At 36.7% G+C, this 72,089-nt stretch overlaps 2 protein-coding genes across 3 annotated transcripts; both read right to left on the bottom strand.

Moving 5' to 3' along the window:
• Positions 1-27,448: 27,448 nt before the first annotated feature.
• On the bottom strand, positions 27,449-42,609 carry LOC139125854 (tyrosine-protein phosphatase Lar-like). Its single transcript, XM_070691951.1, has 9 exons — positions 42,283-42,609; positions 38,402-38,596; positions 37,595-37,687; positions 36,254-36,556; positions 35,817-36,026; positions 35,436-35,519; positions 29,231-29,425; positions 28,487-28,579; positions 27,449-28,084 (listed from the first exon to the last, which is right to left on the bottom strand). Exons 1-9 carry the CDS (start codon positions 42,551-42,553, stop codon positions 27,771-27,773), a joined length of 1,758 nt encoding a protein of 585 aa, XP_070548052.1. The 5' UTR covers positions 42,554-42,609; the 3' UTR covers positions 27,449-27,770.
• Positions 42,610-43,693: 1,084 nt separating this feature from the next.
• Positions 43,694-62,296, bottom strand: LOC139126085 (uncharacterized). Of its 2 annotated transcripts, none has more exons than XM_070692143.1 (6): positions 62,072-62,296; positions 49,593-49,724; positions 49,302-49,400; positions 48,214-48,336; positions 47,290-47,430; positions 43,694-46,343 (listed from the first exon to the last, which is right to left on the bottom strand). In XM_070692143.1, exons 1-6 carry the CDS (start codon positions 62,223-62,225, stop codon positions 45,946-45,948), a joined length of 1,047 nt encoding a protein of 348 aa, XP_070548244.1. In that variant the 5' UTR covers positions 62,226-62,296; the 3' UTR covers positions 43,694-45,945. The 2 variants fall into 2 exon arrangements, with proteins under 2 accessions (XP_070548244.1, XP_070548243.1); XM_070692142.1 differs by having other exon boundaries at positions 49,593-49,715; positions 62,072-62,270.
• Positions 62,297-72,089: the final 9,793 nt, after the last annotated feature.

Genomic DNA, 72,089 nt, shown 5'->3' with positions numbered 1-72,089 from the left:
TACATTCACTGATGATACGTTCATTTGCATCTTCCTTCATCCAGGTTTCAGTCATGGCTAGTACACGAGTCTGTGCTGCAGTTGTTTTTCTGAGGATTGACCGAACATTCAAGGTCGCAAGGAGATGTGTTGACTTTTTCAGCTTTTTTGAGTATCTGTTCATATTGATAGTTGGTATGTTAGACTAAAGGCAAGCGGAATATGTTTGTGTGAATGTCTTGATGCAGCTTAGTGGATTTCTGTTTATGATTGCCTGCTCTATCTCCTTGCTGAGTTGTTGGTTTTGCTTGCCGCTTACAAGGATCGGTAACATTTCGAACTGGTATTGACAGTCCTCTTTTGAGGCAGAGTATCGTCAATAGGTGTACTACCTTACGGGTGTATTGCATTGGGTTGAATAAGATATAATGAACAGCAAGATAAAGTCCTGTCAAATTCATTTGGAGAATGTCGATTAAAATACAATTAGCATCAGCATAGAGTTCACTCGGTGGACAATAGAGCTGTTGAACTTCAATGGGAGCAAACACTAACTTAAAGATGAATCATAGATCCTGCAAAAAAGGGATCAGGGTAAACTTGTGGCAGAAAGTTTCCTACAAGCTCAAGCATGCTGAGATCTAGTTACAATATGTTCAATAGAGCCAATGAGTTGAAATAGGAACCTAAAGTAATAAGAGTAGAAAAATACATTGTAAAGCACTGTGTGATTGCTGCTTGCTAGGCATGTAAGACACGACATTGAGTTTACCTCACAAATTGAAATACATATTCTCTTGTTCAGTGTTTGCAGCGTTTAGTTGTCATCATGAAGCAAATGGTGTAGTGTCTAGAGAGTGAGCATTTGATATGCATCCTTTATAGACAGAATCGAGGGACAGTCATTCAAGGCATAAAACGAACGTGTGATTGTGAACAGTTGCGGAAAGTAGGAAAATGATAAATATTGCGTCGCCGCTACACATTTTAAAACGTCATTAACACAACATTTTTTTTCATGAACTAATATTGGTTCTCCCTGGGACAGTCCTCGAATTCGTAATATTATAAAACATTTGACTGCAATAAAACATTACTTTTGGATGGCAAATAAATAAGCACTGCGTATGAGTGCAGCGCAGGAGAACTAGGATTATTAATATGTGGATTTTCATTCTGTCTTCAGGTTTAATCGTCTTGGTCGGAACAATCTGGTTCGCGATCGTATCCCTTGGACAGGTGGTAAAGATGGAAGAGTTTTCATTCGGTTACTCAATCATCGTTGGCTGGGTTTCAGTTGTCGTTGCTATAACAAGTGGAATCCTTCTTGTTGCCCAAGCATATTGTGGTAATGAAAAATACAAAACTATTCCTTAGCTATTGTATGACAGTTTAGAAGAATTCGTAGAATATAGGCGGTCATTTGACTGTTGTCTTGTATTCTTCTTAACATACATAAGTATTACTAGATATTTGTCCATCTTTTCTGTCAAGAGTAGTCACGAGGTTGTCCGTGCAGATACGCGATTGCTGCCTACAGCTACAGTCACCCGGGATGGACAGTCGCGAATACATCACATTCACTTTTGTGTTCATTGCACACAAGCTTTGTAAATAACATTGTAGATAAGAAAAAACGAAATCACTTAGAGTGTTTGGGATAGAACATACAACAAAGTTGCTGAAATACTCATCATGTTGATGATACATAATTAGTCTACTGTCGATTAATATCGATTAATATGTCAACACTCCGGTAGATGAAACACGATACAATGAATGTGGACATATGCTGATCATTTGTTTGGAGAGGCACGTGAATAAACAGTAAGTGGAATGAACAGAGCAGCTACTACCACATTTGTGTCAGACATAAGTGTTTATCGAATACTAGTTTTTATTCAGTTATATACACGTCTTAATAAAAAGACCTTTGACAAAAACACAGAAGCATTGATACCAGACAACATATTGACTTTCATGTCATGATTAAGAATACCGGTATAAAAATTGTACAGAAAATTAAACATCTCGCTGCTAAGATAGCCTGCTGTGCGTGTGCAGGAAGCTGGGAAGAAGGTGGTGATGGTTTCAACAACTCTAGTTATTTCAATGCCACGGTATAGCTATAATGAAATACATTTTTTTTTTAAATTTACGAATTTTATCGTCAATTATGGATGGAATTTGAATAGATAAGAATTTCCAAAGTGAAGGAGGGAAATTGAAATGAATAATATGGTTCACACTGAAAAATTAAAGAAAGTGTCTCTGTCCAACGATACATGAAAATCTTCTTTCACATATCCATTAATAATTTCGTGTTACTCAACCGCAATGGTATTTTTCAGTTAGTTCATTGAAAGATTTAATATATTTGTAGCTATAGTTTTGTGTTTCTTAGTGTCTTCACTTCGATTCCAAGGTTTATGTAGTGTAAATGTTGAAAGGCATGCATTCTCTAAAAAGTAAAACTTGTCTTTTACATAGACAGACGTCTAAGTGACACTCTGTTTATCAGAGTGTGTCCATAAAAATCAGATTGGCAACAGTACGTATGTCGTATTATGATTCGCCTAGCCTTAGTTTTGTCCTAATTAACTTCAGTCCCTACGATCAACTCCATTTAGCACCTTCCTTGTGTTCTATCTAAACACTCAAATGAGTCGATTTTTGTTACCATCAACGCTACAAAACGTGCGTTAAACGTACAAAATAGTAACTTAATGTATACGCGATTGTCTATCCTGGGTGACTGATACTGAGAAGCTGTAAGGAAGATGTGGTATGAAGAGATGTAGAAAGATTGATACAGAGAGAATTATCAAGGATAAGCGCCGAAAGTTCGACAAACAGTGTAAAAAATTGAAAGAGAAGTCGTATAGCATCTTTAAATGTTTGTGTAGGGAAAAGGATCACAGCATATTACAAGACTATAGAGGATCAGAATACAGATTCAAATAAGTCCTATCGTATAAAAAACTTGATTATTTGAAAGGACTATTCTAGAAACCTATTGGTCAACTGATCCAAAACTATTACTTTTTTGGCAACAATACGGCGTCAAACATTATGTGAGTCCACATGCTAAAACCATTCGTTCGAGTGACTGGTTTGATCATTTTAGAAGTCTGTATTCCGTACATTTATCAACCGACATTGAATTTTCTCTGTCATAAAAATTGAAAGAGCTTATGACTAACACCAGTGTGATGACACCTATTTCAGAAATAAATAAAGACATCTTGGACGGTCGAATAAAAGAAAGAAAAATATCTAATGCAACAAGTCATTTGAAGGCGGGAAAGCCAGCCGGGCCTGATACTATGTTGTGTGAATTTTTCAAATCACCAGAGTATGTATTGTTATCTTATTTAACTATACATTTCGACGAACTGTTTGACAGTGACGAGTTCTAAAGGGAAGGGTAAAGGCAATCATAGAACCTTTGTGCAAAAGCCTCAGTTAATTCCCAAGAGAACTACATAGGAATCTATTTTTTACTAAGCGTGTTTAGCAAATGTTTTACTTCTATTTTGATACTTGTTTACTGTACACAGCATTATCACTACGATAGAATATGGCTAGGGGACGGATGCTCTACCTCTCATTTTTTATCATTCTTTTCCGAACTACCACTAGTTGGGGCTCATTTTAATGCTCTTAGTGCAAGAACGTTTTCACAGGCATATGTATATTTTCCCTATAGCGTTGACACAGGTTGGCGGACATTTTGAATTTGAAAGACCTGTAAATGTCGGGTTAATTTTTCTCTGGTACCAAACTTGACAGAGTGACCCATGATTTCTGTTCTTAATTTGGCAAGAGAATAGTTGAAAGTTTTATTGAGGTCGAGAAAAGTCTGACGAGGGACATTCTGCCTTAGTCCGGTCGCCTCAGACGCCGTTGCAACTCACGTAGTACACTTTACAATCATTTGACCTATGTCTTCACTGAACGCACCAATCCCTGACTTCTTTCTCAAAGACGTTTACAAAACCTGACGGGACGCTAATCCAGAAAATGAGGACACACAGTTAACCAATGACTAATTTACATATCATGGAAATTATGCATTTCTGTAGCGAGGTAGCGCTTTTATTAAATTATTTGTAGACTAAATATAATGAATTTCATATCGTACCTGAGAGGCAACTATAATCAAGGACACAGAGAATCAGTACATTAGGCGAATTGTCGGCAAACACACCATTCGAGAAATCTCCGAGAAAAGCTTTTCTGGAGAAGACGGTTCAAAAGAAACATGCTAATGCAAAGAAAACAATGGAAATTCTCAGAAGACGTGACGAAAGCTTTCTTTTCATTACTTCTATTCAATTTTAGCTAGTTCCTCATTCCCCAATATCGACATTACCTCGAAGAATATTGATTAATCAAGATTTTTTGTACATTACGTTTGAAAATGTCAAAAAGAAAGTCGACTAGCGAATACAAATAGTGCTCTTAATTTAGGATCCATGTCTTTAGCTCCGTGTCGGGACAACACACAAGTGATACAAGTAATACCAGATACACATTCTTTCAAGTTTCAAATTTGTTCGAACTCGTAATTACAGCGTGTCGTCACTTCGGCAGGAAAGAAGTTGAAAGTCCCGTGTAGGGAATTTGTTGCTCTGGTGTTTGAGCGCCAAAGTCTATTGTTGTCCCCTTTAAAATATAAACCCGTCAATTATTCTCAAATGTTGCCAAAATTTAGAGAAATAACTGTAGCAAATGAAATGTGATATCCATTAGGTCAAAAATTATCAAAAGTTAAATTCGCACTAAAATTTTGGTGGGAGAAAATTACAGCGCTGATTTTGGCGGGAGAAAATTACAGCTCCCAAAGGATTAAAAGACTATTAAGTAGAAGTGGTGAAAAGTAAAGGCAGATGGACTACAAAGAACACACGACTTCAAAACTTACCTCCACGTGCGCGCATTTTTAACGATAGTTTTCCACGATATTAAGGGAAATGAAAGTATTTTCGCTTTTTTACGTGTTGCTTGGTAGGCAAAAAGTGAGCTTCCATCGTTGTAAGGTAGAAATACGTTTGCATGATGTTTTTATGACATTTTGCTCTGTGGTTTCTGACGAGTCGCAGCCAAAGTCATGTGTCAATTACACCGTAGTCCTTTCGTTTCAGCACTTTAACACTTAATGTAAGTCATGACAGGTTTATTGACTAATTAAGGATACCTGATATAATTATAGCCCTTACGTTTTCTGTCGTGCTGGTTGTGTAGCGCAGGGCGTTTTCTAAGGGACTTGTAGCCTTACAGGCAGGCGCTGGACAGCCAACACAGCAGAAAACGCCCGTTGGCTACTATCATTACCGCTAACTTAGGGATTGAGTATAGGCTGAAATTTTGACATACAGACATAGGCTTACGACATAAAACGTCATACTTTAAACATTATGATTGGTGTAGTTCAGCTAGAACGAATACAGAGTCTACACCTGAGTAGAAACCGCATGTGTTATTTTCGTCTCCATTTAAGTGTTTTTTTCCAGAACGAAAGCTGCCCAATTTTCCTACATAACGTATTAACTATCAAAAATCTCACGCAAAGTTTATATCATGCTTAGTTTGCTTTTCTCATGACAATCACTTAGACAACTTCATTGCTTCTTTCAGTATAGTTAAAAAATTACATCCGTCTTGACTGAATATGCAAACTTGAAGGATAAGGAGACCTTTGTTACCCATGATAGTATGTGAACTTCGGCTTAGTTTTCTGGTCAATAGATTTTCTATAGCCTACTTTAAACTTTTGCCGAAATTATAATCACTAACCTGGCACTAGAGCACTTGGAATAGCTATACAGACACTTTGTCCCAGGACACTTCGGCAAGATTGCCACAATCCATGGTAAGATTTGATGTTTCCAACCGAATTCACCACCCAGTAATTGGTCGCTGTGCTCACAATGTAAAAGATGACGGCTACAGCTGCCACAACAACGCTGGCGAGAGGTCGAACAAGAGACATAGTTGACGGTGAGATTTCTTGTAGGAAACGTTCACGGTATGAAGAATGATATAAAATTAAAGTTATGTGCCGATGGAAGCTAAACAAAAAGGCTAAAACTTATTACGAAATGATTTATAGGATATGGTATTACGGGTCGAGGAAGCAACCATTATAAAATACAGGTGAGGAATGTCGTTTTCCACATATGAGAGCCAGATACACAATAGTTACGTCATCGTTGTAGGTGTAGAAGTATATTCAATAGGTGATCATCGATTGGGCGAAGAGAACATTAAAAGAAAACGACCCTTTGTCTCTGTCCATATCGCGATGTTCTAACTCATGTGCGACAAACTATATAAATAGGCTACGATCAGATCAACGCCCCTGCTGACAATCCGACCACAGCTGCACGACAGAGAAAATGCGGCGTGTCAGTGCCTTAATTCCGCCCATAAACAGGTAATATACAGCATTCCTGGGAAACAGAAGCCTATTGATTGGTTGAATATCACTGGCATGTATTTAATCACCCTATCAGCTACGAACTTTCTAGCCGCCGCACACGCCTCTCCACTTAAATTAATGCTTAGATATGGCTGTGCATCATGGCTGCATATTTCTCTTGAAGCCTGACGCTGATAAGACTATATAGTCACAGTTTGCATATCATACACTTGATCCCGACTTAATCTGTTGACAAGTCCCAAAGGCTAAATTATGTTTTAAATTGCCTGAATTGTTCATATAAGGTACAATTTGGATGATTATGGCTTTGCCAGGATCCACAAATCAGGTTGACGTGGCCCCAACGCAAGGGTGTCGAGATCGCGACCAAGCCTATTAATTCTTAGAAAGCACTTCACAGTAAGGAAGGGTTATATCGGTCATAATACCATATACTCACGTATGTCACGTCATCACGCGACGCCCCCTTCACACCTGCTTCTCAATCACAAAAACTATGCAGTCTTACTGATACGCCTACTTTGCAAGAACGTTAATGTTTTAATCTAGCTATCAACCAGCGGCTTAAACATTATCTTACACAACGCGATGCTGCAGCGTTGACTCCTAGCCATCGTGTCGACGTTCACATGGCAAATAACCACCTGTGAAGCAACCAAAGACGACCACACTTTTACGAGCTAATGCTACAGGCACAGTGCATTGCTGCCAAAGTTTACTCTTTGATTCAACAAAGGTCACGGGTTTACTTTGTTTACTTTTCCGGGTCTGGCAGGGGTGTGGTATCACATACCCCCACCCCGGGCAAAAAACGTGCAAGGGATCCTCTTCCTTATTCTCCCTGTGTCAAGTATACTTTGCTGTCAATAAGGTGCCCTGGTAGTCTTACAGCATTCGGATTAGAAATGTAAATTTGCTAAATATCTGCCTTGTCAATACCGTCTGTACGTGTAAGCTTATACGTAATCAGTCAGCATGTTGACATAAAAGTAATTAACATCAGACGTTTCAAGTCAATTTTAACATTCTTTTATCTAAATATGTGATGCGCTGACAAACAAATAGGCACTGAAATTCCATGTTATGACAAAGAAAGAATTTTTTTGTTTCTATTATGAATAGGAAGAAAACAGATCCTCATTAAAATAAGAACACTAATAAGACATGTTGTATCGCGCAGCCACTATTTTGAACTGTTGTACGGATGATGTATTTCACAATACAAGTATAGTCGACACAACAACGACCGACACGATGGCAGTTTGTTCAAGTATATACACCACTACCTTTGCCCGGATTTCCATATTTATTGTTATAACAGCTACATTTCTATAATTGTGAACAGACTTCTATGCTTCATAAAATTTTGTCATTTCCTTCCGATACCCTTTATTAAGTCGATTGACTTGCATTTTGCAATGACAGTCAATCCCCTTGCGACTTTTTATAGCCTATCGGCAATGTGTTGAAAGTCATCAGATCATATAAGGGAAAAAATCTCAGAAACTCGCTGAGTTTCCGTCGTTCGCGGTCACTCGCATGCGCAAATTCAGTATCAATGGCGTTCACCTCTCACAAGTGTAAAAACATCGAAGAACCATACAGCGGAATCTCGGCCAAAACATTTCATTTAAAAAGTGACAATAACGCTTTAAAAGTGGCTGCAATGACTTTATTATAAAATCACCGACTCAACCATGTGCATATCTCACATGCGCCCTTTGACCAAGTCAAATGTACTACAATTGATAGTATATTTTCAAAGCCGGGGGCAATCCTAGCATAGAAGTTTCTTCACAATTTTGCCTATATAGGGTTCTATTCTAGGCATTAAGCTTGCTTGACCTTGCTTGAATATTTTCAACTCAAAGGAACGCGGACGTAGGCGCGTAGACGGCGGTCGCCTGAATATTTGATGAGGTTAAGGGGTCAATTTGGTACAGTGTAAATTCCGCTTTTAATGTGTCTGATACTTTTACCCCTTAAATCACCATGAAGAATGTTCATATTTCTATATCCTTCTTTCAGCTTTCGTCGAGGCGATAACCAGTAACCTGTAAGTCATTAAATGGGAAAAGCTGTAGAGGCACTTAATCCAAGGACACTTTGGCAATACTGCAAAAGCCATACTAAAACTTGCTGTATTTAGCCTAATTCACAACCCAGTAATTGGTTACCATGCTCACGATGTAAAAGATGGCTGCTGCAGCTGCCACAACAACGCTGTCGAAGGATCTGATAACGTAAATTGTTGACGGTGTGATTTCTTGTAGGAAACATTCACGGTACGGACACTGATATAAAACTAACGTTGGATGCTGATGAATGCCTAAGAAAAGGTAAAACTTGATACGAAATGATTTATAGGATATAGTATTACTGGTCGAAGAAGGAACTATTAAAACGTACAGATTTGGATGTCGTGTTTCCCCGAATATGACAACCTAATACGGATTAGTTACGTCATCGTATAGGTATAGAAGTGAATTCGATCATGGACTGGGCGAGGTGATCATTAAGACAAAATTATCTTAATTGTCATTGTCCACATCGAGAAGTTCTAACTTACGTGCGACAGAGTATATGAATAGGCTACGGGCAGTTCAACGTCCCTTCTGAAAATCCGACCACACCTACACTGAAGAGAAAATGTGGAGTATCGGCGCCTTTTAACCCCGCCCATAAACTGATTATATGTAGCATTCCTGGGAAACATGACTCTATTGGTTGGCTGAATATCAGTGTCGCTTATTTGATCATTTGCTTCAAAACATCCTTTAAGCTACATACTTTCAAACCGCCGCACACGCCTCTCCACTTGAAATTAGTGCTTATATATGGCTGTGCACCACGTCTATATGCTTTTCTTGAAGCCTGACAATGATAAGGATAGAGTTGCAGTTTGTATATCATACAGTTGACCCTGACTATGAACAAGTCCTAAAGGCTTAAATTGCCTGACTTATTCGTATTAGGCAGCGCTGTTTTCGTCTCAATACTTCAAAACATCTAAAGCAAACTTGCTGGAATGCAATCTGTCTTAACGTTCTTCCAAATTATGTCTTAGATATCTTCCTTAGTTTTTGTTAGCACAATTTTAAAGAAATTAACTAGGGTTACATTTACCACTCTGGAAGTTTTTCTTGCATAAAATGGTTTAAGAAGGTTTCAAGAAATTCTGAGACACGCTTTGAAAGATCCTTAGGACAGCTTGTACTCACACAGCCACATATCTGAAAGCAGTGAAACAAAACATGGCGAAAACCGATTTTTTGAAAGGTTATGCAAATTACCTGTCACGCGATAGTTATGTAAACAATGGTGACACACGTAGCCCTTCATTATGGACTTTGTTTTAAAAATTGTTTATTAAACATGAAAAAAGGGAAGGGAATTGGCATGCAACCCTGTCGAGATCCAAAAGAACGGTCAAAATTGTCTGTTCAAGTACAATGAGACCTAGCGCATGCTTTCACATAATACAGTATGTACTTCATAGCATCTAGAACATTTTGCCACCTACCCCTCCTTTGAGAAGAGTATACCTGAGTCTTTGTCTGGCTATCCTATCGAAGCCTTTCGAAAAATCAATAAAAAGATATTATTAATTGCAGAATAACTATGGCTAAACCATCTTGTGCCTCGTCGATCTTTGCAAGAACTTCCGAACAGTAAACAAGTATTCAAATAGAAGTAAAACATTTGCTAAACACCCTTAGTAAAAAAGTAAACTCCTTTGTAATTCTCTTGGGAATTAACTGAGCCTTTTTGCACAAAGGTTCTATGATTGCCTTTGCCCATTCCTTTTAGAACTCGTCACCGTCAAACAGTTCGTCGAAATGTATAGTTAAATAAGATAACAATACATGCTCTGGTGATTTAAAAAATTCACACAACAAATTATCAGAGCCGGCTGGCTTTCCAGCCTTCAAATGACGTGTTGCATTAGATATTTTTCTTTCTTTTATTCGACCGTCCAAGATGTCCTTATCTATTTCTGAAATAAGTGTCATCACACTGGTGTTAGTCATAAGCTCTTTTAATTTTAATGACAGAGAAAATTAAATCTCGGTTGATAAATGTACGGAATACAGACTTCTTAAAAATCAAACTAGTCACTCGAACGAATGATATTACATGTGGACTCATATAATGTTTGACTCCGTACTGTTGCCAATAAAAGTAATAGTTTTGTATCAGTTGACCAATAGTTTTCTAGAATAGTCCTTTCAAAATAATCATGTTTTTTATACCAAAGACTTATTTGAATCTGTATTTTGATCCTCTTTGCTCTTGTAATATGCTGTGATCCTTTTCCCCACACATGCATTTTACCATGCTATATTACTTTTCTTTCAATTTTCCACACTGTTTGTCCACCTTGCGGCGCTTATCCTTAATACTTCTCTCCGTAGCAATCTTCCTACTTCTCTTCTTTTTCATACCATATCTTCCTTACAGCTACTTAGTAACGGTCACGCAGGATGGACAATCGCATATACTTATGTTTACTTTTTTGAACGTTCCACACAAGATTTGTAGTATTGATGATAACAAAAACAGACTCATTTGAGTGTTTGGATAGAACACAAGGGAGGTGCTGAATTACATATGGAGTTGATCGTACAGACTGAAGTTAATTAGGACAAAACTAAGGCTAGGCGAATCATAATACGACATACGTACTGTTGCCAATCTGATTTTTATGGACACACTCTGATAAACAGAGTGTCACTTAGACGTCTGTCTATGTAAAAGACAAGTTTTACTTTTTAGAGAATGCATGCCTTTCAACATTTACACTACATAAACCTTGGAATCGAAGTGAAGACACTAAGAAACACAAAACTTAACAACAAATATATTAAATCTTTCAATGAACTAACTGAAAAATGCCATTGCGGTTCAGTAACATGCAATTATCAATGTATAAGTGAAAGAAAACTTTCATGTACCGTTGTACAAAGACACTTTCTTTTTTTTTTTTAATTTTGCGGTGTGAAACACCTTATTCATTTCAATTTCCCTCCTTCACTTTCGAAATTTGCATCTATAAATTATATGCATAATTGACGATAAGATTCATAAATTCAAAAATGAAATGTATTTCATCATAGCTATACCGTGGCATTGAGATAACTAGAGTTGTTGACACCATAAACACCTCTTCCCAGCTTCCTGCACACACACAGCAGGCTATCTAACGAGATGTTTAATTTTCTGTACAATTTTTATATCGGTATTCTTAATCATGACATGAAAGCTAATATGTTATGTGGCATCCATGGCTCGATGTTTTCATCAAAGATCTTTTTATTGAACGTGTATATGACAGAATAAAAACTAGTATTCAATAAACACTTCTGTCTGACAAAAAATGTGCTGGTAGCTGCTCTATTCATTACACTCACTGTTTATCCATGTGTCTCTCCAAACAAATGATCAGCATCAGTCCGCATTCGTTGTATCGCGTTTCATCTACCGGAGTGTTGACATACTAACCGATAGCAGACTGATTAGATACCATCAACATGAAGAGTATTTCAGCAACTCTGTTGTATGTTCTATCCAAACACTCATAAATGATTTCTGCTTTTCTTATCTACAATGTTATTTGCAAAACTTGTGTGCAACTTACACAATAGTGAATGTAATGTATTCGCGACTGTCCGTCCTGGGTGGCTGTAGCTGTAGGCAGCAATCGCGTATCTGCACGGAAAACCTGGTGACTATTCTTGACTGAAAAGATGGAAAAATATTAAGCACTGCTTATGTTTATTAAGAATAATAAGAAGAATACAAGTCAAAGTCTCTATTCTTATCTACTATTTCTTAACTGTCATACAATAGCTAAGGAATAGCTTTATATTTTTCATTATCACAATACGCCTGGGCAACGAGAAGGATTCCACTTGTGATAGCAACGGCAACTGAAACCCAGCTAACGATGATTGAGTAACCGAATGAAAACTCTTCTGTCTTTTCCACCTCTCTAAGGGAGACAATCGCGAAGCAGATTGTTCCTACCAAGACGATCAAACCTGAAGACAGAATAAAAATCCACATATTAATCCTAGTTCTCCTGCGCTGCACCCATATGCAGTGCTTATTTATTTGCCATCAAAAAAGTAATGTTTTATTGCAGTCAAATGTTTTATAATATTACCAATTCGAGGACTGTCCCAGGGAGAACCAATATTAGTTCATGAAAAAAAATGTTGTGTTAATGACGTTTTAAAATGTGTAGCGGCGACGCAATATTTATCATTTTTCTACTTTCCGCAACTGTTAACAATCACGTGTACGTTTTGTGTCTTGAATGACATGTATTTCTATTTGTGAGGTAAACTCAATGTCGTGTCTTACATGTAAGGCCCCTAGGAGGCAGCAATCACACAGTGCTTTACACTGTATTTTTCTACTCTACTTACTCCCGGATTCCAATTTCATCTCATTGGTTCTACTGAATGTCTTGTGACTAGATCTCAGCAAGCGTGAACTTGTTGCAAGCTTTTTGCCACCAGTTTATTCTGATTCCGTTTGTTGCAAGATCTATGATTCATATTAATTTTTGCTCCTATTAAAGTTTAACAGCTCTATTGTCCACCGAGTGAACTCTAGGCTGATTCTAATTGTATAGTAATCGATATTTTCCAAATGAATTTGACATTTTCCAAGTGGACTTCATCTTGCTGTTCATTATATCTTATTCAACTCAATGCACTGGTAAGGTACTACACCTATTGACGATACTCTGCCTCACAACAGGACTGTCAATACCATTTCGTAGTATTATCGAGGCTTGTAAGCTGCAAGCAAAACCAACAACTCAGCAAGGAGATAGAGCAGGCAATCATAAACAGAAATCCACTAAGCTGCATCAAGGCATACACACCAACATATTCCGCTTGCCTTTAGTCTAACATACCAACTATCAATATGAACAGATACTCAAAAAAGCTGAAAAAGTCAACACATCTCCTTGCGACCTTGAATGTTCGGTCAATCTGCAGAAAAAACAACTGCAGTGGGAGATTACATCACAGACTCGTCTACTAGCCATGACTGAAACCTGGATGAAGGAAGATGCAAATGAACGTATCATCAGTGAATGTACTCAAAGAGGGTACTCATTCTGTCAAACACTACGTATCATCGCATGAAGCACTGGTATTACTCTTTTCCACCGATCAACTTTGAAGCTACCGTCATGGAAACCTTTCACAAACTTGAAATCCATGAAAGCTACGCAGGCTATTTTGTCAAGGCAGGGCATCTCGGGTCAAGCTGATGATAATCTACTCTCTGCAACCAAAAAATAAGAATACATTCGCCGTATCGCAGTTCTTCTCTGAGCTGGTAGCTCTGCTTGAACAGTTTAATGCATATTATGGCCATCTATTAATTATCGATTATTTGACTGACGTACTGATATTCCACCGAACACCTCCGTGTTATTCAGTCTTGTGGCTTGAGACAATGAGCACAGTCTCCGATCCATATTCGTGAAAAATCTCCGACTTAGTCATCACAAATTTTAATATATTTAGTGTTTAATTTGATGTTCATTATTAATCTCTATCCGTTAACAGACCAATTCATAACGGCCACAGAACGGCTACATAAAACCATGCTTCAAATACGTCCAATCATTAAGCTTTCAATTTCTGCCATTTGTTGCCATGCTGTTTCAAGAGATATCAAGATGTAGTCAACGAAAAATTCTTTGCGGATTACAATACAGTCGAAGTCCCAAAACAATCCTCAAAAGGTTTCAACAGCTAACCCTCCGATGATACCACTGATTCATCTGCTGCACATAAAAGATTGAATGACCTTTGCCTCGATCGTTATTTAGACGGAGCTTAACATTACAACGGTAATAATGCACATATGTAATCGAGTGCGTGTTATATTTCCTTCAAATCTACACGGGTCCAATAATTCCTTGTAGAATTCAGGGTTCCCACCACTATGTGTAGCGTCAGTCTAATTAGTGGAATACCGGTTGGGGGAGGGGAGCTCAATCACAGTTGTGCGGTCAATGTCTACTAACAGTACAATCTCGACCACACACACGTAAACATATTGAAGCAGGGGTTTTCAAGTACAACGCGCTGACTTGAAACAATTTGTGAAATTTTGATCTTTGTAAACAACTGTTACAGGGCTCTGTGAAATGATTAGTTGATGATAGGCTAATACTATTGATACAAAGGCAGAATTCGAAATGCTTCAGATTGACACTTAATTCGAAGATTTTCCGGCTAAATTATTCAAACAATCGCTTGCCATAAATGACCTTGCAGGAAAGTTCTGATGAGCAAAATCATTTATAGTTGATTCTTTTTAGCATAATAAAATTATACATGAAACTTTTTGATGTTAGCCCACCTGTAATACCATACATTACGCCAACGACTATCAAGCGTACTTTGGCTCTTTCTGCTGTAAATATTGACACTGTGCAGAGCAAGGCGATGAAAGCCAAGCAACAGGCCGGTACCATGCATATCCGAGCACCAAACACTGCATCTGAAAAAGTGAAAATGTGGTGATATGACAAGCGCTTCTCGCGCTGGAAATGGACGATCCCTCACTCATTGTGAAAATACCGTTAAATTAATTCAATTGTTTGTGACGTTATAATGCCCCTCACAAAGCCTAGCGAGTTGAGAGTGTAAATAAAATTCACTTTTGGTGAAACATTGGCCTTACGATCAATACTTCGACGCTTGTCATTGTATCGATGTTTTATTTTCTTTAGAGTGCTCATCAGCTATTTTCAAGAGTTTTAGTGTTTGGGGCTACACTTACCACGAAGTTCGCCCTTGTAGTTTGTACAATCCTTCTTTCCGTAAGCGTCGTAGAAACATGTCTGCCACAAACCAAGCGATGCTTTCAACCCCTCTTTCGAGGACCGTCTAAAAGCCCAAAAATGAGTCGACATACTAATTGAAAGAAGGATACAAACAAATATGAACAATGATACTCCTGTCACAGATTTTGCTCTGACCATTTTTGCCTTCAAGATTCCGTGGACCAGCAGAATCAATGTGGCTAAATTAATGAGATATCTATTGCGCATGCGCTAAATTTATTCAGTAAAATGTTTAATCTTTAATGTTCAATTTTGTTTGATGTCAGCGTTCGTGGTACAAAATATATTACTGTATGAGGCATTTCGCTTGATTATATATCCGTTTATAACTCGTCAGACCGTACATACCTAGCAACTGTTCTATTCACATTAGTCTTGTACCGCAATCTTAACTTTTGGTCGCACCCAATTATTTAAAGTTTGTTTATTCGTACTACTAAAAATTTTTGGCCGTGGCTGAAAGTCTTTGTCAAAACTAAATCAACTACATACGGTGTACTCTAATGACTTTAATTTCTCTTGATGAAAACATCGCTTCGATTCTGCTGAAAATACATTTAAGTCACTCAAAATGGAATATATCCCTAATGCTTTCCTTGATCTTCATCAACGTTCTAAAATTAAGCATTTACTTCCACGATGCGACTGTATTCAGCTGTCGTCGTATTGAAAAGCCGAACATACTTTCTGATACAGCTGCAGGAGTACACTGACCTCATTTAGAGCGACGTATTCGACAACTGACTAAAGGGGTACTGTTTTGTTAGCCCAAGACATCTATACCGTGTACGTTTACTACTCTATGTCTAGTGATAATTTGCGAGGCATTGTTATCCAATAATTATAATATTTCTCCTCCTATCTCAGCAGGCGAAAATGTGGTCACAGGTGTCAAAATCCGCCGGCTGCCGGCTTTTATTGATGAAAACAATGGGCTGATGTACACGTGATGTGGTACAAACTTTATGAAACCCTATCCATTTGACTATGATCATTTATCAAATCGTTCAACTATGATAATTTATATTGATATAAATGAGCGTCATCAACTAAAAATGCGTTGATATATATTAGGTATGATAGTGGTAGGGGTGTGGACCCCGCCTAAACTGTGTTGGGAGCCCTCCCGGGTGAATTAGAGGCTAGAAAGGTAATTTAACTTTTTCTTTGTCCCCTATTTTTGGCGAGAGTTGCGTGTTTTGGCGAGGGTTGTGTGTTGTGAGCCTCCTTGGTGAAATGGAGGCTTAGAGAGGGGGTGTTTTCACTATAATCCCAGAACCGGCAGTCTACTACGTGAGATTGTAGCAAAAAGCTGTCGGTGTGTGAAAGTATGTTTGTCATCATCATTTTGCAATCTTTCAATGTATTGGTGATAAAAGAGGAGCAGAAAAAGTGTTACGTTTCTTCAAAAGTTCTAAAATTAAACTAAACATCCGAAAGTAAACCTAAGATTTGTAGTGCAATATGAAGTCTGTTTGAGTGACACGATTCAAGACAGTGCATCATAGTTCGACTATAGTCTCCCATTAACTGCTCGGTTAAGGGGAACATCAAGCTGCCCGGACAAGAGGCCTTACCAAGCGAAGATGTCTGAGCGTAAGAAACGTTCGCCTCGCCTTAAATTGATACGGAAGGTAAATCGCGCTACTACATATGTACTACTAACTATTACGTATTTGGCTCTCATAAGTAGAAAGCGACATTCCACACCTGAATTTTATAACGTTTCTTCCTCGACCCGCAATACCATATCCCATAAATCATTTCGTAATAGGTTTTAGCCTTTTCGTAGCCATCCATCGGCACCTAACGTTAATTTTATATCATTCTTCATACTGTGAACGTTGCCTACAAGAAATCACACCGTAAACTTTGTCTCTTGTCCGACCCCTCGCAAGCGTTGTTGTGGCAGCTGTAGCCGTCATCTTTTACATTGTGAGCACAGCGACCAATTACTAGGTGGTGATTTCGGTTGAAAAAAGCAAAGCTATGGTTTGTTGCAATTATGCCGAAACGTCCTAGGATTAAAGAGGCACTCCCACTTGGTAACTTTTTTAAAACACATTTTTTTAAATGCCAACGGTCAATATTTGACGTGGCGACTGCGCGCGGATCGCGAGATATCGATAAAAACATGTCATTTCCCAACGGTATTTTTCACATCCCGAAGTTTTACGATCGTTTCTTATTATGACCCGAAACCCCCCGAAACTATGTTGTTGTGCTGATTGACGATATTCTAGGGAGTCCATAATAAGTTCGATTCGAACGGCGCAATTTTACCTCCCACTGCGAAGACTTATATACAGCATTATGCCTCCACTTCTGGTATTTATTTAAAACTTCTCCTTAGTTTTTGTCGTTTTCATTATTCTCAGTCAGTTCTATTATATTTTTAACCAATACCATATAGATATCAGTTTTTACGTGTAAAATATTAGCCGTCTCTGATGAGAGAGAGAGTGATGACTACATTTTGTCGTCTGCCACACAGTTACGCGTGGTTCGATACATAGCGGCCGCCGCGTGCGTATGCGTGCATACCATGCGGCGGCCACTATGTATCAACCGCACGTATCTGTGCTAGTCACCTATGCGAATTCTGGTGGAATCAGCAAACTTTGTTTTCCGTTTTTTTTCTCCTAGTCAGTAAGACTCGGCTTTCCCCCACGGGGCATGACCGATCACCGACACGGTGGTTCTGTCAGTGGCGTACAGCAGCGTTAGCGTAGACTCGTACTCCATAGCTTAGTTGACAATGGCCCCAGTGCCGAACGTTCGATGTTCGGAAGCTGAATTTAGGTGGGCCACCGGAATTCAAACTTTTGCTATATTGAGTATATGTTCTTATAGATATCTCGTGATCCGTGCGCAGTCGCCACGTCAAATATCGACCGTTTGCATTAAAAAAAGTGTTTTAATAATGTTACCAAGAGGGAGTGCCACTTTAAGTGCCTGTACAGCTTTCCCAGTGCTTCGCTGAATGGACAGGGCAGTAGTTCTCGTTTCGGCAAAATTCGAAAGTAGGATATAGAAAATAAGAGATAAGCCCGACATCCTACAATGGGTAACAAAAGATGTCATTTTCTTTCGAGTTCGCATTTCCGGTTATTCTGGAATCATTTTTTTCAATAAAAGATATTTAAAATTAGCAACGAAGTCGTCTTAGTGAAGGTTATAAGATTAGCAAAATAAAGATGATACCAACTTTGCATAATTTTTTTGTTAATTAACACCGTATGTAGGAAAAATTGGCAGCTTTCGTTTTAAAGAAATTGAGCATGCGGTATCGACTCATGTGTAAGCTCTGTTCTTGTTTTAGCTTGACTACACTAATCATTGTGTTTCAAGTTAGGCGTTCTATGCATGTTTTGAAGGCAATGGCTTACTTCAAAATTTCAACCTATACTCAATCTGTAAGTTAGCTGCAATAATTTTAGCCTACGAGCCGTGCCCAGGCTTTTTCTGTTGTGTTGAATGTGTAGCGCGGGCCCATATTGCTACAATTAAATCCCACAGAAAACTCCCGGCGCTAAAGCCAAATAAATAAATTGTGATGTTCCGATAACATGGTTTTCAAAATAGGGTAAGGATTTTTTCCAAAATATTTTTATTGTTAATGCATTTATCAAAAGTTCAAAGCGATCAGACACTGCCCACAACATGTCCAGAAACACGTATCATACATATTATAAAAGGAATAAAAACATAGAAGAAATCCTCATTCAAGCAAAGATCAAATAGGCCAGGTGACGAATGTGTGATTTTAAGGGTTTTTCTTTCTTTTTTACTTCTGTGTTTAAGTACCTTTATGAAGTTTATGTCGACCGGTAAAAAAGTAGGGTAGGTTGGGTTATCGGAACGTTACAATTTATTTTCCCGGCCTACACAGGAAACAAGACAGAAAAAAGCCGGCACACGGCTCATTGACTATAATTATTGCAGGTATCTATAATTCGTCAAAAGCCTGTCACGACTTCATGACTCGCGCTAAGCGTTAAAATGTTTAAACGAAAGACAACGGGTGTAATTAACACATAACTTTGGCTGCAACAGTAGAGCGACTCGTCAGAAACCCCATGACAAAATTCCATACAAACATCCACCAAACATTTTCCTACCTTGCAACAATGAAATCTAGCATGTTTCTTCCAAAGCGATAGATAAAAATCTCGAAATACTTTCATTTCGCTTAATTTCGTAGAGAACTATCGTTAAAAATGGCGTGCGCGTGAAGCTGTATTTCAAAGTCATGTGTGCTTTGTATTCCATCTTCATTTAATTTTTACCACTTCCAGTCTTTTACTCGTCTTCAATATGCTCGAGAAATAAATTCCCTGTACGGGGATTTTTTAACTTCTTCCCTGCAAAAGTGACGACACACTTTAAGTATGAATTCGAACAAACATGAAACTTGTGAAAGAACATGTAACTTGTATTAATACTTTCATTGACGTGTCGCCCTGACACGTAGCTATAGACATGGATCCTTAATCGATGAAACCATTTGTATTTGTTAGTCGACTTTTTCATATTTGCTAAGTATATACAAACACCTTAATTAATCAATAGTCTTCGAAGTATAGGATTAATGAAAAAGGAAGGTTAGCACTCGTCACGCCTTCTGAGAATTTCCTCTGTTTTCTTGGCATTAGCATGTTTTCTTTTCAAAGTACTTCCCTTGACAAGATTTAATCGGAAAATACTCGCATGGTTTGTTTGACGATAATTCGCCAGATGTACTCACGCGCTATGTGGCTGATTATAGATGCCTTCAAGGCCCGTTATGAAAGTCATAATATTTAGTCAACAAAGAATTTCACTACAGCGCTGCCCCGTTACAGAAAAGCATAATATCAATTATATGTAGTTTAGTCATTGGTTAACTGTTTGTCCTCGTGTATCCTAATTTGCGTCCCGTCAGTTTTTGTAAACGTCTTTGAGAAAGAAGTCAGGGATTGGTGCGTTCAGTGAAGACATAGGTCTAAAGATTGCAAAGCGTACTACGTACTACGCGACCTGGACTAAGGTTGAATGCGCCTTGAAAATGTAAGAGTGACTCGAACTTTTGTTCAAACTTTCCTCGACCTCAATAAAAATTTTCAACCATTCTCTTGGCAAATCAAGTCTCAATAAAAAATCATGGTTCACCATGCAGAGAAACATTTCACCTAACATTTACTGGTGTTTCAAAGTCAAAATGTCCGCCAAACCCTGTGTTAACTCTATGGGGAAAAAAGTTTGACAGTGAAAACTTTTGTTTCACAAAGATCTTTAAAATGATATCCAATAAGTGGTAGATCAGAAAAGGATTACAAAAAATGTGTCCGTCCGAGCATCTGTCGCATGCAGTCTACCTTACTGATAATGTTTTGTGTCAAAAACGAAAGACAAAATATAAATTTGTGTATGCAAAGCTAGACAAATAAGATGACAAATATCCGATATGCTCATAAATCTACTAATCGAAAACGTCAATAAATCAAGCTTGGGGACATGTTGACAATGGGCAGGCATAGTTGCCATCGATTCGACGCGGCCATTAATGATTCTACGGTTATGTTACTTCAAATTTTCTAGTGTTTGGATTGTAAAACCATAAGATCACCAGGTTGGATTCCTGCCTTGCCAATCATAGCTATAGCTACAACATATTGTCGTGTCATGTGTAGCGTTTACACAGATATATTACCTTGTGAATGTTTTCTTTCGTTTTGTTATCACTGTAATAAATCAACGATTCTATAGAATTTTAATGATTTAATTTATTGTTTTCGGGACAATCTAATTATTTTAATAGGTCTTGTTTTTGACTGGCTGTGGGCAAGTGGGGAGACAGAACTCTTAATGTAATCGATGCCACCAGTTATTGTCAATGCAACAGTAATCCAGACACACACACATAAAATCCAATAGCTCTCCAATTTATTCTAATTAAATATATAATACATATTAAATTACAATACTGAGAAAAACTTATCTAACTCATGTACGTAAAAGGGGGGTTGGGGAGTTACGTGTAGTACAGTCTATGAGCTCTACTGTTGCCAGGGTTAAGTAAGCATCCAATTTGTCGTGTTCACTGCCCAATAGAGCATACAATTCCGTGATCCGGTAACTTCAACACGGATCCCGTTCAAGTCGTTTGCCGTAGCACGTGCGCACAGTTGTTCTTCCTGGCACCAGAGGTCCCGCAGTTCAGGCCCTGTACGTTAGTTCCATAGGATGTCGAGATTGTCCCTGTAAGTGTGTGCACACCAAGTGCCTCTCTAGCAGTTCAGTCACTGTGCTCAATGGTGGGACCACATTCTTGACACCGTAGAATCCTGGCTTTCAGCACACACACAGCTGACTCCGCACGGATGAGTGCAGCTTAAGGAGAGTGAGCTTCCCAAGCTCAATCACTCAGTTATATCCACAACGTATTGCATTTGACATTAAATGTTTGGCCCTTAATAAATTATCAAGGCGTGGACGCAAAGTCTGGTCTCAGCGTCATGGTCCGACAAGCTCAGATCATATGTACCTACAGATGGTCTGTAATCCATCATATTTAGACACTAGGTAGGGTTTAAGGGGGAAGCTATTCCCCAAGTGTATATTTTGGAAACTTCCATCTAGAAACTGATCAGGATGTAGCCATGCCCTTGGCAGGTTAAAAATGTGTTTGTGGAAATGCGGCCGAGGTGCCGACATTTGAAGGTAATTTAGATAAGTTTCACAGTATGTAAAATTGTCATCATGATTGCTCAAAGGCAGAATACGCGTCTGGCAATTGAAAGCGTCAGAATGTGGCACAAACTTTCCTTGCCAAAACTGTGCCTCCTTTTAGTAATAAAGGATAAAAGAATAAAACTTAGACGTCACCGTTCACAATGTCGCACTAGAGAAACAAAATTGTCCAATATTATCTATATTGGGAATTCAAAATGGCCGCCACCATATGTTAACGCATATAGGGCATATAGTAGAATTATCAAACACTCCTCATGTTATCTTACTTAGTGACAAGGGGGAAATCTATCCAATTTGACGGTATAACTCCATGGCTATACCTACCTTGATAGATGAATGTATTTGCCAAAAGGAAACTAATCTAGGATTATATATCAACTATACCTCTGATATCATATTGCTGCAACGCTAAAGTGTGTTAAGAAAATTGAACCATTATGATGGCAAACGTGTAATACATGACCGACTTTGTATCATCATGAAAATGCAAGGCAGTAAATTGTTAATTTTATTTTTCTGAATCACAATGTAATTTTCACAAAACTTTTTCGATAGTGTTGAAGATCGTGATGTGCAATCGTACTTATTATCATAATATTTACCATCTATGTATGGTGAAGATATTTATTTCCCCACTTCAATGAAATTCTGCCTAATTAATTGATCTCTGATTACATTCTTTCGATTATTAGGCGATTTTCCGTGGTAGCATTCCATCAACTGTAATTTTGATTTATTTACCAGTATTGTCCGTCTCATAGATTATGATGCTTTGTCGAAGTGTTTAGCGTTCAATTTCAATGCATGCTATAGGTTGGCTATACGTTTATATCACCTGATAGTATGTAACCTTTTGACAACTAAAATTCAGTCTGACTAGAATTTACATATAAATCAACAATATTTTGGGAGACGATCTTGTTCTGCTGTGACATGTTTGATGCCGTATAGTCACATGTCCTCTGCTTTCTCTTTATGCAGGGTACATGCAGGCTACCCGTGGTCTGATGTTGGTAGCGGTTTTAGTCGCCGTGGTATCATGGATACTTGCTTTAGCAGGGTTGATTGGGAAAGGCACTGGGCAATCTTTCGTCAAAAAATTCACGAAGACGTTCTGGACAATCAACGGCTTGATCTTCTGCGCAACGGGTGCGCAATATATAAGTTTAAATTCTATCGTTTTTCTAATGCTCCCTCGGCTTCACACATTGCTTTTCGTTCGCCATTAGTCTACTGTTATAATGAACAATTATAATCATAATGATAATCCGTGGCAAAACGCGTCCAACGGTTTTCTTTTGATCTCGTTTTGAAATGTAAAAAGGAATAAAGACACTTTTTTATGTTTTTCATTGAAAGGTCATCAAAGATAATTGGTCTTAAGCTCGTTTTCATTCGGTTGTTACTCATTCCGAAAATTCATAACATAATTAGGGTACCCCCTCTCACCAAATGGGGGGTCTAATTGCGTCCATTCGTTTTATCGTGACTGCCTGTTTAGTACTAAAATCACTAGACACTCCAAACAGAAATGTTCGAGTGTCTATGCCTAGGGAAAAGAAAACATGAAAATGTGGTGTTTTTGTGTTTTCATTTTCAAATAATCTTTTTCTCTTTCAGTGTTAAAGTATGCGTGTTCTATCCAAAGTACATGATACTTTTTAAAATTGTCCAATCCTAAGTCGGAACTTTCAGTCACGTGAGAAGTCTCGGCCCTATTTGATGCAACTTGTAGCGCCAGGAATGAAAAATAGCCTTTTCTATCGAAGATTTTGTCGCAATTGGCCGAGGGGATGTAGCAAACTTTAAAATTCTGATGATGAAATGTCCGGAACTGACGCCGCGTGGGACTGACAAAAAGTGTTGCAACTTTAAGGGACGTAATTAAAACTCGTCAAGTAGACTCGCCTACATAGAAAGGCGGCTTTTCTGTATTCGATAACTTTGCTCAAAGTTGCACATTTTTATAATTTAGTTTGCCATGTACCAAGCCAGCCCAAGGCGGAGGCCTACCGGTACTCTTTCGCCATGGTTCGTTCAATTTGTGTCCATTGTGTTTCCCGAGCGTTGGTAACGTTCGTTTGTTGATAATGAAAAGTGGTCGGATTTTAGCACTTCCAAAATGTTCTGTTTAGGGACGGGGGGGGGGGGGGTGAGGTCAAACGCTATTACCCCCAGCCCAATTTACCATCACTTTTTAAAAGTTCGGCAATTAATTGTTACATTGTAGCAAACCTAAGTAATTAAATTGCGTACAGTTCATGGACTTTTGATAGAACACGCGTACGCATACTTTAACACTGAAAGAGAAAGAGATAATTGGAAAATGAAAACACAATAATACCACATTTTCATGTTTTCTTTTCCCTAGGCATAGACACTCGAACATTTCTGTTTGGAGTGTCTAGTGATTTCAGTACTTAACAGGCAGTCACGATGAAACGAATGGACGCAATTAGACCCCAATTTGGTGAGAGGGGTACCCTAATTATGTTATAAATTTTTCGGAATGAGTAACAACCTAATGAAAACGAGCTTAAGACCAATCATCTTTTGATGACCTTTCAATGAAAAACGTAAAAAAGTGTCTTTATTCCTTTTTACGTTTGAAAACGAGATCAAAGGAAACCCATTGGAAGCGTTTTGCCACGGATTGTCACCATCAGAAAAACTTATGATAATCGTTATTGAAATCCTACAACCTATTATCCTTTTTTTAAGTTACTACCTTCTGACGAATGTTTAATGTATGAATCATACCTATGGGTTAGTGTTTTAGCCACGCATCATTAATGCACATGCACCTTGTACGAACACAGTCACGTACTCACGAAAAAACTGGATATTCAAATATTTAATGAAATCAACGACAATTATGCCAACATTGTCAGAGAGAGAGAGAGAGAGAGAGAGAGAGAGAGAGAGAGAGAGAGAGAGAGAGAGAGGGGGAGGGAGAGAGAGCTACCTCTGCCCTACCCATTCAAGATCTAAATATTTATATTTTTGTAGGTTTACTGGTAATGATTGGTACGACTGTGTTTGCGGTTCAAACGAGCAAAGATTATGGTGGACGTGGTACCAAGTATTCGTTCGGTTATTCCATCATCCTTGGTTGGCTCTCCATTCCTCTCGGTGTCGTTGCCGGAGCTATGCTCACCTACTTCTTTCGCACCATGAATTACGACGAATAAATGTCCTCATTTGTCACATTTATGATTTGTAGGGCCTCAATAATAGCCAAGAAGGACTCGCTAAATCTCTATGTATAGCATAGTTTCTGTTAATGTGTTGAATGCGAAATGTTTGAGTCTAAACAATAAAATTAATCCGATAGCGATATATTAAGTGTTTTGCCGGAAGAAGTAAAAACATAACTTTAAATTTGTTTCACATATGTAAGAACATCGTTATCAATAAGGGCGATGTACATTACATCAATCATATTTTTCTGTTGCCAATCAAAGCGTGTGATTTTAAGACTCCCGGAATACTAGCAGGTTCAAGTGTGATATGTTTCAAGATAAAATTTCGTTTCATCTTCAATATGAAAACACCACTTTTTAGAGGCAATGTACAAAAACATAATGAGAAAATTATTTCCAGTCCATGTGGATTTAAACTTTATTAACTTGTACAAGCAGCGTTGTCAGGATATCAACACTCAAACAGGCATAGCAATTTACAATTGTTTCCTAAATCGGATTAAAATAAATCAGTTTATAGAAAGTGCAAATCGAAATCGACTTAGGATCTCAGCATACTCATGGATTTCACAAGACTGAAAGATTCGTCGTTTGAGGGCGCTCTATCCCCGGCCCTCTTGAGCGTAGAGAATGTTCTCGGTCTATTTCACTTGGTCGATATTAATTCTATTGTACTGCATTTTGGATAACGTATCTACAAAATATACAGCAAAATTGATTCTTTTTGTGTCATTTTATAGTTAATCCCTACATGGCATAGGGCTTAACTAACTTGTTTTGTTTGTTTGTTGAACACTCATTAAAAGTCTTTATTCCATTTGCTCTTTGAAATGAAGTTATCAGTCTCCATTTTTCTGCATGTCACATGATATGTCCACAAGCTGTTTCTTCGAAATCTGTATCATGTAATTTCAGCAATAACAATGAATATGTATTCAATAACATGCAATTGGTCGATAAACAATTGCTTATTCGAAATACGTTAACAAAAAGGTGTTTGGTGTTCTGGTTTTTGTCCTTTTTGTTTCTGAGACAAAAATGTCAAAAAGAATATGACATACAAAGGCTGTTTATTATCACACCATCAGGAGTTTGCGGCGCTGATTACTTTGCAAGCCTTGGGATTGTAAACGACTTTATGACAACGCGAAATCACTGTCTAGTTGTACATAAACATGACTAGACGGGATCTCATTGTAACACATGACATAACAGTGGTCCACTGTTCATGGAAGGATATGAAGTTACCGACGCTTGATTTTGCCAATTAAATTGCGTGAACATACTATACCTGCCACTTCACTTTTGATTCGTTCAATGTACATTCATACATGTTTACCCCTACGCTGAGGAACCCTGTCACTCGGGCTGTTTTGCCCAGCAACCAGTGCAGCTTTTTGGGGTAGGGTGCCATCTAGTGGCAACATTATTCTTAATTTTTACACGTCATATCAGGATTCTGCCTGAAGTAAAACGGTCCTTTACACAGTCCTTTGTCGGCCTATGGCGTTAAATATTACTTTTTTGATCAACGATTCGGTATCCGGAAACATTTCTATTAGTCTTTCATTTTGCAAGAAATTTGTTCTGTTTTAATTTGCACAGGTGATTAACTCCTGCGTGGGCCTTGAGTTGAAATAACAACATGACAAGTGCTCCTCACTTAGTAGACACACAGTCAGATTTTAATTTATTTCTCAGGTATAGAAGTCCTAAACCCAAATAAAGATACATTTTTTTGAAAGCCATGATCTTGGAAAATCCGACCGTGCACAGTACAGAGTCATTATTTGCATAATAGTCACGTGATAAGCGTTTTGCTGAACCTTCCAAAAATCAGTTTTCCTCACTTCAGCCAACACGCTGTAAGATTTCCGGTTGACATGTATATATTGACAAGTCTTAGCAGTTCTGCAGCTTTTTCTCTGCATGACACCTTTTGCCATACAAATTTCTGCAAGAGCTTTTGCCAGCGTAATGAGTTAGCGGGTGTGTGTGTCAATATGTACTGACTGATAACAGTGAATTTTTAATTTGACGCCTAAACCAAGCATGACAAGTGATAGGACAGAAACGCCACGAATCACGAACACCCCCACCAAGTGTAACATTTTGTTTATCGGGTCCTAAACGCTATTTTAGTACAACTTTAGACGTAAGCTGAGCACACAATCCCCTAAGTTTTCTAAACACAGCATAAATATTTTCACTGGTGCTTTACACAGTGTCGCATGACTATGCTTTCTCAAACAAGCAGGTCTTTGATGCTGAACGATTATGACAGTTTTTTGAGTTTTAGGTCAATAAAACACTACAGATGAAAAAGAAGAAGAAGGAAGAGCAGAAATAGAAGTCGAGCAACCTGTGCCATGATCTTTGTAATACGTCAAGAACGTATGCATTTTTGTTGCTCCTTCCCCTTTCTTTCGTCGGCCTCACTGCACTGTAAACTTCGTCTTGTACTATTATCTGGAGTTGTAATATCTCGTTATAAGACTCCACTAATGATACAGTATTGTGCCCATTGTTACAAATATGGTATTTCATGAACATACTCAACTGGAGCCGATGCTGGGCTTTCGTATGTGGAGCCATATAGAAAGTTATACACCCTGTCTTTCACTGTTACTTCATATTGTGCGCCGTAGTTGAGGTTTCCAATGATCAATCTTGATGGTTCTGTCGTTGAAATTTCCTGCCACATATCCGGTTCACCAGTCCATCGGTATGACACAGTGTAAGCATGTCCTTCATATCGCTTGCTCAAAGGGGCAGTCCAGGTTACCATAGCCGAGTTTTGAGACACAAACAACACCCTGACATCTCTTGGCACACCTGGGACTGAAATAATAGATCATAGAGAATATTGAACAAACGGTAACAGAATATTCATTTGATTTTTTGTGCATGAGGGAGATACTCTCAGCTACTTTAAAGCGAAATTTTATCTTTCACGGAATAATGAAATCCCGTGCTCGGTACACAGTAAACAACATGTGAACACAACTAATATCGGAAACATCGGTTAAAGAAAATCATCGGTTAATAATATAAGTATGTGACCACAATACCCTTTTCAGTTGTACTCAAGTCACTGGAATCTGGACACGTTTATAATTTCTGTAGTGTGACTTGTACGCTGTCGTATGTTAGAGTGACAAAACAGATTGTCTTTCACCCTACCTTATTGTTTCTCTAAGTCAAGAAAGAGATCATGGTTTGTTTAATTACAATACACTATACCTGCAGAATCTGTCGTTCCCATCTTTGTTGCTGATTTCCTTTCAACATCCTCACCGAAGGCTATCAAAGCCACTATGTAGGAGGTAGCTGGCTCTGCAAAGCACATACAGCTCCATCATTGTATCGAGAAGAGTGTGTATATATTCTTGTGCGTCTATTTAAACATCTACTTCCAGCAGATTCTTTGTAAATTGCTCGTCTGCGTTTAAATCCTTCACGTTTTTTAGCTCACACTTGAAGCAATAGTTTGGTTTTGATTACTTGACGATGACTTTATTAATTGTAATGATAGTAAGGAAATCGCTTGAATGGTTTAAAAAATTGGTCCAAGATGCTTTATCGAAATTACATGGCAGGGAATTGTATGTGAAACACATTTCCATTGAACTAACATAACAGCTGGATCTGATGAGCATGTAATACACGAAAGTATATATCGCTTGATAAATTTCGGAGAGAATTTAGCAGGATATGATAGACACAGGTAAATGATAGATGAATAACTGAATCAAATGAGATGCTTTATCGAAATTACATGGCAGGGAATTGTATGTGAAACACATTTCCATTGAACTAACATAACAGCTGGATCTGATGAGCATGTAATACACGAAAGTATATATCGCTTGATAAATTTCGGAGAGAATTTAGCAGGATATGATAGACACAGGTAAATGATAGATGAATAACTGAATCAAATGAGAAAAAGTGTGATTATATATTTTTTCAAATGATTATCCTTACCGAGATCGGTTACATGGTATTCTCTTGTGTTAATTGGCAGAGTGACATTCAATACCGTGTCCGCATTGATATCCTCCCCGTTGTAAACATGAAGTATGTATCCATCAAATCTGTTTGGAGTTAGATTCCACTCCAACAACATACTATAGGCGGTCACTCTTTTCACTTCCAATATGAATTCCACCCTCTCTTCGGCTTATAAGTGCAAAAAGGATGACGTTACAATAATATAGACAATGTTCGTTTATTTCTGTAATTTTAAACCAATAATTAGTAACACGGTCGATAGACGTCTCTGCCTTAGATTATTGTATCTCATGATGCTTTTACCCCAATGCAAACGCAGGATTATTTGCATTTTCACCAAATTTCCAATCTTTTCCAAATATTAGCAAAAGTACTTGCTAGAGATGCGTTTGGGACTCGCATTTATACATTTCACCGCCGCCTTGAATGTCTCATAGTTTGTAAGTGCCATGGTGTACAATCATTATGTAACAGGGGCCGACTCGCAGCGATTTCGAAGCTGTTATCCAATTGGTTGGCAGAATCGTACCGTTATAATGAAATAATACAAATAAACTCCCTAAGTTGCTGTGAATAGTGACAATCGACCAATCAGATATAACCTTGCAAACACGCTGCGAGTAAGCCGTGTAACAGCTCCTAAATTAACGCATTTATATAGCTTGCAAATGCCTAATGTTATTTATATTGTTCAAACCTAACGTACACTTATCAAGATCGTTTTCTAGCTTCAATTATTTAGTTTCAAAGGGCGATATACCAAGAAACCTTTACAGCTTTTTGCCGATCTACTAGTACTGTATTGACCGTGACCGGCTGTCTTGCATACCTGGTATTGTGGTGCTAATCTCTGTTACATCCAGGATAGACTGGTCTAATTCTATCGCCAGTGTTTCTCATGTTCACATAAAGAAACAGGTAATAGTCCAGTCAATTTAGGGTTTAACCTAGGACTAATTGCAACAGAAATTATTTCTTCACCATGACCTTTGGAAAGGTCTCACTAATGACATATTAAAAGTATAGAAAAATATAAGGGGTGCAAATTGGTTAAATTTGCATATATTCAAATTAGCTATATATCGCCTTTAAAATGACTGCTATACTCACATTTTGGGCATGTAAACTGAATTCAAGTGACTTTTTTCATTGCAACACAATTTAGTAAGGTTCAATAAGTTATTTTCTAAATGTCTTGAACAATAAAGAATATGCAAATTAAGTAATTTGCATATATTCACAGTTTTTCCACTATTTCAGACAAAATGAATGTTTAAGCTCATATTTAAACAATTTTTTTCCTATGAAATTGTTAAGGTTTTGCAAGAATTACCTAAAACAAAAGAGGTTGACCTAATTTGCATGCATAATTTACATATTTTAATACAAAATACCTAATTTGCATAATTGACACAAACGGTCTTCTGTATACAATAAGCCTACAATAGCTTCCATTGACATTTTCTGGTTATTCAGAAATGCAATGAATAAAGAGAAGAGTTTCAGAGCATTACTTTTAAATAAAGGAATCAGAATTCTTTGGATATTTTCTTTCTTTACGACGATAAGGTTATTTATAAAAAATCATTGGACGTGCTAAAGTTTTTGACATCAATTGTCATTTTAAGTCATTTTCTCCTACAACATGTTCGATTGCAGTAAAATTTTTGAAGGAATATTTTATGCTTTCGGTCATTATCTTCAATGACGATGGAAATATTCAGTTACTAATAAATGGTTCACCACACCTAACAGTTGTGCCTGTGAATCATCCTTCTCATTATTAAACTATCATTAGTATAAATACGAACATCATTTGAATCACCATGATGGTAGTGGTGATGACAATTATTATGATGGTCATTATCATATCAAAATTTCTTCCTCTTCCTCTCTGTTTACATCTTCCTCTAGGTGGTTCATTTGTTTACAGCCAGAATCCTTTCGTTGACAACAAAAAGTCTAGATTTTGCTTTCTGTCGGGGTTATTCATGCCGCTGCAGTTCATTGTAGAACCCATAAGTATGGGGAAGGATAACTCAATGAAAAGATGTGAAGCATAGGATGATATAATTGTACTGCGTATCATATCAGATCTTAGATGTGCAGGTATCACTCATGGGGCTGTTATGTAATGGACTTCCCATTTGCAGATTATTGGACTTTTGTATTATTACCAATAAGATCGATCACTCAAGGAATTGAGAGTCTGGCCAATCTGAGGTGAGACTTCCATAAGGTTAAAAATACAGGATATTAATTTGATGTCAAAATTTGATATCCTAATTGATAAACTCGTTAACGGCAGCTTCTGTGATGCAAATCCCTTCACATCTTGGTTTTCTTATTTCACGGTCATGAAAATTTGAAAAAGCAGCTAGACCATGTAACATTATGAAAAGTATCTAGATTTACTTTTACCAGTGATTTAGATTATCATGATTCAGTCAACAGATCTTTTCAGTTTTTCCCTAAATGCTATGGCTGTGTACGGTAAGATTTAATAGGAAATCTCTCTCTTTAGTCCACTATATGACTTTATATTAATTTTCAATTGTTGTCTTCAAGAAATTTCAAAATTTTGAGAAATGCAGTGTCCTTTGATTATTGTAATGTCTTTCAGCTGATAAAGGAACAGCTTTCTTAATCCATATTTCATGATAATTGGCAGTATAGTATAACAATTGTACCTCTATATCATCATGATCATTATAATTTATTTATCATTATTATCATAAATTTCTGTATGTGGCATGAACTGGCAAGTTGCACACAGTCAAAAGTATATCTGATTTACCAGTGACCACACAACCTGGTCTTTAATTACATTTTATCCACACTTAATCTATATTAGTAATACGGGTAAGGGTGAAAATAAAAGAAAATAGAGCTGAAACACAAATTTTCTTCAGCCTCCCTTAGTACAAAGTGTTGGTTATTTGGCCAAGCATTTTGGTATGCATTAAGAAAATCCAAATCTTCCAGTAAGTTTCCAATGTTATTGACATTATGCAAATTCTCTAGATAATTGAAATGAACTATACGAATCAATCATTGTTTATTTTTACAGGGCTTTTCATTCTGTAGGCCCTATTAGTATATAATCATTAAAATGAGTTAAAATACACAGAAAATAAATAACCATGTCAATTTCTTTGTACTGAGCAAAATGTTCATTCAAGTTATAAAATGGACATCTTTCGATAGGAAGAATTTAAAGTATTAAATAACTTAAACAAGTAGTGTCTCTTAATGTAACTTCTCATTTTACTGATAACATAATTAATTAAAATAAGTTGACGTCAATTTGAAAAATTAAAGACAATTATTTTAATGATCATCATATATGATTTATGCACATGAGGAATCGTTCAAAAATAGGTAAAATATATTTAGCAATGTTAGTAAAAACTTCAAATATTTCTTTACGATATTGTAAAACCTTTCAAGTTTCAATTATTACATTTAGTACAGTGTAGGCATTTCCTATAAAATCTTTTAAAATTAGTCCTTTGCACAATGTAGATTGTATTAGGCTTTGAATATACCATTCTTGGACCTTTTAAGTATTTAAGGTGAAGAAATAATTCATGTTCTAATTAGGAAAAGGAAGTGACATGGTTGACTTATTGGAGAAATGCAAATAAGAATTTTTTTATCGCTGTAAGATATATTTGAAAGCATTCCCTGAACTCAAAACAAGAAAATGATGTTACATAGTCATTACAGTGTCAGCTTATCTCTTAAATCACTTTCGTAAATAGATTATCAGCACCAGGTTTGTATAGCATCTATGACCCATTTAGCATTTGGGTAAATTAGCTGTCTTATGCACAACTTCGTTAAATGCACTTTTCGCGATCCCTGGTATCCCTTTGTTCTAGTCTGTAAGAGAATGATTGAGGTGTAAGAGCCTTTTGTTTTCCATTGAAATTGTAATCTGGTGGGTAAATTTTCTGATGAGAAAATCTGGTGCCAACACAGGCCTTTAAACTTGCGATGTTAAACTTCCATGACCCTACTAAAATTTAGTTCTAATGATCTCCGTTGTTTTTTAACATTATATATAGTCATTTATACTATAGGTCAAAAAAGTGAAAAGTAAAGTGGTAGGAGGGGCACATTGCAGTTATGTAAAATGAGGAATCTTAAATGATTTTATGCATTGCCTAGAAACACAAAAAGTACATTAAATAATGAAATTGCTTGAATTAAATATCAATTTGCTGAATATATTTTTAAGAAATCTATTAACAGCAACGATTTTGTTCGCTTTTCTAAGTTTTATATTTATTCAAATTATGCACTGTCTCCCCTCTTAACAGTCATTTTGTTTGCCATTCTATACATTCAATACAGAGTGGAAACAAAAACTACTTGTTGTGTAGATTAAATATATAATTTTAAGTGAAATGCAGTGGCAGCCATACTTGATTTAGGCAAATTAGGAATATTTCTCGGGCGATAAAATGTATTCAAAAATATTGCCTGGACAAAAATTAAATAAATGCATACAATACTTGAACATAATGTCGCATTTTTCTCAATTCAATATGCATATTTCTTTTATCAGTGAATGTATTGCTCCTATTATCCGTTTATATCTATACAAATAAGGTAATGTTATAAATCTTAGCTTGTATTGGACTTTTAGTATGTCATTTTAGGACCTCTCTAAAATACACAAAGAAAATTTAATTCTATTGCAGTCAGAAGTAGCTTATATAGTTATTAATTAGGGACATACAAAGAAAAACGAAGTGTTGTGGCGGCCATATTGGATTTATGCAAATGAGGAATATTTCTATGACGACAAAATATTTTAATCAACATTGCCTGAACCAAAAACAAGGCAAATAAGCCCAAAATCCGCACATATCATGTTTAGCCAATTATTTTTAGTAGCAACATTCTATTAGCACCTAGTTTGTAACCATAATCTTTTTACATATATGCAAATTAGGCATTGTTTACATTTCTAGATTGTACGAGGCTTTTAGTATGTCATTGTAGGGCTTCTCTGAAATACACAGTGGATAAATAATTCTATTGCTGTCAGAAGTAGCATAAAAATAGTTATTAATTTGGAAAAATACAAAGAAAAGTGAAGTGTTGTGGCGGCCATATTGGATTTATGCAAATTAGGAATATTTCTATGAAGACTAGATATTTCCATCAACATTACCTAAACCAAAAACAAGGCAAATAAGCCAAAAACCTGCATAACATATCATGTTTAGCCAATTATTTTTAGCAGAAACATTCTATCAGCACTTAGTTTGTACCCATAATCTTTTTACATCTATGCAAATTAGGCACTGTTTACAATTCTAGATTGTACTAGGCTTTTAGTATGTTATTCTAGGACTTGTCTAAAATACAATGTGAAAAAATTATTCTATTGCTGTCAGTAGTAGCTTAAAAATAGTTATTAATTCGAGAAAAACTAAGAAAAGTGAAGTGTTGTGGCGGCCATATTGGATTTATGCAAATGAGGAATATTTATATGACGACAAAATATTTTCAACAAGATTGCCTAGACCAAAAAGGAGGCAAATAAGCCAAAAAACCCTGATCAAAAGCATGTTTAGCCACATATTTTCAGTAGAAACCGTCTATCAGCGACAATTTTATACCCATGAGCCCCCTTTACATTTATGCAAATTAGGCACTGTTGCACCCCTTAGATTTTATTATACTTTTAGTATGTTATTTCTAGGACCTTTCCAAAATGCATGGTGAAGAAATAATTTCTGTTGCAATTAGTCCTAGGTTTACCCCTTTTTTGGCTTAGATTGACTGGACTATAAGTTTTTTTTCAGATATTTCTACTGTGTACTCGAGTACATGACTTCAGTTTAGATCGAATTATAACTTTACATGACTCAGGTTTTTCTTCCCTGCTCCTGATTATATTTTGTCAACTCTGGGGTTACATTTTGAAGTCAAGATAGGAAGATGCATAAAACGTTTGAAGTTCAAAACTTGAATGCCAAGAACTTCATAATTTTGTATTCAATATTTCGTCATTTTGCATGCAGATACTGTCATTTTGCATGTAGTTACAATAAAAGAATAATAAAATAAACCATCATGTCCACCTTTTCCTTGATGTCACTTCTTTCAAATAGAAAATATTGTCAGGCTATATAGAAAGATGCAAAACTTCATACTATACCTGTCACCTGTTGAAGTGTTACAGGGTCGCCTTCTCCGTAAAAGTTATAGAGTACTAAGGTCACGTTATACATTGTAGCTTGGTCTAGAAGTAATTACATCAATACGTTCGGCTATTACTGAATAACATTGTGCGTATATCATGTCATGTCATACTCTGTGTTTTCTGTACATACCATACTACAATTACTAAAGTTCTAAATTTTATATTCCTTTTGCCATTTTTACATCAGTCCCTCGATAGTCAAGGACATTGAATTTGCACTTTCATAACTGGTCGTTTTAGTAAGATTGCAGAAGACACGAAACACATTCATATCAATTACAGACACACAAAAAAATTCTCAAAAATGCACAAAAATTTTGTCTGATCCTTATTTACCTAGTCCACTCAAGTAGTATCCCCTCGTTGAAATAGGTATAGTTATATCCTTTGTCATGAAATACTGACTGTCGGTGGCCTTGAACACGTATAGCCTGTATCCATCTATGTCACGGGGAATCGAGCCATTACTATACGGTAGTTTCCATGTCAGTCGCATACCGCTTGTAGACACATCCCTTGAGGAAAAGTCGAGTGGGGGTGGCAGTACTGAAACATTGAAAGTAGAATTGACGTCATTAAGTAAGTTAACACGTTCAAGGTTAATGAACAAGTTTAGTCTGAGTTAATTCGACCCAAAGCTTTTATGTCACTCTGAAGTATTTGGTGACATGATTGGTTTCGATGTGCACTTGTTTCATTGGAGAAAAATACCTTCTTGAGAGAAATTCATACCGTAAACGCGCATTATCGTTTTTAGCGAGAGAATTCCGTACCGTGATCGTAATAGACTGGATCAGATGCTGGGCCCGCGAAGGTAATGCCATCATTGACTAAACTGTTTGTAATAGCTTTGATTGTGACTTCATAGCGTGCTTGAAACACCACGTTTTCCAAGTCGAAGTAATCTGAAGATCCGATCACTGAACTTTCAAACCAGACATCTGGTACACTTATATCTCTCCATGAGATAGTATAGCCATCTACTTGGTTGTACTGGTGCTGTGGTTCAGTCCACGTTACCACTGCCGAGCTGGGTGAAGTGTACGTCACTCTATTTATTGTCGGAGCGCTTGGGGCTGGAAGATAATGGTTGACAAAGTACAAGAGACTAAGAACATCGACAGAATTGAAGAGGAAGGACGAGGGCGGCAAGAGCTTTTCAAAATTCGCTTACATTACAAATATCCCTTCCGTGTAAATGATTACAGCTATTACACATGCAAGAACGACTGAAACGTAATTTAATAGTCAGCTGCCGATATTACGATAAATACTGCAAATTATATTAACTGTCAGACTGCAAGCTGTAACAACATAAAACAGTAAACGGCGCGTGCAGATATGTTCAATAAAAATCTATAATCATGAGCAGCCTTATGCCAAGGCAATGCCAGTTTGCCACTTAATGCCTCGTCAACACAATCAGAATATGTAGTATTCTTGTCTCCCCGTGCGTGAACGTAGGTTAACAGCTCTGACCCCCCCGCTACTTAATAACCAAAACTCGAAGGATTTCTATGATATTTGGTACATGTACTGCTACAAAAACCCGATTGAGATTTCTAAATATAACAGTCTTGGAATTGTTGTGTGTTGACTGTAAACCTTGTTTGCTAATCACTAATAATAATGTAGAAACGGTGGCTCTGGTCAATTTTGATGGTAATGGAATCCATTATAGTAGAATGTGTCTAAAGGAAACATAGGGACTCATTTTGAAGCTTATTGAAATTTTCACCTGCTCAGTAATTTAAATTTTTTTTCTATTTCCCCATAGAAATAACACAGGGTTGTCGGTCATTGTAAATGTCAAATATCTGTAAATTTTAGCTAATTTGCTTCTTTGTACCAGAATTGGCAACGTTAGCTCCTATTTCTACACTTGATTTTGAAAGACAATTTTTGATCTTTTGCTTAAGGAAAGTTTGAACAAAATTTAAATCTTTCATTTGGAGGCGCTAAAAATCAACCAAATTACACTGTGGCCATGTTTAAATATTTGATTAGCATATCCCTAATTCTCTGTGTTGGAAGGCCGTGGACAACTTTACCAATGCATACAGCGGGATACGAGTAAACAGTGCTGGTATGCGCTATGTAGACATCATATATACCTTGTGAGTCTGTCATTTGCTGTAGAGCCACACTATCTCCCTCTCCATACTGGTTGTATGCCGCTAAGATGATGTGATACTTGGAAGCCGGGGCTACAAGTGACGGTATATGTAGAGTGGTGTAATCGATTACTTCGAAGAAAACACACTGACAATGAAGTCATGTGAAAATATCAACATTGTAGTCAAGATTTACCTGAATCTATATATTTCGATTATTTGTCGACAGCTATCAAGGGTAGCTATATGCACGTTGTATACCAGACATACTCAGTTTCCATAAACATAAAGATTCGCACACGCATTACCAAATGCAGTGGTGCAGTTCAAGTTCAATAACATTGTACATACTCTGTGAAAAGGAGTAGGATGACGATGACGTCGGAGAGGGTTAGATAATCACAAGACGAAAATACACTTCATGACTTGTAAGAATGTTCAAAGGGCACCAACAATTACCGAATGAAGATAATGCGAGAATTTAGCGAGAAATGTAATTGAATTCTCGTCATAACCTTCCGAAATCAGAAGTTCTCGTTCTGAATCCTCGAGAAATATAATTCAGTCTCGAATGTAGGCTTCTCAGTTTAATACCAAAAGAGGAAATGCAATGCTCTCAGATTTATTCTCAGTAATTTCGATAATTTTATGTCACAAGGCTTTACACTGAAAATTGCAATTCTCGCATTCTCACACATAGCAAGAAACCGTTCTCTTCTCTTTTACTTCTCGCATCATCTTCTCATTGTGTACACACTCTCACAATAGTTCGTAAAATATTTCCCCTGAAAGTATTTTCATTCTCACCAAGTCCAACCAAGTTGTATTCTGTGGATGAAAGTCGCAAAGTTTCAGTCGTCTTGTCATCTGGATTTATATGGAGCACATATCCATCCACGTCATCAGAAACTTGGCTGTCAACTATTGGTGGTTCCCACTCCAATTTCATACTATTGGAAGTAACGTCACTCACGGTAAAGTCCTCTGGTACTCCTGGCAGTTCTTTAATTAAAATGGAGGTGACATTGAGATCTTCGCGGTAAATACATATAAAACTAACATTGCGTTTAGATGAGCTCAAGAGGGAAATTAACAAAACAGATTAAATCATCGCAAACGTCCTATGTCAATGTGTACGTACACGTCAAACATTTCTGTTACAGTTCTTCTTTATTGCACTTTATACATTTACATTAATTACGAGTGTACGCATGTAAAGGTATGATATAATAGCTGTATTTCCCTTCATCTCGAGCAAACACCTCTGACATCAATAATTGCCTTCCACTAGCATAGAGGTTTACCTAATTAGCAGCTACATCTTTGAACATGGCATAAGCGCAATATATCCACCATGTAGTTGAGTCATGAAACCGACAAGGACGTTTTCGAAATCCTTTTCATTTCATAAAACTATCAACTTTTGCGTAGATCAGTTCATCGAGCCTGATCACGGAAAATCAACAAGAGACAGAAACGAATTTCACTGTTTTAGATTACTGTGAGTAAGGATATACAAAATAATGTTAAACATTAAAAGTCGCCATTTTTCACGAAAATCAGTGAAAATCGATATGATAAGGCACGCATTTCCAGTTTACGCAGTGAATAAAGCGTTCACAATCTCATCGTACAATAAGACAAAGCTAAGTTAAAGCAAGAAGATAAAATATGTGAATAAAAGAAATAGGTGTTTTACCAAATTCGCTATTATTGCGCCTTCAATGTCAGAGATTTAAAGCTTTATTTGATGAACATTTTACAATCTAGTTTTGTCAAGTTTCTCAAGATTTTGTAAATTTAAGGTCGAGTGTTTTTGGTTAGTCACTGTGCGCAATATTTTCACTATTTAGTAAAATGTAAGCGGTAATTCAGAAAGTACGTACTCTCTCGCGATCGTCGCTCGGGGCGGTTTTCAACGGGCATCTTGGATCTAGCCGGTTAGGATTAACCCAAGTCGGCATAAACTAAAAGATCCAAACATCCGCTAATACCTTTAAAATGACTGAAAACCTGAACACACATTAGAAAAATATGTTGAATCATTTCATAACCTAACACGATTTACGGCTAACACCATTTGTGAAACACGCCACAACTGCACTGTGATAAAACTAACAGAGTTTATTACAAATGAAAGGAAAATTGACGGCAGTCTGAACACAGCGAACAATGGAAAGTGAATGAATGAAACGTGGCAAGGACAAATGATGGCTGAGGCTGTATGCCGTATGCAGAGAAGGAGCTGATAGGCAGAGAGAAAATTTTCTCAAGAGACATGCTACGTCTGATAGTGTCTGGACGCTGGAAGGAGCAGTGTGGCGAGTCCACGTAACACATCGGTGTCAAAAACACAGATTACAAATAAAAAGAGTTCCACCATTTTAGATCAATAATGACATTAAGGTAGTATGCGCCTCGAAAGTGAAATACTTAAACTTTTGCTCAAACTTTCCTGAATGAAACTTTTAACCATTCTCTTGCCAAATCAACATACAAATGGGGGTCACAAAGTTTGGAACGAGCGAAAAAAATTACCAACCGTTTTACGATATTTGAAATTCAAAATGGCCGCTATTCCTGTGTAAACCCTGTGGGGGTGTTTGTTTGTCCGAAAAATGAAGGTTAGAGTTCTTCTTTCTTCTGCAAGGTCAGAAAAGAACTCAGAAATATGAGAGTCCGACAATCTATTCCCAAGGCACGTTCTACCTTAAGGAGGTACGCTACCATTCCAAAAAATGTTGGGACATTCTTGAAGTTGACTTTTCTGAATAATCTTTATGTGTACATTGCAAAAATATGAAAAAATATGGGGTACCCATGCAAAATTTTTGAAAAAACACATGCCAAAATTGACAGAAAACCCGAAATCTCTCATTTTGCGAAATTTGCACTTACCAGCAGAATCTTTATTTTATTGCAAACGATTAACAGTTCCCAGTATGCATACCACATTTTGGCATTGCCAGGACAGCTTGATTAGGACAATCAACTAAAATTTGTGATGTCTTGTCTTAAAAATTAAATATTAGACCCTAAATTTATCATTTAACTGTAACATTAGTCTTTTTAAAAAATATAAACTTCATATAAATGCACAAAATAATTTTCAAAATGTTAAAAAGTACAGCAATATCTATCAAACAGACAGTGTTTCTTTGATTTAGAAGCAAAAAAATTAGGGTCACCGCGCAAATTTTCCTACTAAACAGCAAAAAGTGACGAAAAAAAAGTGTATTTTGTTAGCCCTGAGATTTGACCCTCTAGCTTACTGATATTATGTCAGAGCTACAATTGTTAATTATTCTCTACTGATCTTTCAAAATAAAAATAACTGTCGATTTTTAGTGCAAAAATATAATTTCGGTTGTTTTTGATTCATAAAAACTTCTGAAAGAAATATTATAAGGTCACTAGCATGATTTTTTGCCATTTTGTCCTGTTATTCACGCTCACCAGGTTAGGCAATCTAAAAGGAACATGTACATCTTCTGGACAAAAGAGGGCGCTCTCCTATATAGAATGGTAGCGTACTACCTTAATGAGCAATTAGAACGAAAAGGAGAATGTTTGTGTAATACGGCCTTCTACTCATAGCGTTACAATATATATCAGGAAATTGACATTAAATGAAACAAGGTAATTTTATTTTGTCCAATGGTTTCAACCAAAGATATTACTGAAATTACAGGAAACATTATAACTATTTTAAAAAATGTTATCGTTCTGTCCTTCAACAAAAAGCTAATGATTCGGGTAACATTGTGAACAAATTTCAATTTCCGGGATTCATATTACGTTTTGTACATTATGATTCACGTTTAAGACTGGAATATAGCACTTACATCGCGTGGAGTACAACTATTGCCACATCTTCTAATATTTTGTTTTCTATTTTCAAACGCCATTTTCCCTACGTCGCCTTATGTGACACACATATTGTGTTTAATAGTTTACTTCTGTTGCGCTAGGCAGTGAACATTGTTCATTTTCGGCTCGGAAGGGAGTACGGGAATGTCATTGAGGCTGACCTGAGTAGCGATTCACCAATATTACCGCCAAGTGCTAGATCCACAATAAACATTAAAGTCAAACTTCAACAGCTTAAAATAAGAAATGAGGTGCATTGGGTGTCTGCTGACTATCAAACTGTTATTTCAATGTACTGTGACTAATCGTCAGATTATGACTATATAGTATACATGTGTCATGATAAAAATAGCAATACTGATTCATTCCTCATGCCAGGCCTTGTTCATATAAAGCCGGGAAGTGTATAAACGTTGTAGGCAATAATTTAATGTTTTCAGGGAGAGGTTCATTCGAGTTTTAATTAATGCATCTGAAATGACATAAAATTGTCTTGAAGGGTCTTGAAAATCAAGCACTCTTTGCCGACATGGTGAATGTAAATAGAAAAGAACCTCAGCATACTTCATCTGAATTATCGTAAGGTCAGGATAGCCAAAACACGGTTGTCTTTCTCATTCCTCGACGAAAACGCAGCAAGCAAGGAGAATATGACAAAATCTGGTTTAGCATTTAAGAATACCTATCATTTAGACATGCAAATACGTTCAAACTCCAGACAAGAAGCAGCAAATTGTTTTCAATAGAAATAGGTAAGAATCTTCTGGATAAACGTTTTAAGTCTTGCAAATTGAAAATTGTTTTGTTGTTGTACTTACCTCCCAATAATCTTGCAAAATTTCTCACCAGATTCTTCATTTTTTCGAAATGTTCCTGATCACGGGTCAGTTGTTGTGTTTGCTCTCGGAAATCGCCCTGCGTTGGACAGGAACCGTCCAAATTACGTGGAAGTATGGTCACATAAGAGCAAACATCGGGTCTGAAACATCTGTCCGCAAACGACGAACATTCGATGTCTAAATCGTGTTCTCCGGCGATTTTAAATTGCCAGTAAGAAAGGAGAAACACATATAACAAGATACACCTCATCACTGTATTTGACTAGAATGGCAGAGATCGCACTATGGCACAGCCAAGCATTCATAAATTCCAAATGCTTTTTGTAAAATACCGCTTTATGCAGGTTCTAAAATAAACACTTCAGACCCTGGATTTATAAAGAGTTATAACTAAATATATTTTCCGGAAATTGACAAAGGGCTTTATTTCATCAAGTATGAAATGCAAGAGTATAATGACTTTAGATACATTATAGAATTTCGAAGGGCAATTAGAAACGATTACAAACCACCCATCAGGGGAATCTGTTTCCCTTACCGAAATGGTACCAAGTTGACTTGCAGTGATCACGGCTAGCGTTTATAGTTTGGTACATTTTGATAGTTCAATTACCTCAGAGTGTACTCATAGAGTAAGTCTCTCACGTTCATTTTGTCTTCTGAGGGCCTACGTCATCCGACTGACCAAATTATCGTGTTAATATTTCTATGCTATTTTTGTTTCTTGTTTATATAGCTTGTGAAGGCACAAGTCCGTTTCTTGCGTTTGCATCGGGATGATGTGCATTGGCAGTCCTAGGACAGACCTTTCGTCGGTATGTACTCGACTGAGGATGGCATGCATTGTGTTGTTTGCATCACACAGGCTGAGTCAAGAGTGAAATTCCACGAAGAGTGCGCCACAGACATGTTCACAAACATTACGTTCGCACTGATGTCGATCATCTGAGCATTACGTGATTTCGAAGAGTAAATATATGCTGTTGTTCCACACTAACATAAACGCAACATAATTATGTCTGAGAGAGAGAGAGAGAGAGATGATGTGGACACTAATAAACAATTTTCACTGTATGGTCGCTTAATATTTAAACTCCTATTCAAGGTCAGAGAAAAGTGTGAGTTATATGTAAAACACTTTTTCAATGACAGCCGTATTTCCTGCTTGAAGATCACATGGTTGAGCTGAATGTCTATCGTTAACGCAACATTCCATGTGACATTAGGAAATTTCTGAACTTTCTCGACGCAAGTAACATATCACATTTTATATGTTGCTTGATGAAGTCGAGTCAAATCGCTTCTTGTATAAATATAGCTGACATCGACAAAAATCTCGCAGCGATGAGTTACAGCCAATCTTTAAAATTAAGACGAATTGCACTTTATTTATCTGTGTAATGTGTGGTTTATTCATAACAAAACAGCGTCTTTATGAAAGAAGGGATTTGTAAATAAGTGATCCCCAAAATACAGAAAATATGCAGTGTAAAGGATAAAAAAAAATGAGAGCCAAAGATCATTATCATTACAAGGCCTTTGACCGTAATATTATACTCACGTACAGTGCATTGTCTAAAAAAGATCTGTCCAGCAAAAACGGTTTACCTTTCTTGTCGACCTTAATATCGGTATGTTTGCTCAGTTATATTACTGCACGTCTTGAAAGACAAATTCTAATACATATTCAAAAGATTTTCGAAGATTTCACAGGTCAAAATATTCAGCGTCCTATATTGTACACCCTCTAGTGGCAGAACCCTTAGATATCTTGTATATTCAGACGTTTGACATACGTAAATGAAAAAAAGGCGCGAAAGTTAATGGTATCATTGTTTTCGAAAGTAGTTTATGTGATGATAGCAAAACATCACGTTCATCGACGACCGTTTCATTTCTGATAGGATAACTTCTAAAACTTCAATGCAATACGCTCACCTCTTGGTATGTATGTAAAAAAGAGGTTTCCACGTTGCTCATTCAAGCACACCATCTACTATAAAATTGTAAAAACAGGTTTTGTTTTCCACTGTAATCATTACATCTAGTGAATACATAGTACAGTGAACACCCGATCGACATTTCCATTAATAAGACTGTTTACTTGTAAAAAAATATTTTATTGGCATTTTAACAAGCTATCCTACAGTCCAATCAAAAATTAGTTAGTAATGATTGAACATTGTGTTAAAATAGAAAATTTATATTAGTAGAAATACGAAATATAGTTTCAAGTCGGAGTCCAAGCTATCTTAGTGTGAAAAATAAGGTCAAAGGTAAGCTGATGTAATTCGAAATAAAATTGGAAAAATTTAATCTCATTTGACCAATATCCCAGGGAAACGGAAACTGTAGGCCGTATATTTGCTTAGATACATTGAACTTGGTCAAAGGTCGTCAAAGGCCATCAAAAAAAGAAAGAAATCTGGTTCCACAAATACCAGTATCCAGCAGAAATGAAATATCTAGACCCTATAGTTGCTGAGAGGCTGAGATACGTTGAAATAGGCCAAACTGCATCCCAAGGTCACCGAAGAAGTTTGGAAACAAACATTGGTCCGTTACTATATCAAGCAGGAAAGACATCTCAAGCCAATTTATTCACTGCAGCTGCTGTGACAGATTAAAGGCCAAAGGTAATCCAAGGGCACCAAAATGTTTGGACAGAAATGTTCGTATCTTGCCAATAGTCAACAGAAACCAAACCTCTGGCCCATGTAGCAGCTAAAATATGCTAAAGTAGGTCAAAGGTCATGTTAGGTCATGGGAAACGTTTGTAAATAAAATTAGTCCTACTAGTATGCTTAATAATATCAAACAGAAACGGGACCTTTAACCCTGTAGTTGCTGAGATGCGTAAAAGTAGGTCAAAGGTCATCAACGTCAACCAAACATGTTGCACTCGGTCAGATGCATTGATTTTTCGTTTTTAATCAGGCATTGAAAAATACATATTAATCACTTAACAATAGTCTTAATGAGGACAAAGACAGTGATCTTGAAATGTAGTATTTGTCATCTCTGTACTGTGGCCCGTAAAATTGCTCTTATTTGATATTGGTCAGATTTCATTCGAATTAGATGGAATACAATTTTGAATTCAAGTAGGCAGCCAGGTCAAATTAAAGCATGTCAACGGTCATCGAAGGTCATCTAATACATATAGAAAAATGGTTGGTGAAGGAAGTGATGAGGCAGAAAGCTAAACTGATGTGAAAACAATAAAGGCCCAAGCCTTGTTTTATTGAGCCCTTAAAATGGCATAAGTAAAATATAATGTAGTTGATGATGTGGCAGTGTCATTATTGATGCAAAAGAGTTTTAAAGATCAAAAGTGACACTGCTGCCTAGTTGTGCCGAGATCTGCATTTTGAATTGAAGATATAGCAACAGACATTTAAATTTGTCTTTTTAGCTCTTAGAGCCAATGATTCCAAAGCAAACAGTATCAATGCTTGCACTTCGCATGAATGACGTTTGAAATTAAAATCAAAATGTTTGTAAAAATTTGATGGAAATGTAGCAGATCACATTTGATCAATACATTCATTATTTGATATTACAGTTTCCTTTCTAATGCAAAATGGTACAAAGATGCCTCAATATGCGTACCGTGATAAGGTTTTACATGACGTATTTACACTAATTCCGAACAGATGTTACAGTTAGTTGAAATCCGCTCCCTGTCAGCGAACAGTCAGATAGAAACGTGATCCACATACCCGCTTGCATACATACGAAATCATCTGGTAGGTATGACCCAGAATGTCGGTTGAGTAATACTTTATCTCCAGGATTGAATCCCTCCCCTACGTAAACATAGTCGAATCTTTCTTCGGTGTCAAACGAATTGAATGAAGCGTTGAAATGGTACTGCTCGTCTGTGGATATTACCCATGTACGTTCAAGGTAATTATCGTACGGATTTGGGTAATTTGGTGACTCGATAACAAGAGAGTTTCCAGGAGGGAGGAATAGAGCCGAACCAGATGATATATACGGTGCCAAGCTTGGTAAAGAGGTCGTGGCCTTAATGGTTCCTTAAGTATAAGAAAAAATGCAAATTTTATAAAGAGTATTGTTAAACCAGTGTTTAACTTTGATAAATTGTCTTCTAAGTTAAACCATCGAACCAGACAAGCTCTGCCAACTCTCGTTTCAGTGTTCGACGCAAATGGTATCTTCCGCATAATAAAATTAACAAACCTTTTACGTAATTTACCATTATTTGCAAACCGATTCAACCATTCCTTAGAGTATATTGCTGTTATCATAATATTACTCTTAACACCTCCAATAAATGATACAGTATGCAATAGAAATTGGTTAAACATTAGCTAGTTTTGTCTGCAAAAATTCTGCCACGCAGAATCATTATCATGGCCAACATGCTTTGCAAGTTAAATTCACGTTTTGGTATGCTACTTATTACAATAGTTCGTATGAATAAAATTATATAATATCAACATGTCGCTTCAGTCAAATCTTAACTTATTTGTATCAATTTTGTAATGTTAGCATTATGTTAAAGAAATACAACCCTTATAAGTTTTGGACAGCCAAGCGATTGATCTGAACGTCGTTTAAGCTTCCCGCACTTTGCAGTTTTCACCTCCCGGAGGTCTAATAGAAGTCAACAAAACAACTCTTTTGTAACTGTTAACTTCAGCTTGGCCAGACGTTTGCTGTCAAAACAATCAACCTGAAACAAGTTAGTTGAATCTACACGCAAAGCTGGTTGGAGCCCAGAAACAGCTTCAGTATTTCATGTGATTTCTCTTTTTGAAGTAACTATGTCAGTATTCAGGTCCGAGTACCACAGTTGAATGGCGTGTAATTTATCACGATTCTTACTTTGATTCCATAGTTGTTGCCTGCAAAGATTAAACTTGTTTCCAACCAGCTATGCATTTGGCGGTCCAAAGCCGATAATGGTTGTAGAATCTAATACCAATCAAATGGTTTTCTGCTAAGGCTTTTTCTTACCTTCGAATTTGTATGACAACATTGAACTTTGGAAAGCGGTGGTAGAGATACGTTCCACGTTTTTTTCTGGTAAATGCCGTTTCTCACCTTCGAATTTGTAAGACAAACTTGCACTTTCAGAAGCGGTGGTGGAGGTAATCTCTAAAAAAACCAAAAACCAGTATGTGAAAACTAGCAAACCCAAGTGAGAGTTTTGATATTCAAGATTATCACATTACGTGCAGATGCATACACAAACTGACTTGCCGAGATTGGAACCTGCACAAACTAAAATCTTTACTACAAACATCTAAACAAACAATTTACCGAAACCGATAGACATATACACAAATATGCACATATCCTATCAAATGTCATACATAACCATTCACTTTAGGGCAGCATTTTTTTACTGAATTATAAGCCGTGTGTTGTATCGTCATACATACATACATACATACATACATACATACATACATACATACATACATACATACATACATACATACATACATACATACATACATACATACATACATTCATGCATACATAAATGCACACATCATACATACATACATAGATACATACATAGATACATACATAGATACATACATACATACATACATACATACATACATACATACATACATACATACATACATACATACATACATACATACATACATACATACATACATACATACATACATACATACATACATTCATGCATACATAAATGCACACATCATACATACATACATAGATACATACATAGATACATACATACATACATACATACATACATACATACACACATACATACATACATACATACATACATACATACATACATACATAGATGTACAAACAGACAGACAGAGAGACGTAAATAAATCTTACATACACGGATACATATGTGTATATTTCTACCTATTATCTACTTACCACAATCCAATTCATCAGAATTGTCTTCACAGTCATTTACTCCATCACATTTATAGATTGAAGGAATACATTCATCGTTGTCGCATTGATATTCATCACTTGCACAGTTCTCCCATTGGTCACCTGAAAGCCATTTCCAGAGTTTTTTAATACAGAATACATTGCCCATCAGCATCGTTATATCATGATGAAAGATAGACGACAGTAATGCTGTAAGTACCAGCTTTGGATTTCTTGCAATTGTTATAACCAGCCTCTCATTCCCCTTCACACTGCTACAAATGTTGGACACTAGCTATATCCTTATTACTAATTACGTTTGCATAAGTTATTATGATAAATAAAGAATTGGACTACATATTTATAAACTCATGCAGCACCTGTAGTCCAACATTAACATATGATAAACTAAGTCGTCTTTTACTGTTACTGTTGCCAAAATTTTTTTGTTGGGAAAATATGGTGTGGTTTCCCCATCAGCTGTGCAATGATTGATACGTCAGGTGTGGGAAAATGAAAGTATTTGCTTTTCAAGCGAGAGTTAATAACTTGCCAACAGAAGTAAATTCGACCACAGGACACTTAAATTGACGAGATTACGTCAGATTTATAAACAATAAAAAAGTATTGTCTATACAAAATACGTATACTGTACACATTTGCTATTAAATAGATGGACATAGCTGGTCTATGTCGACCGAAATCTAGAAGAACAAGTTTGGAGTGAGTTAACCTCAAACAGCAATATTGGGTGTATCAGTGTTCTGTGTTTAAATGTTTGTAGTTTTCGCGAAAATATGAGAAATATTTCCAGAAACACCCTTACTTTCCAACATACAATATTTTTTATGCCTAAAAAACACTTAATCGTCAATAATGTTCAAAATTGGATGTAGGTAACGCGTGTGAAAATTTGTTTCAAATACATTTGTCCCTTTTACAGGAGAAACTATCTGAATGATTGGAATTTTTTTGGGAGAACAGTGGCATATTCCTCATCTCATTCACGGCAAATTTAAATGATTAAGGAGTCCCTTAAGTCGCCAAGGTTCCCCTTAATTGTAAGAAAGCTTTTAAGTTTCACTTACCAGAGTAGAAGTCTTCTAAATAATCTATGTCATCAACTTCGCCAATATTATTGACTGTTGTTGTTGTTGTTGTTGCTGTTTCTATTGTTGCAACAATTGCTGTAGGAGTAGTGTAAACTGATTTAAAATTACATACATACATACATACATACATACATACATACATACATACATACATACATACATACATACATACATACACACATATATACATGTACAAACAGATAGACAAAGAGACTGAGAGACATACACGGATACATATATGTCTATTTCTACCTATCATCTACTTACCACAATGCAATTCATCGGAGGTGTCTTCACAGTCATTTACTCCATCACATCTATAGATTGATGGAATACATTCATCGTTGTCGCATTGATATTCGTCACTGGCACAGTTCTCCCATTGGTCACCTGAAATGCCTTTCCAGAGTTTTTTTAATACAGAATACATTGCCTTATCAGCATCGTTATCTTATGATGAAAAATATTATTTATTCATTTATTTATTTATTTATTTATTTATTTATTTATTTATTTAATTTATGTATTGATTTATTTATTTATTTATTTATTTATTTATTCACCTTTGACATGATGTCAGGATGAGTCGCACAGGTGAATAGCATCTATAGAAAGCGATCCTCAACAAAAGATCAAATTTTACAAATTACGCATACAAACGGAAAATAGAAAAGACAAATGTGTAACGATACATTAAAATGTATAACAATGTCACTATAAAAAACCTGTACGACAAAAATATCAAAAATACAGAGAACTTGACAAATACGATAAATTTTAAAGTGTCACTTTCCCACCAAAGTACAAATGTTGTAAGGACAAAATGTATTAGACCTGTGTAATGTTTTGATAATTTAGACTTCTATGACCTAACATTTGCTAAAATTTTGCCATGAAAGGGCATTACACTGCATGAGTAAAATTTGCTATTAAAAAAACAAATGACGAAAATGTCAAGTTTTAAAAAGCGGCATCTACATGGAAGTATTATCAGGGGATTTGAATGTGACAAACTGGCTTAAATTTAAATTATACATATTAATAAACCATTTAGCCAAAAATACACAGTCATTTAATCCTCTCCTGTAGCTCAACGGGAGCAAATTCAATTTAATCATACTCTTTTTTTAGTTCATGTCTCTTAGGGATATTCATGAACATATTTTGTGGTCCTCTTTTGTACAACTTCAAGATGTAGCAATGATTGTTTAGTCGTGACGGCCAATGACTGGGATAAATAATCGAGAATACTGCGGACAAGGGATAAATACAGTTGGCGTTTCATTTTAGTGGAGCAGGTGTGGCCATTTATGTACATTCAATCAGATAGGCGAAAGTAATGCTGAAACTACCAGCTTTGAATTTCTTGCAAGTGTTAAACATCCTTTCCTTCCGCTTCACTCTTATACAAATGTTAGACACTTGCTATATCCTTGTTACTAATTACGTTTGCATAAGTTATTATGATAAATAAAGAATTGGACAACACATTTTCAATCTGACGCAGTACTTGTACTCAAAACATTAAGGTGTCATAGACAAAAATCATTTTTTATTCTCACTATTGCGAAAATATTTTGTGGTCGGAAAATGTTGGTTTGATTTCCTCATCGACTATAAAAATGATGATACAACAGGCGTCGGATGATGAAAGTACTTTTTCAAGCGAGAGGCAATAGTTTGCGAACACAATAATTCTACCACAAGGACACTCAAAGGTAGGGTAATCGATCAAAAGGTCTAAAAGTGGCACTTGTAAAACAGTGTGTACAATGGTGTCGGAGGCGCAAATAACTATGACTATATATATATTACCCAGGAAATCTTAATCTTGACGGCTTTGTGTGAACGTACATAGACCCAGTTAACATTACAGATACACAACCAGATATGAACTAAAAATGCTCACGTGTTTCATTGTATATTTCATTTATGTGCAAATTTGAACCTTTGCCACATGTTTGCAACTTCATTGAAAGCGTTATGATCAACATAAAGAACAACATTCACCACAGATCAATTCTAAGGGCCATTAAATGTTCAAATATGTAATTAGCTGAAATAAAAATAATTAATTTCTTCGAGTACTGTTATTGTATCACCACTTAATATAACACTTGTAATTGACTTTGGTCAAGTCCTTCAAGTTATATATGCTAAACTGTGAAAGCTTATAAGATATACAAATTATAAATTAGCTGACACGAAAATGCGAAAGGACTTTCGATATTGTTATAACCTGGTATAATCATCAATGTACATAGCATGTTTTGCCAACTTTGAGCAAGTAAATCCCAGTATATATTCCTAATTAGGAAAGTTCATTAAATATGCAAATTAGGAATTAACTGAAATGTTCTCATTAAATATCCAAATTAGGAATTGGCAGGAATAAAAATGTTAAATGACTTTCAATAATGTTGTATCATAGTATCTTGAATATACATAGCAGGTTTCGCTAACTTTGGTCTAATCATACAGATTATTATCCGTAATTTAAAAAGTCATCAAAAATTAGAAATTGGCTGAGGTAAAAATGCTTAACGACTTTCAATAACGTAGTATTATAGTATCTTAAATATATGTAGCTAGATTCATCAACTTTGGTCGAGTCAATGGAGATATATATCCCTAATTAGAAACGTTCATTACATATGCAAATAAGGAATTGGCTGAATTAAAACTAATTAATGACTTTCAATAATGTTATATCATAGTATCTTCAATGTTCATAGCAAATTTTATCAACTTTGGTCAAGTCAATGCAGACTAAGTAGGAAAGATCATTAAATATGCAAATAAGGAATTGGCTGCAGTAAAATGCTTAATGATTTTCAATTATGTTATATCATATTATCACATGAACTGGCCCGAATTCCCACCTGTGTGACGTAGAACAGGACGGATAAGAAATCCGAATTACCCCTGTTGTTCGTCATTAACCGGAACTTTTTTCTTGCATGGTACCCTTCACACAAGCGGGTCGAGACGTGAACATAGACCGATTTGTCGTGATCGATGCCGTGCTCTCATGACATTTTTACAAAAAGGTGACCCAATAAATCCACAAATGGAAACATAGAAGGCATGTCCAGCGAAATTTCGAGTCGCTAAAACTATAGCTGTTCCCGAGAATCGAATGGTGATACCGCCGATCGTTTTATTTTCATGGCTTAGCTTAGTAACGTCGCAGCGCCAGTCGAGTCGCGTCGTAAGGCTCAATGTGGACGTCGTACCTGGCGATCCCGGTTGGCGATAAACCTGAAATCTACACCTCAACGGAAGTTCAACTGAATAAATGAGTACAGTATAATCTTCGGGAAAGCGAGATAGGAGGCTTTTAGCATAAAGTCATTCGACTAACAACGATAAATTTCCTTCAACATACAAAAAAAATCCGTAAATTCTCGCTCGGAATCAAACCTGTAGCGGCGTAAGGCTGTAGCGAAGGCATCAGCTGTTGAGCTGTATATGCAGTGCAGCGCTGTGGAATCAGATATACTTCGAAAGTTGACTCAGACAGCACTCAAAACAGAGTTTCCGTCAAGTAAAATTAGGATGTATCTACGGGTGAGATATATGTCACTGCAAACATCAAAGTCCTTAAGACGAAAACATTGACGACCGAGATCGGGATTAACGAGTTGACACCGGCATGGCAGAGACCGGTGACGGCAGCGTTGTGGGTATAAACATGCAATGAGGTACACTCTGTGTGTCATCGAACGGAATCTTTCGCGCTCGCCGGCCACGGTCGTAAACTTGTGTGATGTTTTGAAAAGCCACGGAATCTCTGAGAATGAGAATTACTGTTTCGATCGTGTCGTTGCATTTTACTTCATAAATATAACTGTAAATATTCTAAGTAACTCTGAATACTATGGTTATCCGTCGCTAGCACGGTGAAAGCTACATGTCCGCCGATGGCCTAGTGATGAACACAATTCCTAATACTTCAAGGCTACTAATTTTGGCTGTAACCTCCGATCGAAAATTTTCCACGCGAAGACATAATATCAATAATTTTGCGAGATTATAAGAGCCCGCTGTCTTCTCGCCAAATAGCTGCGATCAAGACGATAATGCTAGAAGCAACCGCCGAACACCTGCTCGCTCTTCTTATACACAATGTGTAACCAGATGTGAACTGAATGTGCTCACGTGTTTTACAAAAGGTTCACTTACGCTTCACAGAACAATCATATGTGTTATATCATTATATGTAGCAGGTTTCATCAATTTTCGGACAGTACCTGAATAAGATCACTAATTACAGAACTTAATTTAATATACAAATGAGCTGTTTATTAACCTGACACTGCTCAATGCTTCATGGGACAATCAGATGTCTATCAGATCAATATATGTAGCACGTTTCATCAAATATAATGCTGTAATTTTCGACTAATATCATTAATTACACAGATCATTAAATATGCAAATGAACCCTTAATTAACTTGACACTGCTCAATTTTCATAGCACAATTAGATATTTATCAGTTCAATATCTGTAGCAGGTTTCACCAAATTTGATGCCGTAGTTTTAGAGTTATATACCTAATTACAAAGTTCATTAACTATATCGATGAACCCTTAATTAACTTCACACTACTAAATGCTTTACACCACAGTTAGATATCCGTCAAATCAGTATCTGCAGCAGATTTAATCAAATTTGGTGCATTTATTTCGTAGTAACATGACTAATTACAAAACTATATAAAATATGCAAATAAGCTATTTATTTATTTGGCACTGCCCCATGCTTCGCAGTATAATTATATGTTTATCAGACCAATATCTGTAGCGTGCTTCACCGAATCGGGTGTCGTATTTCAGAGTTATATACCTAATTACAAAGTTCATTAAATATGCAAATGAACCCTAAGTTAGCTTCACACTCTTAAATGCGTTTAGATATCTGTCGGATCAGTATCTGCAGCAAATTTCATCAAATTTGGTGCAGACATTTCGGAGTTATATGACTAATTACAAAACTTCATAACATGCAAATGAGCTATTTATTAACATGACACTTCCCAATGCTTCTAAATACAATTAGATATATATATATATATATATATATATATATATATATATATCATATCAACATTTGTTGCATGTATCATCAAAGTTGGTGCAGGAATTTCAGAGTTATTTCACTAATTACAAAAATTCATTAAATATTCAAATGAGCAGATAATTGATATGACACTCGCAGTATCATCATAATGTTCTGAGATTGTCATCTGTGAAAAGATTCATGAATTTCTGTGCAGTATTTCTTGATATATGTCGACACTGTTATTACTGTCTCCGTAGGGAAACCATTATATGAAAAAATGATATTGCATAACTTTATTAATATGCAACCCATACTAAGCAAAATTTAACCAGTTCTTGCAAGTATCATATGGTACCTGTCTACCAAATCTGACTTGAATCTGTTCAGGCGGTTTTGAGTTATCGTGTAAAAGGACAGACAGACAGACAGACAGACAGACACACACACAAACACACTGACAGACAGACAGACATCGCTATGACATTAGCTCACGTGTGTAAACACATGAGGTTATTCCTGCCGAGAATTACGACAGCAAATATTGCGTTGTGAATTTCTTAGTATCTTCCTCTCATTGATTTTGCATCTATGTCTATTTTATCACGGTCATGGGACCATTTGTGATGATTTTTACGAACAAAGAATTAATTCACACTCATCACGGAACATATTTTAAAGACGTTTACAAAATATTCACCACAGCCTGACTCAGGAAAGTTTACCGTTATCCCCATTTCAAAGGTGTCGGAATATATTGGGTTGTGTATCTTGAAAAATCCCCAGCTGTGGGATCTAAATACAAAATGCCTTTTTTTCTGAACAACTTCCGGACAACCTTGCAATTACAGTTCAGTCATCACATGACTGGTACATGTGCTGAACCCAATGGAGAGTTGACTCAAAAGACTTTAAATCCAAAGTCAAAAAGTGTTGAACACTATCAAATAGGTTGAATTTGTTTTGTATTATACAAAAAAATCTTCAGGCCTCTCGGAACAGCGTAAATATCCCCTTGTTCGAATACTATAGTAGGGTAAAAATGGGACCTCCGATAGTTATACTTCCACCAAGCTAACCCACTTACTAGCCAAATACGGTAAAAATGACCCTAGTTATTATTCCTAGTATCTGTATATTTTGCCGAGTATTTGTTAGTAGTTATCAAATTTCTTGGGTTTGTCCGAAAACTATTTCAGTGAATGATATACGTTTCAACATCGATGTCAGGATAGTAAAGTCAAGTACAGACAATCGAGGAAGAACATAAGAGTCTGTTAGTCTGCAAATTACATGAATCCTAGGTGAATATGAAAGTCAAAAAAGTTAATTTTGTGCCTCGGTTGAATAAGAAAAGTCGACAAAGATTCCATCCATACCACAAAAAACATAATATCAATATCTTCTATAGAGCATGGAAGTAAAAAGAAAACCAACAGAAAAACGTATTGAGAACAACGACATCCCGGCGATCTTCTGACCTTTCATTATGTTTCAGTCTGAACGGTAATCTATGGCTATCGAGTCAAATCGCTCTGACGCGATCGGAAATACCGCAGCTCATGGGCACCTGTACAGTAGTCGAATGAATGTATCCAGTGGCCAGCCACTAGGCCCTTGACCGTGCATCGCCGGCAAATAACGGTTTGAGAGGTCATGACAGCAATTCTTTACAGTCTGTGAGCGGTTAAAAAATTCGGCATAGATCGGATCGAGTTGATTTCCGCCAAAAGTAGTTAGGGAAGTAGTTTTTCGTGCGCGGTCCAAAATGGGACCGCGGCCGCACCTCGCTGGTTTTGCGTGGCTGTGATGGGAAGTTGTACATGTGTAACGCCGGGACCACACAGCATCGTAGGCAGGGCTAGGTCACATCATACATCCAAAAGAGAACTATAGTAAAATATCGTTTTGCAGGTCAACAAAGACATCACCCATTCATAGGCCTACGGGTACACAGATCCACAAACTAATAGGGGGAGGCAATCTGCTTGAATTCATGAAGCGGTGTGTCTGTATCTAAATCATCTAAGACTCGTGTTCAGTAACCTTGGTCAAGTATTTTCCCAAGCAGTAAGAATCGTGCATTCATAGTTTACATCGTAACCGATTCGATGTACACAGCAAATGTTTATCGTTTGAAGGTTTCCGCGTCCCGTCGTGATTGGCAGCTGTTTGAATGCTTTTATCTATTGTTCTTTGGACGCTTCGAACACAGCATCGCAGCAGTTTTAGCAACAAAAATCAACTTTAAAGGGAAAAATTGAGAGAATTTCGCTAACAAAGTGATGCCACAAGTATTTGCAAACCATAATATGTTGGCTAAATGCTTTTATTTACACCGTGGTTCTTGGAATATTCAGATTTTCGGGAGCATTGGTTGATGCTGCTTTCATTTGCAACTCATGTTCAATAATGAATGCCCAGGGAGATAGGAGTATTTACAGGCTCCCTTGCCTTTAAACTGACAAGGTGACTTGAAAGTTGTCAACGATAAGCAAGTGTTATCTACATAATATACGTCAACTGTGTACATATGCTATTAAGTAAATGGACATAGCTGCGCTGTGTCGACCGAAATCTGCGATGATGAAACATAGGCGACAATAATGCTGTAACTGCCAGCTTTGAATTTCTTATAAGTGTTAAACCATCTCTCCTTCCCCTTCACACTGCTACAAACGTTAGACACTAGCTATATCCTTGTAATTGATTACGTTTGCTTAAGTTATTATGATAAATAAAGATTTGGACTACATATTTTGAAACTGGCGCAGTAGCTGTACACCAAACATTAGTGTGTGAGAGACAAGACCCTTTTTACTCTTACGGTTGCAAAAATGTTTTTGGTCGGAAAATGTTGGTTTGCTTTCCCCATCGGCTGTGAAATTGATGATACATAAGGCGTCGGATGATGAGAGTATTTTTTCAAGCCTTAGATAATAGTTTGCGAAGAAGCAAATTTGGCCATAAGACACTTAAACTGACAAGGTGTCTTGAGAGTTGTCAACAATAAACAAGTATTGTACAGTCCCTACAATATGTGTATACTGTACGCATATGGACATAGCTTGGCTACGTCAACCGAAATCTGCGAACGTGAAAAAAACGGAGAAGAATGGGTTTGGGTTAAGCTAAACTCACACAACAACATTGGGTGTATCTGTGTAGGCTGGTTCTGTGTTTTAAAAGTTTGTAATTTTCATCGAAATTGTGTGAAATATTGCAATACCGTAACTTTTCAACTTGTGATAACTTTTTATGCCTATCAAGCGAGTAATCGGCAATAACTTTCAAAATTCGATGTAGATAACGAAATTTGGATTTTAAGTTTCCAATACATTTGTCCACTTTGCAAAAAAAGCTATCGGAATGATTGGAGTTTGTTTGGTAGAATAGTAGTATTTTTACTTCATCTGATTCACCGAAAATTGAAACAATGATTGTTCATGACAATGTATAAAAGTTCCACTGGAGTCTGTTCAGTCGAGAAGACTCCCTGTGCTGCGGCATTTTGTAATACTGACGTGTTTTGTAATAACTTACGCAAAATGTAATAAGGGGTATCAGCATTTTGTAATAACTGACGCATTTTGTAATAACGTCTGCAGTATTTTGTAATAAACCAGTCTACGCGTTTTGTAACAAGGGTATCAGCATTTTGTAATAAAAAATTGTCTACGCAAAATGTAACAAGGGTATCAGCATTTTGTAATAATTCGCACTTTGTAATAACAGTTAACGCATTTTGTAATAATTTTAAAAACTTTCCCCAGTTTTAAAGCATTAACAGATATTTTATTGACTTTGGAATGGTATTACAAAGTGTGTGTTTACTCGTTAAGTAAGTACAAAAATTGATCGCTCCCTGACTTCCATTTCAAATTAGAAAGACTTAATTTTAGATAGCTGTCAATCAGTATTTTTACCAACTGATCATCTGAGGCAGGTAACTACTAGATTTTGACTAGTTTATTATTATATATTTGAGAGAATAATTGGTATACACAGTCAGTTGATTTATTAAATAGAGGATAACGACATTCTTTCTGATGTATTGCAGACAACCAGCAATCAACAGGTAGATACACAGATAAAATAAAATATAATAACATAAAATGAATTATTATACATCTGCCTTCGCAAACAATACAATCGAGCTTCCTTAAAAACGGGCACGTAACGGGCATGCAATAACCCCTTTACTTTCATATTTGACGATAAACCGTGCGTCATTGAATGGCTCAATACTGAAACTCCATACTGTACTTTGAAAATAACTTCTGATAAAAGAAACAGAAGTAAATATATTACGACTGTTTGAAGGTGAAAAATATTATGATGTAATAACGAAATTTCACCAAGACCGCACTGTACAAATATGGCACGACATCGCTGCTCGGCTGGTACATCGAATGTTGGATGAGCGCGCGATGTAAACAAAGATGGCGCTTACCCTTAACCCGCTCGCAGTTAAGAGGGCGATGCAGAATATGCCTCTAAAGTATATGGAATAATGCATCGGAAACGACGGGTGCATATATTCTTGATAAAAAAGGAGATGTATGATAATAATTATTACGAAAATACCGCAAAGTAAACACTCAGACATTAGTGCAACACATCGCCCGACGCGCTAACGCGCGCTAATGACTACATGTATGTGTCTTTATACATTCTTTGCGTTATTTTCGTAATAACCTTAACTATACTGAAGTAATCTAACGTAAACAAAACTAAAACTAAACTAAACGAAACTAAAATAGTCAGAATAATCTGATGTTTTAGTGATTTGACTTGTTTAGCTACTAAAGCGGAAGTATATCTGACCTGTTGAGTATGTATGTATGTATGTATGTATGTATGTATGTATGTATGTATGTATGTATGTATGTATGTATGTATGTATGTATGTATGTATGTATTTATCTATGTATCTATGTATGTATCTATGTATGTCTGCATCTATGTTGGTAGGGAGGGGGAAGGGAGGAAAGAGTGCCTGAGTCTATCTATTTATCTATCTAAGTATCTATCTATCTGTCTGTCTGTCTGTCTGTCTGTCTGTCTGTCTGTCTGTCTGTCTGTCTGTCTGTCTGTCTGTCCATCTATCTTTCTATGGCTGTTATTTAATGATAATTGCAGATATTTGGCAGGTATAACCAGTAGGATAGCGAATAAAATGTAGCTTAATCATGGTATTGCAGGGCAGCTTATCCTAGCTCGTTGGCTAGACAAATTTTACCAATGGGCGATAGCGTAGATTTAAAGGAGGAACACAACAGGAAAGAAATAGATCTGAGAAAACAAAACCATGGCTCAGTAGATATGAATTGTCACCTTTTACATACAAGGAAAAGTGGCTGGTCTGTCGATAGAGCTTTATTTTGTCCTTGTCTATGGGATGATTTAAATAAATTATCATTCAGTATTTTAATTGACTGCTTCACGTCAGTGTTTATCAGTATATTTTGATAAATATCAGCTGTCAGTATTGACATATTAACGTGCCCCTCCCATCTTATTACCGTAAATTATCGACAATCAACTTTAGAGAAACACATATCATACGTATAGAAGTTGCTTGGAATACTGCAACCTTTCGTACATTTATTTTCCACTTTAACCCTTTGCACCCTAAGGCCCTGGGTGGAGTTGACATTTGGAAGTACCATCTAGCATGACGTCTGACTTCTTAAATTAACAAAGACTGTCCCCCATTATATTTTTAGAATAACCATAAAATACTCTGTCCAAAAAATATGCAAAGTATGGTCACGTGACCTCATTAAGTATTCAAAATGGCAGCCAATATATAAAATATTGTACTTTTTAACATATTTCTTTATTTTCATGTCCTTATTAATTCATCATTTTTCATCATCAAACCTGTTTTCTATCACGTCAGCATGGACTGAAATGAAATTGTGACAAAAATTTTGAAAAAAACACTGATATTTTGTATCATTTTGACCTGCTAAGTGTAATGTAAACAAAGGCTCTGTATAAGTGTTAAATCTGTCAAAGCATAATGTAACATAACATCCAGCACCTAATATTATGAAATATTTCCCACAGTAAGTATGTATATTTTGAATGACAATGACACACTTGTCCCAAAATATGCTAATACTGGTCATGTGACCTAATTAGGTATTCAAAATGGCCGCAAACAATATAAATTTATCATTATCTTTACATGTTTTCCAGTTTTCCAGTAAAAGATAATCGATATTTTATCATATCCCAATGCTAAATCACATTTTTTAGTCCCATTACCATGGACTTTGATGTAAACTTTATACATTATGATAAACTTTACACAGACTTTATAAACCTTACACAGATTTTCTTGTCTTCACTCACAAGTCAAGAATTACACACAGCGCCCTTGAATAGGGGTCAGACAGGTCAAGGTATCCTATTTTATAACATCTGACTATTGAATTTATCAAACTTTGTCCACAATTACAAGATATGTTTTGAATTGTAGTATTACAATTGCCCCAAAATTTGCAAATACTGGTCACATTACCTCATTAAATATTCAGAATGGCCACCAGTATTCTAAATTTACAATGATTTTCCCATATTGCTTCTCTTTCTGACGACATTCTAAAGAATTTATCACTTCCTATTTTTCAATTATGTCTGAATGTATATTAGATTCTGTTGTCTACAACTGATGGTTCCAGGAAAATGTTTGTATAATAATTTTTATGAACTCAATAAAAGCTTCGTTCAAATCACAGTGTACACTAACATTACAATCATTTTGCAAAATTCAGAATTTGATTATTCGAGGTTTGCAAACTTCATCCAATATGCATGCAAAAACATAAGAATACACAATTTTATTGTAACCAAAAAACAATATTTATTGTTCATCTTTAGTAAAAAAAGTAAAAATAATGTAGCAACGCCCTAAAAATCAGACCAAAACCCTCAAAATGTCACAAGGGAACCATTTCTGGATAAGGTGGGTTTTGTGGCATGTACATCATTAGTATAATAAAATTAGGTCTTAGAACACAACACTGTCAATGTTGATGATGTCGCTGTCTTTTATCATATTCTGAGCTCTGCATGTCATCTCCAAGCCTTTCTCTTTCCATCCACCAACAGTAACATTGAAGAGAAAAAATGCAGAAAGGTCTGCAGTATATTGTTTTTTCAAAGTACAGTACTGTATGTAAAACCTACTAAAACTTTCTCGGTTTGTTTTCTCGATTATAAATCGCATACAATAAATCTCATTCTGTCTTCAATTGCATTTTGACTATCAACTCAGACCCCCTTATATGGCGTTATTATGATAACCTAGCCTCGGTAGTGAGATATAATATCGACATAATTATATGCTATTATATTTTTACGTATTCAGAAACCACAAAGCATTTTGAAACACATACAATATCAGCGGATGTTTATAATTATTACAAAATGCGTAACTTATGTTACAAAACGCGTTTTATTACAAAACGCTGATACCCTTATTACAAATCGCGTAAACAATATTTTATTACAAAATGCTGATACCCTTATTACAAAATGCGTAGACCATTTTATTACAAAATGCTGATACCCTTATTACATTTTGCGTAAGTTGTTACAAAATGCGTCGTATTACAAAATGCCGCAGTACACTCCCCTTAATTGTAAGAAAAGCTTATTGGATACACTTACCGGAGTTAAAGTCCTCTTGATACTCCATGTCATCTTCTCCACCAATATAATTGATTTCTGTTGTTGCCATTGCTCCAATTGCTGTAGGAGCAGTGTATACGGATTTAAAATCAAAGACACACAGGCAGAGAAAGGAAAGCATTAAGTAACCCATCTTGCGTTAAGACGTGGAACTCTTTGGCGTGTAAGCGTAGGCGCCTTCTGCATTTATACGAAGTATGTTACTATATGCTAATATGAAAGCTTGTATATGTATATGTAATTGGTTTGATTTTTGTGATGAGTGAAGGGTCTTGTTGTGACATTTCCTACCATTTGTCACTTGTGGTTAGATATGCGTCCGACGACCCCGTAGTTATTTTGCATACTAGAACACAGGGACGTTTCACTGTTTACTTAACCACCAGCGACTAGGTTTCTACCACGGTGACCGTACCATGACCAACTCATCGAAAGCAACAATAAAATTTAATGACTTTTCAAATGTCATTGTGTTTGCATCCTAAGGTCTGACAAGGGTCTGCCGTGTATACAAGTGATGACAGGGTTCATAAGACTTAGGAATCAGATCACAGGTTATTTGGTAGCGACGGCCTCATGCGTTTCCAATCAATTTAATGAACTGAATTTTTTTTGATGAAAGCCTATCATTTTACCATCTGTAGCATTAATTTCTTATAGGTATCCCTGTCGGAAAATAATGACATATAACTGAACTTACATGTTAGTAATTGGCTATGCATATCCACACATAGAAGGGCTGAACGAAATAAACTAGGGAATTTTACTAATGAACTTGGTCAAGCTCATTCACGAAAGAACAAAAAGGACCAACTGTTTTCATATCAAAGATTTGGCCCAATATTCTTCATGTGCTCCCGTCAAAAATTAAATAATTCGTCTTCCTGCAGAAGCTTTGAAAGCCAATGGTATATTTTATATCTTCAGCAGCACAGAATGGACGGTTTTACCTCAGTGTTTACTGAACTTTGTCCAGTGATTCTAGTCTTTTGGTTCAATTTGAAGAAACAACAACAATTAATGAATCTATATAAAAATTTCCATTTTAAGATTGCATATATCTTATCACGCCCACGTTTCGATTGAGGCGATATATCAACACACATTAAACGGACATGTACGAATCTCTCTCTCTCTCTCTCTCTCTCTCTCTCTCTCTCTCTCTCTCTCTCTCTCTCTCTCACAAACACACCACTGAAATTTATATCGGTATTTTGGCAAAAATCATATACAGTTGTCAGTTGTTCCTGCATTGTTAGCTAGTTTAGCTACCGAAATGTCTGGAAATCGGTTTGTAACGACTGAACTGTATGACAAACGTACTGATTGGCTGTGTAAAGCGCATGATTTACTGATGATTTGCCCCCCGGGGGGGGGGGGGTAGAACTTAGGTTCAGATGCAGGTCAGCCTGACAGGGCAGAAACGTTCGACAAATGTGAAGGACAGAGAGAAGTCTGGGATAGAACAAAGGACAACTTCCTGCATCTTGTTTTAATCACATTGACCTAATATCAACACCCACGTCCTTAACCCCAGACGTATGGAAACTGGTGCATGGCCGAGAGTTGTGAAGGTTGTGATTAAAGACAACAATCGGTTCATGACCCGTCTCGTCTATGTGATAAAACCTTCGACTCTTGCTCTTAAAATTAACTTCATAGACGTAATTTAACTGTACACCAGTACGCGCGCACCCGGAGTATGTCATGTGGTTGCAAGCCTGTCACACGAGTACCAGTAGGACGTACACCCTCTATGGTCACCTCTCTCGTCCGAACATGTTATGCAGAGTTGCATTGAACTTACAAGTATTACTGGTGAGACGTCGCGTGTTTTGCCTGAAAAATGTCAATATTTTTTCTGTTTTGGTAGAGCAATGGGGTGTGACTTTATAAGAATCTTTTTTTCTCTGATGATGAAACAAGACAGGAAGAACAGTGACACAGGATCATGTTTTACTTTCAAAGATTTTATTCATTTCAACAATTCAAGATTACAACAAGTAACAACACAATTTTACATAATCAAACTTTCTAACGTTAACAAAGGATGAAGAGTGAATAAAATTAACGTTTTCCTGTGGTAAAAATCTTACTTAGGGAGTCGTCATTATTTACGACCTTGGGGGAAGTCAGGGGAATTTCATGGTATTCTGAAATTTTGAGTAAACCCCCTGCCAACCCCAATGCATTTGAGTAACCCAGTCTCTAACACAGAAATTTTGACTGATCCCTCCCTCCCCCCCACTTAGACCAGTTAAATACCAAGACATGTATTTGTAACATTTACAAAACAACAGCAATAGTACAGACCTTTCATATCCTGCTAGAATATCATCGGTTACCTCATGACAGTTGAAAAAATGAAACCGGTAAGAAGGAAATTCAAAGTCACAATAAAATGTAGATACAAAAGCTCATGCTGTAACCACTATCCAACCATATAGTATTGTTTACTTTGAATGGGTATCATGACAAGGTTTTCACTAAGATATCTGACAAGGCAGAATTTGAAAGTACAGGAGAACAGTCAGGAGGCTGAGGGGGGGGGGGGCAGTGTCAGAGGAGTTGTACCCTCTCGTGTTGAAAATTTGAGAGATTGATGTGTGCAATAATGCAGTCTGGTGCAATATGAGAGATGTTATTTTAAGTTTGTGTAAAACTGTTAGAACACCCCACAGGGGAAAAGTGTGAGAGGCGTGTCCACTCTGCCACGTCGGAAATTTGAGAAATTAATGAGTTCAATGATGCAATCTGGTGCAATATTAGGCGTTTTCTATTTGTTTTCACTAAGTAAAACTGTTAGAACTGTTGCATATCTTGGCACGATTTTACAAAATCTTATTGCTGTCATCCTGAGGGACATGTATAATCAATATTAATGTGTGTGACCAGAACTTTTGAATGATATTTTGGTAAAATATGACAATAATTGCCTTAAAATTTAAGTTTTAAAATATTTCATAACAATTTGGACAAATGTCAATAAGGTTATCCCTGCAGAACAGTATATTTAGATTTCTGTGGCAATACTAGAGTTTATTTGCTTCTTCAAGCATAACCATTCTTTTCCTTGACATAAGGTAAACTTCAGCCTCCTCCAACAACACAATTGTGATGTAGTCTACAACAAACTGAGTGAGGAAAATAGAAATATAGATATACTATTAATACATTTTTTGTATATTCTTTCACCCAATAAACCTGTGGTAGATAATGTCTTAAAATGTATGATATCATGATAGGGCTAGCCCATAAACTTGTGCACAGTAACATTGGAAATGTAATTCAATAGAATGTAATAGCTCAATAATTATATGAGTTCTGTGTGCAATAAAATATATTTGTTGAAATACTCTTATTTAGCACTGGTGTTGATGACCTCCACTGCTTATGCATGTGGCTCCTTGTTGAGTCTGATTACCCAGTATACTGTGCACCAGGATGCTGATGTTTAAAACAAGTCCTTACGGCTGCTTTCCAAACCGGTGCAATCACACATACAAATGATATGCTGACAAGCTAAATATTGATTTTTTAGCAATCTTTTTGTAGTAAAATAACAACTTACAGTGGACAAATATAAATAATGAAAAAAATATCAAAAGTAAGCATTACAGGCCCTCGAAATTTTTGAGAGTTGTAATATAATAACTTACACAATTATCCCAAACCATTCACAGGATACAGCTCAAGTTGTAACTACAAAATGGTACACCAATGTGAGAAGCAACATATAGAACATAATACCCCACTTACATTGAGTCTCTTTCATATTCCTCTTCCAAAACAAACTTCTTACCATCTGTTGTTAAGGCAGTGTCATAGCATTCAAAGATACTGTCAAAATAAATAAAAAATCCATTATTACATCAGAATGAATAGACACTTAGACGTTTCACATTAAAAATTAGTCTTTTTTTAATACTCTCTGTTTTCAACAGACATGCCATAAACCTTCAAAAGACACTGTTTATGTTTTACTTTGCATATAAAAAATGATATCAGTCTTGCAATGGTTATATATAAGTGGAGCTGACAACAGTTGCCCTAAATGGGCAGTGACACATATGATTTGAATAAAATATCACTTTTAACATGGTCGTCATTTCCTTCTTTTGGCAGGTTACATCTGAACATATTTTACAGTACATGATCCTCATACGAATTAAAATGCCTCTTATTCAAAATGTAAGAACTTTATTGCCAATCAAAAACGTTTTGTTCAACAACATTTGTAAAAAATAATGTGAAAATTTAAGAAAGTTTTACCAAGTCAGTATGGAGTTAAATTGTTTGGAAATCTTGAAATTGGAAGAATTGTGAAGCCAGGAAATTGGGTGATTTGCAAACATTTGCAAAAATTAACACTTCTTTATCAAGCAACCTACGACTGCTTGACAACCTTGAAGATGAATTCAAATAATAATATTTTAATCTTGGTTAACAATTTCATTAAATTAAATGAATGTCTACAAAAAAGTGATTTTGGTGCAAAATACCCTGTGTTGGATGCAGTGCCATATAGCAAGTTTTATACCACTACAAAGTCTCTGTGCAACCAGGTGACACATTCTGACTCAGCATGATCTAAAAGCAGATTCCTGCATACAATTTTGATTTGAAAACTTGAATCACTTTGTAATAGCATAAAAAGAGCAAAACCAAGGAGGAAACTTAGATGATAAAGCCTTTTAAGGTAAAGAGAGATGTACCACATGACTCTGTGCAACCAGGTGACACATTGTGACTAAGCATACTCCTAAAGCAGATGATTGCATAAAATTTTGATTTTGAATCACTTTGTAATAGTATAAAAAGAGCAAAACAAATGAGAAAACTTAGAAGTCAAAGCCTTAGCACAGTAAGAGAGATGCACCAGAGTCTCTGTGCAACCAGGTGACACATTGTGACTCAGCATGTTCCAAACGCAGATCCTGCATAACATTTTGATAAGACAAGTTAAATCAGTTAGTGATACCATACAAAGATGAAAACAATGAGAAAAGATGTAGCACAGTAAGAGAGATGCACTGGAGTCTCCGTGCAACCAGGTGACACATTGTGACTCAGCATGTTTGAAATGCAGCTTTTGCGAAAAAATTTTGATTAGACAAGTTCAATCAGTTAGTCATAGCATAGAGAAAGATTAAAACCAATGAGAAAACTTAGCAGTCACTCACAGCCTTGTTATTGTAAGAGAGATGCATCGGAGAGTGTCTCCATGCAACCAGGTGACATATTGTGACTCAGCAAGCTTGAAATGCAGATCCTGCATAGAATGTTGATTAGACAAGCTATATCAATTCGTGATAGCATACAAATTAAGATGAAAACCGATGAGAACACTTAGAAGTCACAGCCTTAGCAGAGTAAGAGAGTTGCACCGGAGTGTCTCCATGCAACCAGGTGACACATTGTGACTCAGCATGTTCCAAATGCAGATCCTGGATAAAATTTTGATAAGACAAGTTAAATCAGTTAGTGATAGCATACAAAGACAGAAACCAATGAGAAGACTTAGAAGTCACAGCCTTAGCAGAGTAAGAGAGTTGCACCGGAGTGTCTCCATGCAACCAGGTGACACATTGTGACTCAGCATGTTCCAAATGCAGATTCTGGATAAAATTTTGATAAGACAAGTTAAATCAGTTAGTGATAGTATACAAAGACAAAAACCCAATGAGAAGACTTAGAAGTCACAGCATTAGCACAGTAAGAAAGATGCATCGGAGTGTCTCCATGCAAGGTGACATATAGTGACTCAGCAAGCTTGAAATGCAGATCCTGTATAATATGTTGATTAGACAAGTTATATCAATTAGTAATAGGATACAAAGATGAAAACCAAAGAGAAAAACTAGAATTCACAGCCTCAGCAGAGTAAGAGAGTTTCACCGGAGTCTCTTTGCAACCAGGTGACACATTGTGACTCAGCATGTTTGAAATGGAGATTTTGCAAAAAAAATGTGATTAGACAAGTTCAATCAGTTAGTTATGGCATAGAAAGATTAAAACCAATGAGAAAACTTAGCAGTCACGGCCTTGTTATTGTAAGAGAGATGCATCAGTCTCCATGCAACCAGGTGACACATTGTGACTCAGGATGCTTGAAATGCAGATCCTGCAAAAAATTGTGATTATACAAGTTAAATCAGTTGGTGATAGCATAAAAAGATAAAAATCAATGAAAAAATTTAGAAGTCACAGCCTTAGCAGAGTAGAGAGATGTACCGGAGTCTCCGTGCAACCAGGTGACACATGAATTATTTTATCAAGCTTATACATCAGAACACATTGACAATAAAGACAAACATATTTAGCTGCCTACCTCCACAAGGTACTGAAGATTTTATGTGGGCTTGAATGTGTCTTTTTACTCTCCACTTGTATTTCGTAGGACTGAACATCTTCACTGGGCAAAGCTTGCAGGACATATCTGCTTCCCTGCAGTTTATAATGCTTTGAGCACCTTTTACAGTTGTTACGAGTGCCATGAATACAAAAGCAAGCACAGTAGTTTGGCACACGCTTTGTACAGCTTTGCACCATAACAATCACACAACAATGTGTTGAGTTCTAGCTCTACCAGTTGAGGTCGATCATGATGACTGATGTATGTAGACATGGTTTCGTCTGACCTCTGAATTTTAATCGCCTGCATGCTAACACCATGCACCAGAGATATATGAGAAATCGTATCCTTGCGTTGTATGTTACAAGCCTACGATCAAGAATCGAACAGACAACTATACTTGTACTCACTTGCTTAGAAATGGCACAAATGAAAACGTGCATTTGTTATAGTTTGATTACCAGAGGCACACCATGTGAGCATTTGCGCGGACTTTCCACTCTAACCTTTGACATCGAAAAAACATAACCAAATATGGGTGTGGCATAGCCAACAACCACATGACACATTTGCAACCAGATGACAGGACTCCCTAACGCGCGTACTCCCTCTATCCAATTTAAAGCAAGAGAAAACAACACGACGTGAACTTTGACTATCCGTTTTGCAACTGGATAAAATAACTGCAACTAAAGACGTTCGCTTGAGTCAAAACACAAACCTGGTAAAGAAAGAACGCGGTCAACACGTTGTTTACAAAATAATCAATAGTTTTACTTACATTACCTCACACAGCGAACCTTTTTAACAGAGTCCAGCAAAGATTACATCTCCTAAGAAAGCTTATGTTCTCCAATCAGTGTACAAATCTCTTATTGAACCTGTTCTGACTTTAAATATTGTCCCGTGGTAGGATATTTTAACTGTTAAAACAAAAAAGAACTTTCCTAAATTGTGAACAGAGGGGAACTTAAATAAATCATTTATTGTCTCTTAATCAACCATGTATCACTGTGCTGTGGAATTGTAGACCCAGAATATTAGTGGCGTTTCAGTAATCATCTTCATCGTCACTTTCACATTATCTCTTCTATACGGCGCTACATGGGCCTGACCTGTTGAACGAAATTATTTTAGAAAGTCATTTAAACGTACAACCATGTTAATTTTAAACTCTATGCAAATCTGATACTGTAGACTGTTGTTGTTTAAGGTATAATCAAAAGTCGGTGCACCAGAAGTACAATCCCTAGGCTTCTGACAGGCAAAACGTGGAAACTGACACCGACAAACTGGTAAAGAAATTACGTGACTTTCAGTAAAAACATGGAAACTAATACCGACAATAAATTTCTCCGACTTATGATCAGCACTTCACAAAGAGGTCTGAAATACACAGGATGTTCAATAGAAACACAATTAAATTAAGCTACAGTTGCGTGGAGAATATGGCGTAGAAAATCAAACCACACATTAAAAGGAGATTTATCACCGGAAACCGGCGTAAAGATCGACCAGCTGTTTGTAAATGCCGGGATAAGTCTTGAAAGGTGATTGTCAAGTCATTTATAAGGCCAAAGTCTCAACAGGAGTCAATTAGGAGAAAACAGAGTGTCTTTCCACCCTAGTTTATGGTTTCTCTAAGTTACGAAATGATTATCATAGGTGGTTTAACTACCATATACATTACCTTCAGAATCTGTCGTCCTCATCTATGTCACTGGTTTCTTTTCACCATGCTCACCAGAAGCAAACAAAGCCACTATGTAGGAGGTAGCTTGCTCTGCAAAGCAAATATTGTTACATTATTATATTGACATCACCGTGCGTACGTATTCTTTTGCGTTTGTTTTGCTCACCTATAGGGCAACGCTGTTCTCGTACATGAAAATGCACAGAAATGTCTGATTTTTTTAACCTAGTCCCCTCAAGTAGTAGCCCGTCGTTGAAATAGGTATAGTTATATCCTTTGTGATTAAATACTGACTTTCCATGGCCTTGAACTCGTATAGCCTATATCAGTCTATGCCACGTGAAATCGAGCCGTTACTGTACGGTAGTCTCCACGTCAGTCTCATACCATTTGTAAACCACATCCCTGGATGAAAATTCTAGTGCAGCTGGCAGTAGTGAAACAGTGAAAGAAAAATTGACGTCATTCAGTATTGAACACGTTCAAGGTAAATGAACAAGTCTAGTCCGAGTTAATTTGACCAAAGGTTTTATGTCTGAAGTAGTTGATGACTTGATTTGTTTCGTTTTAGTTACTAGATGGCACTTGTTCTATTGGAGAAAAAAATCCTCTTTGAGAGAAATTCTACTGTACACACGAAATATCTTATTTAACGAGAGAACTCCGTACCGTTATCGTAATAGACTGGATCAGGCGCTGGGCCCGCGAAGGCATCCATCATTGACTAGACTGTTTGTAATAGCTTTGATTGTGACTTCATAGCGTGCTTGAAACACCAAATTTTCCAAGTCGAAGTAATCTGAAGATCCGATCACTGAACTTTCAAACCTGACATCCGGTACACTTATGTCTCTCCGTGAGACAGTAAATCTATCTACTTGGTTGTACTGCTGCTGTGGTTCAGTCCACGTTACCACTGCCGAACTGGGTGAAGTGCACGTCACTGTATTAATTCTCCGGGCGCTTGGGGCTGGAAGATATTGGACGGCAAAACAAAAATAAGTAAGAGCATTGGCACAATTGACGGCGGCGGGTGAGGTGTGGGCAGTGCTTTTCGAAAATGGATACAGGACAAATATCCTTCCCTTGAACATAATTTAAGATAACAATTTTCTCTCATGCAGGAATTATAGTAGGTGGGTGACAATGTTACGTTGACCGCTACAAAGCATATTCACGCCTAAGAATGTAAGCTGCAAAAACAGCCATGTATGCAAAAATCTGTCCGGATTTCTAGCAGCAGTGTCCAATGTTAAGCTTGCAGATATATTTAGTGAAACACTCTAATCATAAACAGCTATGATGAGCCAATGTCATTTTGCCGATGTCAATTATTGCCTTGTTAACGTAGCCTGCACATGTATGTGTAGTCAGAGTATGCTGTGTCGTTAAAACGTAGTAAGATGCAAAAATCCGTATCTTCGACTCATTCAAAAGGCCGAGTTTCGCCGTGCAGTGCGCAGTGTAAATACAAGGATAAGACGGCGGAAGAAGAATGATCAGCCGGGCAGACAACAGTTTGAGTTCTATTGACCAGTAGGCTCTACGAATGCAGGTCGTATTCCTGAATATTTGGTACAAGTATTCCTACGGATGACGTCATTGAGATTTCTGAATGAGAACAGTTCTTGGATTTGTTGATTATGTCTTGTCTGTAAATCTAGTCGGCAATCACTAAATAAAGAGCAAACGTTGCCCGTGTTACAAGATTGATAGTAGTGGAATGCATTAAGTTCAAGCGAATTTCTCTTTTACTGTGTTTACATTGTTGAAGGTACATTTCGTATCTATGATAAGCTTATCTCTTAAATGAATATGGTGAACTCTTGTAGACCACATCACCAATACATGCAATAGGATAAGAGCAAACAGTGTAGTATCTATGTAATAATCACATGTACCTTGTGAGTCTGCCATTTGCTGCAGTGACACACTATCTCCCTCTCCAT

This window comes from Ptychodera flava, assembly GCF_041260155.1.
Source record: "Ptychodera flava strain L36383 chromosome 3 unlocalized genomic scaffold, AS_Pfla_20210202 Scaffold_26__1_contigs__length_13983176_pilon, whole genome shotgun sequence".
In the NCBI taxonomy this organism is placed as follows: Eukaryota; Metazoa; Hemichordata; class Enteropneusta; family Ptychoderidae; genus Ptychodera; species Ptychodera flava.
The sequence above is the reverse complement of the archived record's forward strand: the minus strand, read 5'-3'. Positions and strand labels throughout refer to the sequence as shown.

Excerpts from the sequence above, each read along its gene's own strand:
- LOC139125854 (XM_070691951.1), bottom strand. The coding sequence starts at position 42,553 with ATGAGGTGTATCTTGTTATATGTGTTTCTCCTTTCTTACTGGCAATTT. Across the intron at positions 36,557-37,594 it reads GCAAATGACAGACTCACAAG|CCCCAAGCGCTCCGACAATA; the intron begins GTATATATGATG and ends ATTATCTTCCAG. Across the intron at positions 28,580-29,230 it reads ATACCATGTAACCGATCTCG|AGCCAGCTACCTCCTACATA; the intron begins GTAAGGATAATC and ends TGTGCTTTGCAG.
- LOC139126085 (XM_070692143.1), bottom strand. The coding sequence starts at position 62,225 with ATGGGTTACTTAATGCTTTCCTTTCTCTGCCTGTGTGTCTTTGATTTT. Across the intron at positions 47,431-48,213 it reads TTCTGATGAATTGGATTGTG|AGATTACCTCCACCACCGCT; the intron begins GTAAGTAGATAA and ends TGGTTTTTTTAG. Across the intron at positions 46,344-47,289 it reads GTTGTCATACAAATTCGAAG|GAACCATTAAGGCCACGACC; the intron begins GTAAGAAAAAGC and ends CTTATACTTAAG.